Consider the following 72089-nt stretch of genomic DNA (forward strand, 5'->3'; position numbering starts at 1 on the left):
ACAGCAAGGATCCTGGCTAAAACTAAAGGAGACTGATGTCTGTATAGAGCAAGTGAAGTGATGGGGTTAGGGGCTTGTGTGAACCATTTGCCAAGCATCTATTGAGAAGTGTGTTTCTTAGCTGAACCTACAAGGGCAAGATTTGAGGATGCCACAGCTTTGGGACACAAAATGACAACACCCTTGGCAGAAAAATGGGTGTAGTGGCAATCGTGGGTCAGGCAAAAAATCAATGGCAGAGGGACAGGCAGATTGGATAAGGAAAGGTGTGCCAAATGTCATGTGTTGATGAGCCAACGAGTGAGTTTGTGAGCAGATGTGAGACCTCTACATGAGATGTGGACTTCAAGACAGAAGCACGGCAGATTTTACAGTGGAACAGACTTCCTGTGAGTGCAGGTTTGGACAAGGTCCAGTAAAATTTGGAGTTATACTTTTTTTTCTTTGTCTTTTTGTCTTTGAGGGCTGCACCCGCGGCATATGGAAGTTCCTAGGCTAGGGGTCTAATCGGAGCTGTAGCCACCAGCCTATGCCACAGCCACAGCTACAACAATGCCAGATCTGAGCCGTGAATGCCACCTACACCACAGCTCACAGCAACGCCAGATCCTTAACCCACTGAGGGAAGCCAGGGATCGAACCCGCAACCTCATGGTTCTTAGATTCGCTTCCACTGAGCCATGAAGGGAACTTCTGGAATTGTACTTTTAACATGACTCCCACCTTCTTTCTGCAGACCAGGGAAATCCAAATTCAGGTTATGCTGTGATATTAGTATTTGAAGGTGCACCGTGCTTATGAAGAAGAGCCTTGGACCAAAAATGAGACAGCATGTGTTCTAGTTCTAGCACCATAATTAACTTGTTCATGTAACTTCAAGCAAATTACTGCTCCCCTCTCATCCCCAAAAAAGAGGTTAGACTAGAGTTCACAGGCCTTGGGGAATGACAATGTAAGTGGGAGGTGCCTTTGTGAACTCAAGGGAGTCAAGACTCAAATACAATATTTTTGCAACTCAGTGTTGGAAAAAATTCCATGGTCCAACTTTTTGGTTTATAGATGATCAATTTTCATCTTCTAGACTCAATGTTGGCTATTCTGAAATTTGGTTACTGTGAGGAAGAAAGTTAACTACCAAAATTTCCTAGAATGGAAGTCTAAAAATTGTTGAACATTTACCATCATTTGGGGAATATGCATCATCTTCCTATTAAACACTATGGGTTTTTGTTTCCCCTAACTTTTACTCCTATTCACTATAAAAGCAGCTGGGGTAAATGTTCCATATGGAGTGAACTCAAGGTAAAAGAGATTATTCAGAAATAATAATGCGTTGGTGTCTAGATTGGTGAGATTGTGTGTAGACTCTTGCTAGTGGCAAGAGAAGCAAAGAAAAAAATAATGAGACCAGTGGGCTTAGAGCACAGGCTTACCCTCTGACCCCATCGGTGATAAAGGAAAACTGGGAGGCAAATGATGGGAACTCAGATACCTGTGAGAGGCTAAAAGGGGGCCAAACATAGAAATCCCAGATAAATTTCCAGGACACTCCAGAGCGGATGGTCTCAGTAATTAGTCTCTTAGTGTGTGCCTGAGAGTCTGGATGTACAGGAACAGAAGATGAACTGAGGCTGAGGGTGGAGTTTAGTTAAATGCACTTGGTGGCAAAGTCCACAGTGTGTTGTGGCAAAAGCTGGTCTTAGCGCCCGACACCTCCAGAGAAGGGAGTGGGAAGAGCAGAGGGAGCTCAGGTACTAAGACAGCAGGCTGACTAGGGGCGACTGCTGTCAAAGAGCAGAGTGCAGTGTTGGAAGATCTGTCACAAGAAGCCATGACCAAGCTCAGGCAGAAGCAGGAGCTGCTGGGACATGTGGCCCTGGCATAGTGTGGGGTTTGCTCATGGTTGCTCCCTTAACAGACATCATAGGACCTTCTCTTGAGCTGAGAGAAGACCACACACTAAGTCTATAAACACCGATTGAGCCCTGACATGCCAGTCACTGCGCTGTTAACAGTAAGGGGTAAATGTCTCATGGTCCTATGTGTAGAGGCAAAATGAGTCAAGAAAAGTGGAAGAACAGATATGGGAGAAGAAAAAGTCACTGGTGAGTCAAAGAGGGGAAGGTGTTCTAGACAGAGGTCAGTGCCCAGAAATGAAATGCCACTGCTCATGGACAGGACAGGGTGTACAGGAGGGTGAGCTGGGGGTGGATCACTTGCATGTGAAAAGCAGAGGAATTGGAGAGAGTAAAGGAAACCACAGACAGAGGCCTCCGACTGAGGGAAGCCCTAAGGAAGCACAGGTGAAAATGGCAAAGGATGTAATGAATATGCAAGACCCCCAAGGAGGAGTGATCACCACATTAGAGAGAAGGAATGAAGGAAACAGGGCTCCTCTTTCCTTTTTGAGTTAAAAATTCCCAGGAGAGCCTCTGACTTCTCAGAAACCAAAGCCATGCCAGGAACGTGGTAAGTGCTCAGTGAATACTAAATGTGAATACTAATTTCCATACAAAAATTTAAAAAATATTTCCTAGTAGTAAAAATAAATAAATAAATAAAAAGCTCAAAATGGGCTCAGATACCAATGCAAGTATTGGGTACCCCAAACTTTAATCGCTTGAGGCTAGCTTGGGGTTGGGACACACAACCTCTATTTCCTTTGTGCTCTAAATGATTGGAGCCTGAGGTTGGAGGTGGTGGGAGGAAGTGGACCAAGGAGTTTGGGAAGCTGCAGAGACCACAGACTTCATTGCTTCTACCACTCTGCCTGGGGCCAGGCTTGCTAATTATCCCCGTGGATGGAGATGATGGAAGTAAGCAGGTCCTCAGCACCGGCTGCTCCTAAACAGCCTGTAGGTACAGCCCAAGTGACAGTAAACAGTCTGTCAAAACACTCCTCTCTTTGAACACCCATCCTCCTGCAGATGCTGACATATTGGCCTGCAACAAATTGAACACACCTGGCTCCAAAAATGCTTCCAGAGTGGAGCTAAAAGCCCAGCAGAATTTCCCCGAGGATCGGCACATATGTGTTGCTTTTCCTTCCAGCAACTAAAAGTATGTGTTAGCCAAAAAAAAAAAAAAAAAAAAAAAGGAAAGAAATCGGAAAAAGCATACCCCCCATGAATGTCCTTAAGGAATGTCTCATTAATTCCCAGGTCCCCTGAGCACATATCTTCCCAAGGAGAAGTAGGGAATCAAGAAAAAGGCAGGACTGGGTTCACAGACAAGAAATAGCAAATCTAAGAAAGACAGCTGATTAAGTGAAGAATTAAAAGTTTATTATAATTGGTGTTTCTAAGTAGGCTGCCCAGTAATTGCTTTTTAAAAAAGAAAAGAAACATGCACAGATGAAGCTGCAAATCCTTTTCTTTCTTTTTTTTTTTTGGCAGAACAATGAGATATTATTCATTTGTGTGGTGATTGTAATAGAGTTTAATGAATTTTCCAGTTGAATAATCTTTGAGAAACTATATTGCCAATTAAATAAATAACAGCTAAATAAGCACAAACACGTGAAAAATAAGGAGGCTGGAGAGAAAATATTCTATAAGACCTTCATCATCTGGTCCTGCTTACTTTTCTCTGACACACATCTGGGATACGGACCCTGCCATGGCTCTGCTGCCTTGGATGCCTTTGCCCAAGGCAGCCTGTCACTGCAGCCCTGATCTATAGCTGTCCACACCTGCCTGTCTGCCAGCCTTTTGTAGGTCTTGCATTCCCACCAGAGCTATCATTTTCCTCTATTTGTTTGCCTACCACTGTTTGGCATTTATCATATTATCTAATTATTAGTTGTTTATCTGCCTCTCTCCCCTTCTTGCCTGTAGATTTTTCACAGGTAATGATTATTTTTCTTTTTCTTTTAGTTGTGGGGCTTCAGTGTCTAGCACAACACTTGGCACATAGTAGGTTCTTAATAAAGATTTAAGGAACCCCCATTCTTATAGCCAAATTCTCTTTTTCATTCTCTTTTTTATTTCAACTACTAAGCACTCAACACAAAGTATTCACTAAGTGATTTCATTCATCAAGCTAGATCCAGCTCAAGTGTAACCCCCAGAATTTCTTCACTGATCCTGACCCTTTTTTTTTTCTTTTTTCAGCTGCACCTGCAGCACATGGAATTTCCCAGGGTTGAATTAAAGCTGCAGCTGCTGGCCTATGCCACAGCCACTCCACAGTCTTTCAACTTACGCTGCAGCTTGTGGCAACACCGGATCCTTAAGCCACTGAACGAGCTCAGGGGTCAAACCTGCATCCTCATGGACACTATGTCAGGTTCTCAACCTGCTGATCCACAAGGGGGATCTCCCCATTCTCCTTATTCTTTGTCAGTGAGTCTCCATAGTCCTTGCTTTATACTCTATGCCAACCAAGCTATACTTAGAATCTCTTGGCTTTTATTTGGAGGCACCTTAAAGGGACTAGAGAAAAATTACACATCTGTGGGTTTTAAAATTAGATTTACTTAGATTATTGAAAATTATTTCTGGCCTGGTTTGCTCGATGCCATTGGTATCAGTTTGCCAGGGCTGCCATTACAAATACTACAGCCTGGGTGGCTTAAACAGCAAAAATGTATTTTTTCAAATTTCTGGAAGCTACACATCTAAGATCAACTTGTCAGCAGTTTTGGTTTCTCCTGAGGCCTGTCCACTTGCTTGCAGATGGGTGCCTTCTCGCTATGTGCTATACACACATGGTCCTTCCTCTGTGTGTGCATATTCTTGCTGTCTCTATGCATGCCCTGATATTCCTTCATATAAGGACACCAGTCAGATTGATTAGGATCCACTCTAATGGCCTCATTTTAACTTAATTACCTCTTCAAAGGCCCTATCTCCAAAAACAGTCATATTTTGAGGTACTTGTGTGTAGAGCTCAAGTACATGAATTTTGGAAGGCCATAGTTCAATTCATAACACTATTAATTTCCAGCTCAATGCTTAGGCCTAGAATTGCCAATCAGATGGAAAGCCAAAAGCTGCCTGAGACTAGGGACCTTTCATATACTGCAGCCAAGGCCACCATAGCAAAATATAGACTGCCCGCAAGAGGCTTTACACCCATCAGAGCTTTGTTATATCTCAGGGCTCAAAAGAACCTGGGGAGACACTGACTTTTGCAAAAGGGAAGAAGTTAAGAAAGGGCTCCTAGCCAACTCTGTGGCAGAACCCTGGACAGGATAAGAATTCACCATTCACTGCTCAAATAGTGGGGGTGTCTTAAGTGGGAATGGGGTCATTGCTTATCCCCAAACAGGTGTGGGAATGGTTGCTGGGGTACTATTTGTGGTCAGACTTACACTCAGATGGAGAATAGCATTGTGTCCAGAGCAATTTCTGTCTTGGGAGGAGGGATCAGCAAATTCCATGAACATTTATTTACTTGCTATTTCTCAAGCACAAGCAAACTCAAGAAAAGACTTGCCTCAGACTTTGGAATATATACCATTAACAACTTCCTTTGGTCATTTAAGACTGGGGACAGTGAGGGCCAACATGGGGAGGTACAAAGTTGAGACAGAGTTCACAGCAGACAACGAGTAGATAAAACCTGTTCATAAATTAGAGTCACTGACATAATCCTGGAAGATCCTTTGTGTAGAGCATTACATACAGGTAAGTTCTTCTCATCAATCAGCATATCCCAGTACCCCACAATGCCAGTGAAGCAAACACAGTGTAATGAGAGATCGGAAGATGACTTCATCCCTATTAGCATCTTGCAGTATTGGGCCAGAGTAGACGCAATAAATACACTTTAATAGGTGCCATTAGGCCCAGGAAAGTCTTTTTCTTCCCTTCTCCTGGATTCCAATGAGAATCTCCTGGATTCCAATGAGAAGCCATGGTCCTGGTTTTCATTTCCTGAGTTGTGAATGGACTTAATATTTTCGATTAAGCCCATGTGCTCATTAAACACAATAATTGAATGTAAATGTAATCACTAGGTATATAACACAAAGCAATTCTCCATACAAAGTAAATCATCCCTTCTGGTTTCCTCTCTGTTTTCTGAGCAATTCGTGGACAGGAGGTGTGATACAGGACACAGTGAATTGTACAGTGGTCTTATGCCCTCTTCATGCCCTTACAATGATTTAACTCTGTGAGATCAGTAAAAGACAGTGGGAAGGGGTAACAAAGTCAAAGTCAAAGGCAGTCTTATTGTCTTGCCTGGAGGTTTTGGAATTTTGTGTGCATTTGAAGGCCAGGTGTGCCTGAGCATTGCCCACCTCCTGACGGACATGTGTGCCCCTACAAGTCATGTTTATTTCAGAGAGTGACAATACTTAGGACCTATGACTACCTGATTGCTTTTCCTGCCATAGAGTTGGAGTGTTGGTCCAAAAGAGAGAGGATTTTTATACAATTCAACCTCAGTCACTTGCTATAATCTTGGACAATTAAACTTTTTTGAGTCTGTTTTCTCATCTATAATGTGCATGTACTAGTTGAACTAACCACATAATCTGGCCGTGTGGATTGAATTAAATAATGCTATTTATTATCCTTGCCATTATTAGTCATCTAATGGTTTGGACAGAGAGAGCATAGAAAAGAAAATTAGGGTTCTGAGTGTACTGGCTCCATAAGCAAACACAGCAAAAACAAACAAACAATAATTTTATCCAGAAATGTCTTCTTTTGTTCCCACTTCAAAAGAATTCCTTTTAGTTATTCGGAGAGGTATACCTGCTTGTAGTGCCAGTTTAATATTTTAGTTACTTGACGCAAAGTTTAAGAAAGATATTAGGATGTATCAAAGGAAAAATTTTAGATTTTTGTTAACTTAGTTTATGCTACGTCAGTGAAATGGAAACTAAGGTTAAGGGCAGGGACTTGTATTTAATGAGTCTTGAACTAGCCTTTCTTCTCTCAATTGTTCATTCATTTGTTCAAAAATAGAGAGAGAGAAAAAGCTACAAATAAGACTGAATTATTTCAAAGGTAGCTTTTCTATTTATTCATTCATGCAATTAATTAATAATTTTCTTCTTGATATGGACAATACATTCTCCAAGGTACTAGTGAAACAGGTAAATAAAGCAGTTACAGTCCTTGCTTTTATGTAGCTCATGTTCTATTGCATTCTAGGGGGGATGATGAATATCACATAAGTGCAAATAATTAATTTCAGCATACTAAAATAAGAACAAAAGAAGGTGTATGATAGATAATAATGATGTATGTGTTTGGAGCTGGGGGGGTCTACTTAAGTATCAGAGAAGTAAAGAAGTCATATTTAAGCCAAATTCTGAATAATATTTACTATTAGAATGTCACGCTCTTCAATTTCCAGGTGAAATTGGGGGATTTTTGCCATGCATAAATATCCAGCTACATTCTTTAATTTTTACAAACTCTTTATACTATAAATACTAATTTGAATCAAAATATATTTATCACTTCAGCTAATAAAAGAAACTTAAGCTTCCAGTAAGATGACAGGTAAGATTTTCAGAAATCTCTAAAAACACTGAACTCTGGATTAATAACAGCAAATGTTTATTAATTCATAGTCAAGCTCACTGGCACCTGCTTGTATTCTCCCTCACACACAAGATAGATACACAAGAAAATCTCCAGGGACCTCAAATGAAGTAATAAGCCACAGTGATAAATACATGGTGAATGGTTGGCGTGGGAACATTTGCCAAGACCAACTATCTAGAGTCTTGAGTTTTAATGGTTTTAGACTCACAAAGGACAAAGAATTATAACTAAGAACTCCTACATACAACTGAGAACCTCAAAGACTATATCTGTCTATATTAAAAGGTATTTTAGGGGGACAAAAATCCTGCCAGCAAAGTCATAACGAGAATTATTTGTTTATTGGCATTAGCTCTGGAGGTGGAGTAAAAATGTCTTAGAATTTCTAACTACCAGCCGTACCTCAAGCAGGTATGGGAGTTTGAAACTCTACTGTAGGTTTGTGAAATCTCAAGTATAAAATGCATTAGAAGTAATCTTGGGAAAGAAAGTAATCTTGGGTTTAGGGGGCTTTAGGACTCCCACTAATAGTGTAAATGCAAATTCCCCTTAGAGAAACCAAGATGCCAAAATTGAGAAAAATACAAGTAGTAGAATTAGATGCCAGAGAATTCATGTTTGGGGGATTATTATACAGAATATAAGAATATTTAAAGAATTTGAAGAAATAGGATATGGAACCAAAAACATTAGACTGGAACATAACCGTCAAAAATGACTCAAAGTATTTTAAAAGACTGATATAGAATTCCCAGAAGTTAAAGAATAAATACTTAACCCTGCTCCTTTTCCCTTCTAAATGGAATAATGCTCTCTATATTTGGGTTAAAGATCAGAATAAAAATGGGTTAAGAGAGAATTGGGGAATTTTAAGAGATATCTGAAGAAATTATACATAATGAAACACAAATAAAAACAGAGATGAAAAAGATTGAGAGATTGATGATATAATGAGAAGGACTAACATTTAGTGGGAGACCCAGAAGAATTTCAAATAGGCAGTGTAATATTATTTTGCAGGAGAGATTGTTCTAGAACTTTTTAAAAATATACCCTCAAGTCAGAAAACAAAAATATCCCAAGTTAATTATTAAAAATTACTGGAGTTCCCGTCGTGGCGCAGTGGTTAACAAATCCGACTAGGAACCAGGAGGTTGCGGGTTCGGTTCCTGCCCTTGCTCAGTGGGTTAACGATCCGGCGTTGCCGTGAGCTGTGGTGTAGGTTGCAGACGCGGCTCGGATCCCGCGTTGCTGTGGCTCTGGCGTAGGCCGGTGGCTACAGCTCCGATTCAACCCCTAGCCTGGGAACCTCCATATGCCGCGGGAGCGGCCCAAGAAATAGCAACAACAACAACAACGACGACAAAAGACAAAAAAAAAATTACACCCAAGGTTGCAGATGCGGCTCGGATCCCGCGTTGCTGTGGCTCTGGCGTAGGCCGGTGGCTATAACTCTGATTCGACCCCTAGCCTGAGAACCTCCATATGCCGCGGGAGCAGCCCAAGAAATAGCAAAAAGACAAAATAAATAAATAAATAAATAAATAAATAAATAAATATTACACCCAGATGTAACCTTGAGAAAATGCAGGAGTTTCCACTGTGGCATAGTGGGCTAAGAATCTAACTGTCAAAGCTTGAGTTGATGCAGAAGTGCAGGACTTCTGGCACGGCCTGGCACAGTGGGTTAAAGGATCTGGCACTGCCATAGCTGCAGTGTATGCTAAAGCTGCAGTTTGGATTCTATCCCTGGGCTGGGAATGTCCATATATCGTGGGTGCAAGAAAAAAAAGAAAGAAAGAAAGAAAAAAAGAAATAAAAGAGTGTACAACATTAAAGACTAGGAGATCTAAAAGTAATCAGAGAGGTAGAAAGTAAAAGAACATAGGAATAACAATTAGATAACAACAGACTTAACTGAAACAGTGGAAACCAGAAGGCAGAAGGATATCTCAGAATTGAGAGAAAATATCAATCATCCTAGAAGTGTAATCAAAGCTAACATTTTTTTAGAGTTAAATAATGTTGTATAAAATAGCAGTAAGAGAGAGGGACCACCAATATACCCTTACTAGAGGAACTTAAAATGTATTCTGTGGAGATCAACTCTAGATGAAATATTTGAAATGCAAGACAATGGTCAGCAAGTCAATTATTATACCTGTGTTCAAAATAAGTATTAGTTGTGTGAGTAATAAAATGTATAATTTAATTGGCTAAAAAAGGTGAAGCTAGAATATAAACCAATAACATGGAGACAGGAAGTCTTTCTAGCACATCCAAAAGTGAATGTTCAGGTTAAAAGCAACCTCAAGTCTGCTTCGGAGGAAGGTAAGGAAATTGACTATAAGAAATTGTAAGGAAAATAATTTAAAGGATAGAAATAGAGTGTAAAACTGCCAGAACAGTATAAGGAAAAAGTAAAATAAAACATTAAGGGAGAAAACAACAAAGCATTAAATGAAAATAACAAAATAAGTAATACAAAGAAATGAAAATATATCGGTAATCACAATAAATGGTAATGTTTAAACTCATTAGTTAGCTTTAATTGTCAGCATGAATTCACAAAAATGAAACACAGCCACATGACACCATGCATCAGAGACACATCTAAAATATCAAGAAAGAGGAGTGATGTCACTGCTGTGATAGCATTAGACAGCCCTCCTTTTTGTTCCCCTTTTAGACAACTAATTAGGCATCAATCCATGAATAAAAGTATCTCTGTGGGAGTTGTAGGAATGAGCGCCATATGCCAAAGGACCCAGGTGGAAGCTCTCCCACCCATGCATTGGGTAACAGGCAGAGACACCAACCTTCATACAAGCTGCAGCACCAGCAGGAGCTTATAAAACAGCCATGGCCTCTCTCAGTCCTGGGCTGGGAAAACCAAGAAGTGTGCTGACTTGGGCAGACACCAACAGACAAGAGAGATTTTGTACAAATCCAGGCTTACCAAGAAGGGATTCCAGTACTCTAAGTAAAAATTCCATGTTTGGAAATCTTGAAGAGAATATAGAAACTTTGCTGACACCACTTCTCCCCTAAAGCAGTACATTATAGGGCTGAACTAGCCAGCAGCACACTCTGCTAAGTGGGAAAAGGAACAGAGTGAGTGAGAGCTTGTCTACCATGATGGTGTATAAGCCTATTTCTCTACTGTGGCACCCAGAGTATTGAAGTGAGACTTCCATGAGGAGATTGAGGAAGAGGCAGATAAGAATATCAAAGGGCAATGTAGGGGTGGAGTTCATGCTGATTGTTTCACAACTCCAGCAGGAAGCCCACAGGAAGCACTTCACTCGAGGATCCCCCAGCAAGTTCACAGACACCCCCAGTGCTCTGAGTCCTAAACTCACACTCCACTCCCACCCCCCGCCCTTGCCTGGCTCTGTGTGTACTACAGTGCAGCAGTGAGAGTGGCTCTGGCAAGTAGGCAGTCATTCCCCTCAGATAACAAGCCAGTGTCAGTGGGCAAGGGAGAAAAAATAAACATGACCTGTTGCCATCTCTAGAAAACAAAATAGAGGTTTCAAATAGCCAGCTTGGCAAGTCATTTGGACCAGAGAGAAATAAAAGCTTAAGAATTGTGCCATAGGAGGGATCAAGAAGAGTAGAGAATTTGTACCCATACAAAGACAGACTAAATCCAGAAAGTAACAGCCCCAACAAACAGAATAACCTCATACAGAGGCAAACAGCAAAGATTTAAGGAGGTGGGTACTAGTTCAAACAAGAAAGGAGGAATGCAAAACTGGTTGAAACACGAAACATCAAGAAAACATATAATCACCAAAACATAATAATAACTCTCTAATAACTAAACCCAGAGGCATCAAATTTTGTGATTTTGCTGACAGTGAAATTCATAATTTCTCTTTTGAGGAAACCAGCTACAAGGGAACAGAGAAACACAATTCAACAAAATCAGGGAAACCATGAACAAAATTTTAAAAAATTAAGAAAGATATATAAAACAAAAAAGAAAAAAATCTGGATCCAAAGAATTCAATGAATCAAAGTTAAAGAGCAATAGAGAGCATTCACAGAAGAGTAGTTCAAATATAAGATAGAATCAGTGAACTAGGGAGAAGAACTAAGGGGAAAAAAAACTTTTAAAAGAGCGAAGAATGCTAAATGATATATGGGACATATATATTATCACTTACACATGGAATATAAAAAAAAGATGAACTTGTAGAAACAGAGAGTTCAGTGTTAGTTCCCAGGAACTGGGGGTCGAGAGAACTGAGAAGATAAGGTCTAAGTGTACAAACATGCAGCCAGTAGATAAATACGTTCTGGAGTCTAATGCACAACATAGTGATTATAGTCAACAACATTTTTTTTGTCTTTTTGCCATTTTCTTGGGCCACTTCCGCAGCATATGGATGTTCCCAGGCTAGGGGTCGAATCAGAGCTGTAGCCACCAGCCTACACCAGAGCCACAGCAATGCCGGATCCCAGCTGCATCTGCAACCTACACCACAGCTCACGACAATGCCAGATCCTTAACCCACTGAGCAAGGCCAGGGATCGAACCCACAACCTCATGGTTCCTAGTCAGATTCGTTAACCACTGCACCATGACAGGAACTCCTATAGTCAACAACATTTTATTATCAATTTCAAAGTTACGAAAAGACACGATCTTAATTGTTCCTACTACAAAAATAAAGAGATAATTATTTGACATGATAGAGATGTTAGCTAATGCTATAGGTATAATGATATTTCAGTATATAAAAGTATCAAATTGACATACTGTACACATTTAAATTATGCAATTATCTTGAAATATGCCAATTATAACTCAAAAATAAATACATAAATGACATTGTTCTCATTGGAAGAATAAAATACCAGAATTAAACCTTTCTCTGAGTAAAAGGTGGGAAAAGATTTATCAGGTAAATAATAACCAAAAGAAAGATGGTGTCATGTTATTAACTACAAACAAGACAAAATAGACATGAGCCAAAACTCATTAATAATAAGTATGAAGATCATGAACATTTAAATCAATAGAAAGATGGTGGTTTTAAATGGACAATGCTGTGGCCTCATATGATATGAAGGATGCATAAGGCTAATATTAACTGAAACACCAATAAATTGATAGATCTACAATCATGGTGGCAAAACATCTCTCATTAGCTGCTATATAATTTATATAAAAATGAATAAGATTATAAAAGATTTGAAGAATAAAAATTAAAAACTTGATCTAATGATTATGTTACCAAGAATTACAAAACATAGTTTTTTTCAATCATACATGAATTTTTTTTAAAAAATTGACCACTTATTCGGCCATAATGCAGTCTTCATTTTTTTTAAGAAAACGGTTATCATATCATCCATATATATTTAAAGCAATAAAATTAAATCAAATCAGAAATCATCAATAAAAATGTAAGAAAAACATTTATATTTTAGAAAGTTGAACCAAAAAGAAAAAAAATAAAATTCTTGGAATTAATAACAAAAATCTCATGTATCAAAACTTCTGGGAGTTGCCTTTGTGGCTCGGTGGTTAATGAACCCAACCAGGATCCAAGAGGATGCTGGCCTTGCTCAGTGGGTTAAGGATCTGGCATTGCCATGAGCTGTGGTGAAGTTACTCCTCTGATTCAACCCCTAGCCCTGGAACTTCCATATGCTGCAGGTACAGCCCTAAAAAGAAAAACAAAACAAAACAAAAAATCTTCTAAGATGATGTTAAAGAAGTATCATTAAAAAAATACATAACCTTGGGTTCTTAAATCATAAGTTAAGCACAACATTGTAAATCAATTATACTTTAATTCAAAACTGAAAAAAAGAAGTTGAAAGGCAATGAGCTAAATATTACATTTAATTTTTTTAACTTTTAAGTAGAATAAAAATACTGATAAAGACCAAAATTAATGAAAGAGAAAGGAAATAAAGAATCAACAAAGCCAAAATGTTGCTAGAACATTAAAGTAGACAAATTTTTAAAAGATTCATTATAGAAAAATAAATACATATATAATACACAGAATTTTTAAATGGGGCATAACTAGATGGACCAGAGACAAATAAGACAGAGGATATTATTAAAAATTCAAGATGAAGGAGATGGAAAATTTTTTCAAGATATGTTAAGGAAACCTAAACAAGCCTACTATCATTAAACATACAATCAATCGTTTAGTACTCACCAACAGAACACCAGGCCTAGATAATTTTTACAGGTGGGTTTATGAAACATTCACAAATACATCCAATATTATAAAAATATTTCAGAGAACAGTAAGTGGGAACATCCTCCAATTCATTTTATATGGCTATTATCTCCATAAAGAATTCAATGAGGAAAATAAAATTAGAGATCATCATCCTTTAACAAATGCAAACAAAAACAAAATTCATAAATATCAACAAAAGGAGTACAACAATGCTGATAAACAGATAAGACTTCATGAGCCAGATGTATTCATCTCAGTAAAGTGAGGCATTTTTTTCATATGAGAAAATATATTGTTAATCATTTCATTGAAATGTTAAGAGAAAAACCTCAATACATCAACTATTAATTACTTAATTTAGGAAATAGGAATAATATGAAACTTTCTTAACTTGATAAAATGTATCTGCTGAAAATCTACAAAGATTTTTCCTTAACGGTCCGACATTGGAATTATTCTCTTTAAAATCATAGATAAGAATGACAACAATCATACTTTCTGTTTAACCAAGTGCCTGACATCCTAGCTATATAAGGGATATTTTTTGAAAATTAGAAATAATTTGTAAAACTATAATTAATTATAAAATAGGAAACAAAACTACCCTTAGTTGCAGATAATATAGTTTTTAGGGAAAATGAAAGAACATCTATAAACAAATTACTAGAAAGAGAGGGTAAAGATTCTAAACATATGCTTAATATATTAAAAAAAACTGCATTCCTGGAGGCAGGATAAAGAAGGGAGTGTAGGAAGACCCCAAGCTCATGTCCTTCCATGAACACAACAAATCTACAACTACATCTAGAATAACTCTCTCTGTAAATAACCTGAAGACCTGGAGAAGAGTTCTATAACTAAGGATATAAAGATAAAACAGCAAGATTGGTAGAAGGTGAAGAGAAGTGATCCTAGTTATGACCCATACCCTCAACCAATGACCCCAAAGAGGAAGAGGATAACACAAACTTTGAAGTCCTCCTAAGAAGCATGGATTAAAGCCCCCTATTGGCCAGCCCAGCCCATGGAACCACCACTGGGAGGATGAGCCCCATTAATTGTTTTTGAAAATCACCAGAGCTTACAACTGGGAGACCTGGAAGGCAGTATGGAACCAACACTCTGCCCTTAAAGTGAGAATACACACATTTTCTTGCTCTGAGTCCCAGGACAGAGACAACAGGTTGAAAAGCACTTCTTGGGGAGTTCCCATTGTGCAGGGGAAATGAATCAAAGTAGTATCCTTGAGGATGTGGGATTGATCCCTGGCCTTGCCCAGTGGGTCAGTGATCCAACATTGCCATAAGCTGTGGTGTAGCTCACGGACATGACTCAGATCCTGTGTTGCTGTGGCTGTGCTGTAGGCCAGCAGCTGTAGCTGTGAATTGACCCCCCAGTCTGGGAACTTCCATAGGATGTGGGTGTAGTCCCAAAAAGAAAAAGAAAAGCCCTTGGTACTTCATCTAGCCTGCCAACAAAGCCTCAGAATGCTCCCCAGCCTGAATTCAGCTCTGGTTTCAAATACTCTTCCAAGGTGGTGTTCCCTGTCATGCCATAATAGAATCCCTGGCCTGCAGTAGCCTCTGGCTCTAATGTCTACAGGTCCAGCCCCTCTGCCAAGTGGGACAGCCATGAGTATATTCTGGGAGAAACCCCAGCCTGTGCTGGGCTCTGGCTCCAGCCCATCTCAACAAGGTTAGAGCCCTAAGTCTGCCCCAGAAAAAGTCCCAGCTTATGCACTGTCCGGCTTCAGCACTCCCACCAAAGCCTCTAGGCAAACACAGTTTTCATAGGGATGGTCCACTACAAGGACATGCTTTCAAGACTGGGAGAGGTAACTATTTCAAGTGGACAAAGAGAAACTCAGAAAGTCAAGCAAAAGAAGACAAGAGAGGGATATGTTCCCAATGCAAGAGTAAGATTAAACCTCAGGGGGAAAAATAATGAAGCAGAGATAAGTAATTAACCTGGTAAAGAGTTCAAAGCAGAGGTCTTAAAAATGCTCAATGAACTCAAGAGAAGAATAAAGGAACACAGTGAGAAATCCAAAAATTAGAGAATATAAAAAGAACCAATTATGGTTGAAACATATAATAACTGAAATGAAAAAAATGCCCTAGAGGTAATCAATACATTAGGTGATATAGAAGAACTCATCAGTTCCAGTGACCCAGAAGGCAATATAGTGGAATTCCTCCAATCAGAACAAAAAATAAGTAAATAAATAAATAAATAAATAGCAGTAATAATAAAAATGTTAAAATGAGGACAGTTTAAGTGACTTCTGAGAAAGAAAAATCAAGTGTACTATCATTTGCATTATAATGATCCCCCAAAAAAAAGAAAAGAGAGAGAAAGGGAAAGAAAATATTCTTGAGGAAATAATAGCTGAAAGGTTTCTATCCTGGCCAGACAAACAGGTATCCAAGTCTAAGAAGTATATAGAGTCCCAAAGAAGATGAATCTAAAGAGACCCACACCAAAACACATTACAATTAAAATATCTTAAGTTAAAGAGAAGTCTTAAAGTAGCAAGAAAAAAACAACTAGTCATGTAAAAAGAAACCCACATAAGAGTATCAGCTGATTTTTTTTAGCAGAAATTTCACAGGCCCTAAAGGAATGCCATGATACAGTAAAAGTACTGAAGAAACGAACAAACAAACACACACACACACACACACACACACACACACACACACACACACACGAAAACAAAGCATTCCAAGAATTCCCTTGTTGGCAAGATTATCATTCAGAAGGAGAGATAAATTTTCTAACAAACAAAAGCTATCCCTATTAAACTACCCATGAAATTTTTTAAAAAACTAGAAGTAATCCTAAAATCTATATGGAATCTCAAAAGACCCAGAATAGCCAAAGTAATACTGAATGACAAGAACAAAACTGGAGGCATAACCCATTCATATTTCAAAAAATATTACAAAGCAATATCAATCACAATGTCATGTTATCGACACAAGAACAGATATGTGAATCAATGGAACAAAATACAGAGACCACAAATAAATCCACACATCTACAGTGAATTAATCTTTGACAAAGGAGGCAAGAAAGAAATAGAGAAATGAGAGTATCTTTATTGGGAAAGCTCAATAGCCACATGTGAATCAATCAAGTTAGAACACTCCCTCATAACATATACAAAAATAAACTCAAAGTGGTTTAATGACTTAAACATAATGAAGGACACCATAAATGTTCTAAGAGAGAATACAGGCAAAGCATTCTCTGACACAAATTGTAGTCATGTTTTCTTAGGTCAGTCTCCCAGAGCAATAGAAATAAAAGTAAAAACCAGCAAATGGGGCCTAACCAAATTTATAAACTTTTACACAGCAAAAGAAACCATAAACAAAATTAAAAGACAACCTACAGACTGGGAGAAAAATCACTGCAAATGATTTGACTGATAAGGGCTTAATTTCCAAAATACACAAAGGGCTCATACAACTCAATAATAAACAAATAACCCAATCAAAAAATGGCCATATATCTAAAATATGATACAAATAAACATTTCTCCAAAGAAGACATACAGATGGCCAAAAGGCACATGAAAAAAATGCTCAACATCACTAATTATCAGAGAAATGCAAATCAAAACTACAGTGAAGTATCACTTCATGCCAGTCATCATTATAAAGTCCCCAAGCAATAAATGCTAGAAAGGGTATGGAGAAAAGGAACCCCTCCTATACTGTTGATGGGAATGTAATTTGGTACAGCCACTATGAAAATAGCACAGAAATTCCTTAACAAATTAAAACTAGGGTTACCCTATGATACAGCAATCTCACTGCTGGGCATGCATCCAACAAGACTATAACTTAAAAAAGATAAGGCACCCCAATATTCATAGCAATTACAATAGCTGACATGAAAGCAACCTAAATATCCAGACAGATAAATATATAAATAAAATATGATGTATATGTGTGTATACATATATATATATATATATATATATATATATATATATATATACACATACATATATACACATTGTGACACTACTCAGCCATAAGAAATGAAATAAAGTCGGAGTTCCCGTCGTGGCGCAGTGGTTAACGAATCCGACTAGGAACCATGAGGTTGCGGGTTCGGTTCCTGCCCTTGCTCAATGGGTTAACGATCCGGCGTTGCCGTGAGCTGTGGTGTAGGTTGCAGACGCGGCTCGGATCCCGCGTTGCTGTGGCTCTGGCGTAGGCCGGTGGCTACAGCTCCGATTCAACCCCTAGCCTGGGAACCTCCATATGCCGTGGGAGTGGCCCAAGAAATAGCAACAACAACAACAACAACAACAAAAAGACAAAAAAAAAAGAAATGAAATAAAGCCATTTGCAGCAACATGGATTGAACTAGAGATTATCATATCAAGCGAAGCAAGTCAGAGAAAGACAAATATTGTATGATAACACTTGTATGTGGAATCTAAAATATGATATGAATTCTACCAAAAATTTAAAGAGATAATACCTATCCTTCTCAAACTACTCAAAGAATTGAAAAGAATGCTTCCAAACTCATTTTACAAGGCCAGCATTACCTTGATCCCAAAATCAGACAAGGATACCAGAGAGAGAGAGAGAGGCAAGTCTAAGGCAATATACCTGATGGATATAGTTGCAAAAATTATCATTAAAATAATAGCATACAGAATTCAATAATACATTCAAAGAATCATACACCATGATCAAGTGGCATTTATTCCAGGTATGCAAATTTGGTTCAAAACTTCTTATATCAATATAATATACCATATGAACAAAACAAAGAATAAAAATTATATGATCATCTTAAGAGATGTAGAAAAAAAAGGCATTTGATAAAATTATACATCCATTTATGATAAAAACTTTCAACAAAGTAGGTTTACAAGGAACATGATTAAACACACTAAAAACCACAAATAACAAAAAAAGATAGCTAAACATGGAAAGGTGTACCATGCTCATGGATTGGGACAATTAAAATGTTAAAATAGCCACACTAGCCAAAGCTGTCTACATATTCAATGCAATTCCTATTAAAAAACAGAAAGAAGACCTGAATAGATATTTTTCCAAGGAATATATATAGATGGCCACAGGCTTATGAAAAGATGCTCAACATCACTAATCATAAGGAAAATGCAAATCAAAGCCACAGTCCAATATCACCTTACACCTGTAAAAATGGCTATAATAACAAATTTGTTATTTGAGGAAGTGGAGAAATAAGTATACTATTTGGGGGATTTAGAATTGCTGCAGCCACTATGGGAAACAGTATAGAAATTAGTCAAAAAAATGAATGTAGAACTACCACATGATCCAGCAATTCCACTGAGGAGTATATGTTCAAGGAAAACAAAACACTCATTTTAAAAGGTACAAGCAAGTGTTCTTAGCAGCATTATTTACAATAGCAAATATACGAAAACAATCTTCCACAAGGACAGCTGGATTAGGAAGTCATCTCACATACACACACACAGAGTGGAATTACTCAGCTGTAAAAAAAAAAAATCAAACCTTGTAATGACCTAGAAGTATTATATTAAGTGAAATAAGACAGAGAAAGTCGAATGTCAGATGTTTTTACTTATATGTGGAATATAAAAAGCAAAAAAAAAAAAGCATATATACAGAAACAGATTCACAGATATAAAGATCAAACAACTAATTCTCAGAGGGAAAAGAAGAATGGAAAAAATAGGTGAAGGGGATTAAAATGTAAAAACTGCCAGTTATAAAACATATATGTTACAGGGGTGTAATGCAAGACAAAGCAAATATATTCAATAATATTATAATAACTTTGTATGGTGTGCAAACTATAAAAATATTGAATCACTTCTGTACATCTGAAACTAATATGTTAACTATGTTAATAAAAAAAGCAACTGCATTTCAATATACCTGCAACAAATAGTTATAACACAATAAGATACCATTTCCTGCTTGCTATAACAAAAATATATATAAAGTACCTATATTTAAATCTAACAAAAAGTGTACATAAACTTTATGAAGTTATTATAAAATTTTATTAAACTATTAAAAGATGGCCCCAACAAATGAAGAAATATACTGTATATATGGATAGAAGGAATGCTTGTAGTATTGATTTCAATTCTCCCCCAGGTTTATCTATAAATTCAATATGAGGCCTATAAAAATCTAAGAAGTGTTTTCTTTGGAAACTTGCTAAGAAAATCCAAATATTAATATGACTGGTAAGGTCAAGAATAGTCATAGCAATTCTTAAAAATTAAAATAACGTAAGTTGACTTGCCCCACTAAATCTAGACTTATAATAAACCCACAATAACTAATAAAGAATGGAATTGGTACAGAGAAAACAAATAGACCAAAGGGATAAAATAATCCCCAATGTTACATAATTTTAGAAACTTTATATATGTCAGAGGTGGGATACTGTTATATATGAATAATGGCTGACAAGTCAGTGAACACTGCTAGGTGAATTGGCCATGCATTTGGAAAGCAACAAAACCAGATCCATAATTCATCTGCAGTATAACAAATCAGCAAAAGATAGAATAAAAATCTAAGGGCAAAAAAGTAAACTTTATATCTTTGAGAAAAAATGTAGGATATTATCTTTTTTACTTCAAAGTTTGAGGGATTTATTAAACCAAGCACACAATGCATAAACCAGAAAAAAAGATTTGGTAAAATTTTGTTACAGTTAGTAAAAAATGAACATTTATTGAAAGAGAACACTGAAAGCCATTAAGACTATTATCTCGTCAGGAAAAAAAATGAGTAAAAAAATCAAATAGTCAACTCAATAAAATGTCAAAAAATGAGCAATTTCTCAGGAGAAATATGAAAAAAGAGAAGATCTTAAACCTCAGTGATAAACTGAAAGAAGACAATTAAAAATACTTTGAGGAGTTCCCGTCGTGGTGCAGTGGTTAACGAATCCGACTAGGAACCATGAGGTTGCGGGTTTGGTCCCTGCCCTTGCTCAGTGGGTTAATGATCCGGCGTTGCCTTGAGCTGTGGTGTAGGTTGCAGACGCAACTCAGATCCTGAGTTGCTGTGGCTCTGGCGTAGGCCGGTGGCTACAGCTCCGATTCAACCCCTAGCCTGGGAACCTCCATATGCCGTGGAAGCGGCCCAAAGAAATACCTAAAAAGACAAAAAAAAATACTCTGAGATATAATATTACATCTTACAAATGGGTCAAAATTTAAAGTCTGACAATCCCAAATGTTGGTGAAAATGTGGTGTCACAAGAAATTGTACATGGCAATTGTACATCTAGGTCTGTATCCTAGATGGAGAAACATTTCACTGGCTCACAGTAAATCATATAAATGAAGAAAGAAAAAACAGAACTAAAACAAAAGCTTAAAAAAAAAGCCATAAACAACACAACTATTGAAATAATTGAGATCAATTACAGTATATTCATTCAATGACACACTGCACAGGTATAAAATAACATAAAAATGGTCTATAGTTGAAATTATTAAGGCCAATGATTCTTCTGACTGTTGATAGAAAAACAAGCTGCAATAGAATATTATGTAATGAAACTATGTATAAACATATACATAATTTTTAGGGAAAACATAAGTGTATCTACAAATTATTAGAATAAATGTTAATAAGGTTTCTGGATATAAAATCAATGCATAAAAAACAAATTTATTCCTATACTCTAACAAGAAAGAATTATAACACAATAAGACACCATTTCCAATAATGGCAAATACATAGAAAACTGACATATACATACTATGAAGTAGTCATACTCAAATATGAATGGGTATTATCAACACCAAATGCAGGATAGTGTTTTCCTTTGAAGAGAAGCATAGGAAATACCACCAGGGAAGTAAAGAGAAGGCTTCAACAACACTAGTAATATTTTATTTCTTACAGGGATTGGTCTTTGTTTTATTACTCGCTATTTTTTTTTAAACTTTTTACATCTATAATATTGCATTATACTTTTTTAAAATTCCGAAAAGATCTGACCTCAGGTATGTATCTAGGGCAGAGGGGCAACCCCAGTCTTTCAATTTCCAATTCAGTTTCCTGTTCTGAGCCTTGGGTCCCCAGGAAGCCAGGGGAAGAGGCAAAATAATGAAATTAATGTATGATCTGGAAGAGAAAGCAAAAATCAGAGGCTCCGAGTGGTAACATTTTGAGTTGCTGAGGTTTCTTCTCACCAGTCACAGTTTTGTTCACGCCACCCTTAACTTCCCTTGATTTTCCTTTGGGAAATCATCCCAGCTTGGAAACAAACTTTGCTTTCCTTGAATGATCTATGGTTTCTTGCTATTCTTTTTTGCTACCACGTCCTGTCTTGGATTGCATTATGCATGCACATGCCTTTCCTCCCCAGCCTCTCTCCCTCAGCATGCATTGTATATTCCCTAAAGCACAGTGTAGCGGAATGGCCAACAAGCATCAGCTGCAGGAAGGGAACCATGTGGTGTAGAAAGAACACAGGCTTACAGGAGTCAGGTCCATCTGCAGCCATGGACCTCACCAGCTCTTCTGTCCAGGAGCATGACCTCACCTCTGTGAGCCTTATTTGTTCCACTGAATAGTAGAGACAGCATAGCTAAGATCTCAAGAGTCTGTGCTGGAGAATGAAAAATACCAATTTCCAGTGACTGACTCAGAGCAGGCACAAAATGAACATCAGTTCCTTCAGCCCCACATTCTTTTAGTTTGAAAGATCTCTAAGTAGCCATGGTAATGAGTTATATCAATGTCAACCTCATGGAAAATGCAGGTTTCATGGAAATCTCTATATGTAGTGAGCCTAATTGCTGTTGAATCAGCAGCCATATTACTTGGAGAGTAATGAGGAATTATAGATGATGATTTAATGCACTGAGCATTCACCCTTAGCAGTCAGGTAGAACCCTGCCAAGGGCTGATGTCCTGGAACTGGTAAAATTGCATGTGAAAGTTCCCAAGAATCCCAGCGTTTTTTTTTATTTATTTATTTATTTATTTTTTTAATGTTTGTTCCTCCAATGTAGAAATCAAAACACACTTCTAGATCATAGGGCCAATTTCCTGCCTCTGAAGTGTCATTCATTCTCAAAGCAAGCCTTAATTAATATGAAAAATAAACACCACTCTCTACCAGCCCCAATACATACAAAAGCATTTTTAAAGTCTAATGGGTTTCCTCTGTTTTTCTGAAAATGTGAAACTGTTCATCTTTTAAAAATCACATGCTCCTGAGTGAGGGAAACATGACTTTCTTTCTAGACGGCTCCTCCAGGAATGTCACCTGATGTCAACATTACCTATTAATCTAATAGCACACACTTGCCCCTTCCTCACAGGATAACTATCCAGTGATTTCCTGAGATGGTTAGGTCCCCCTTGGGTTTTTCTTCTGCAGGAAAAATATACCTTCTTCTTTAAAACTACTGTTCAAGGTAATATTTTGTCTTTTACGAAAAATGACACTAAGTACACATTGAAAGGTGGAATGGGAAAACACATAATATTCTGGATGTATGCAGAACAAAAATTCATGGAACCAAGACAATCACCTCAATTATCATTTATGCTAAACTTCTAATAATGAAGCCTAAGATTGTCTTGGACACTGTTCCACTTCTGACTACATACTAAACTCAGCAGGAACTAAAATCCACTAAAGAACTAAATTCTTCCCTTCATCGACTGCTGAGCTGTGCCTGCTTTTTTTGGTCCTCACAGGATTCATTGCAGTGCCAGGTACTGGGTGAGCTGAGAGATACACAATCAAGATACAGCTCCAACTTTCAAGGTGTTCTCAGTCTGGCAAGGGCAACTGGCAACTAAACCCGGGCCAATAGATTCCACAATAATTATGTCAAACGATTCTCAGAAGAGAAGACTCAATTCAAACTTGGAAAATCTGGTAATCCTTCCCAAATGAAGTGACACAGAACCATGAATGGGTGTGAGCTGGACCGGGAGGATGGAGGAGCCAAAGCAGAGAAAGCCCTGGTTTCCTCACAGAGACTGGCCGGGTTCCAAGAATGAGCAGCCCAAGAGAAACAAACGCAGCATTTCATCAGCCATAAGCCATGGATGGGGAAGTCACAAAGGCTCACCCAGGGGAAAGGGGAAAGACCGTAGACTCAATTTTTCATGGAATATTGGCAAGGTTGTAGAAGAGTAGATACTTGGAAAAAATAATCTGCCACTTAAGTAATGCACTTCCGTTGAAGCACAGCTCAAGGTGAGTATGAGACGTAGGACTTCAGCTTGTTAGGTTTTGGGTTTTCCAATCCTCATTTCCCATCAATTCATACCTGTCCCCATTCCCTTTCCCTGGCGATATGCTGTCTAATATTAGAGGCAACCTGGAGAAACACGTCTTTACCATACTGACAGATGTGCCAAAGTGTACAAGTACCATAATGCTTTAGTCTGTTAACACTTACCAGTATGGAGGCAGGGCTATTTGCTGATAAGGAGGATCCAGAGGCCTAGTGGATTGCATATGTGATGAAGAATCAAAGGAAAAAACTTGATCCTGATTCTCAGATTTTGAACCAGCTCTAAAACTCTTCAAGAATTCATGCCTCATCCATGAAATTTACATAGTAATAGGAATGGATCACTATAAAGAAAACTATGTGAAAAACATGAGCTATGGTCAGTGATTTGCCTCTCAGATCACCACATGATTGTAATCTTCATGAGGGCATGTGTTGCACTTTTTTTCTCCTAGAGTCCCCAGTGCCTAGAACTATGATGAGCTCCTAGAAGAGGCTCATGTATTTATCAAGCGAAAACTCCACAGAATGAGGGATCAATTGGGATGCTCTTCAGCTATGCGCAACCCAAACGGCCCAGGGTTTCTGGGCACTGGGGTGTAGGATTGAGGTCAGAAAGCATTTCTCAGAGTTCCCGTCGTGGCACAATGGTTAACGAATCCGACGAGGAACCATGAGGTTGCAGGTTCGGTCCCTGCCCTTGCTCAGTGGGTTAACGATCTGGCGTTGCCGTGAGCTATGGTGTAGGTCGCAGACGTGGCTCGGATCCTGTGTTACTGTGGCTCTGGCATAGGCCGGTGGCTGCAGCTCCAATTAGACCCCTAGCCTGGGAACCTCCATATGCCCCAGGAGTGGCCCAAGAAATAGCAAAAAGACAAAAAAAAAAAAGAAAGCATTTCTCCAGAGAATGATAAGATAGGTTACTAGAAGTGAATTAACATCACAGACTCATCAAATCTGGCTCTCAGGAAACGTGATTTAATTTCATATAATAACACTAAAAACAAAAAACATGTGAGGACTTTAAGTTCAAAGATATGAGCTGATGAGCTTGGGCTTACAGTACATGGGAAACAGCAGAAATGAAATCAGAACCCCGGGCTTCTCCTTCCCATAGTCTTGTGTGTGTGTGTGTCTGTCTATCTGTCTATTGGTAGGGGTGGGGTGGTTGTTGGGGTGGTGTATTTCTCTGTTCTGCACGCCCATCATAGTTATGATTCTAGATGGTGTTCCTCCATGTCTCATTCTGGAGAACCACTGATTTAGCTGGTCCATAATATAAAGACAAAAATATAGTTTATAAGGAAGTTTCTATAAAGTAGAGTCACATTTATTATATAAGACTTTTCTAATTTACATATGCAATGATATTTTTGAATATTCATTGCCTTCTGCTACCTGGAGGGGCTCCTCCAGTATCCATCTGTGTCCCCTTCTTCAACTTAAGTCAATGTCATTACCAAGGCTGCCTACATAAAACTCTGAGCAGAGCCTTAAGGAAGTCTTCACTTAAGAGAAAGGTCCTATAGCAGCTACAGTTGTGAAAGAATGCTATTACAGCCTAACAACACTTACTGGGAACTTTAGCCTCCATTACAATGAGAATTCAAATCCTAAGGAAAAGACAAAAGGGAAGTAGCTAATTTCTGATTTTTTTTCCAAAGGAAGGGAAGATAACAAGGGTTGAGGACCTATAACAACCTGACAAGGCAGGTATTCTAAATCCCGTTTGATAGGAAACTAAACTCAGTGTCTCTCCTGGACCAGTGCTCTAGGCTCTGGCAACATAAAGGGCTTTCTAAGCTCAGTGGTGCTCAACCTTGGTTGCACATTTGAGTAACTCAGGGGACTTAAAAAATACTGGAGTCCCACCTCCAGAGACACTGAATTAAAAAAAAAAATTAAATTATAGTTGAATTGATCCAGCGTTGCCGTGAGCTATGGTGTAGGTCAGACGCGGCTCGGATCCCGCGTTGCTGTGGCTCTGGTGTAGGCCGGTGGCTACAGCTCCAATTCGACCCCTAGCCTGGGAACCTCCATATGCCACGGAAGCGGCCCAAGAAACGGCAAAAAGACAAAAAAAAAATATAGTTGAATTATATCTGCCAATTTCTGCTGTACAGCAAAATGACACATTCATGTCACATTCATATATATATATATATATATATATATATATATATACACACACACACATACATAAATTCTTTCTTTTATTTTCCATCATGGTCTATCCCCGGAGATTGGACATACTTCCCTGTGCTATACAGTAAGACCTTGTTATTTACCTACTCTAAACCTAATAGTTTGCACAGAGATACTGGCCTAATTGATTTAGGGAAAAACCTGGGCATGGGGATTTTTAAAAGCTCTGCACATGATCCTAAAGCTCAGTGAATATTGAGAACTGTTGGTCTAAACCAGGAATTCACAAACTTTTTCTATAAAGGGTCATAGCAAGTTTTAAGCTTTTATGCCACATACTCATATGTAAGCAAGTGAAATAGCTTTGTTCCAATAAAACTTTATCCAAAAATAAATAAATAAAACAGCCTATAGTTTGCTAACCCATATCTAGATGCTAAAACTAGAAAATCATGAATGGGAAGGGGAAACATTTAAGGCCATGTGATGCTGTTTTGTGGAGGGAGGATTGGATTGTTTGGGGACAATGATTAAAACCGAAAAAATAATTCTCCTAAAAGTCGATTTCTAAAAACATACATAATGTGAAATTCTGTTTTGTTTTTTTTTTTTAATTGGGAAGATCATTTTAGAATTTTATAAAAGTTCACTGTGGCTAATCTGAGATTTTTCTACACTTCTGCTCCCTTCTGTTCAAATATTTTGTATAGATATGTAAACACACACCCACTTTTATAGCTGATATCTTGAGAGCATTTTACACAAAAGATTCATGGACCACATCATATTTCTGCTCATGGATTTGGAGTAAATACTTGGGCGTGCATGCTCATAATCTGTTACCATCATTTTTCAGACTCTTACCTCGGACAAAAAGTAGGAAGGGGAAATGCTTTGATTTAAAAATATGTTTGTGTTTTCCCATAGCTTAGCTGTCGGCATGCCTCCTGGCTTGCCAGAATGGGGCCATGGCCTGCGTTTTTCTGGGGCAAAGTTGTGACATTGCCCTGTCTTTCCCAGACCTGTTTAATTTTAGACCCCAGGGTCCATCCAGGGCTGATCAGGGCTGGGAGCACACTAGGAAGGCCGGAATCAGTAGAGGGAGGGCTGGACTTGGTGGAGTTGCCATGTGGTCCTATGAAGGCAGATTGCCAGGGGAGAGCCAGGCACAGATGCATTCTCGGCCTCTCAGATTTCCATCACCACACACCTTGAGGTGGTCATGGAGTTTCTGCTTTAACATCCTGTTTGCTGCTTGTGCTGCTTCGACTTCTGAGCCCTTCACCACTGTATTACACTGTACTCCCAGATCCTTGACAAAATTGGAGTTGGGGTCTGGCTTTAATATCCAACCCAACTGTGCGAGTCTGATGATGACATTAACACCAATAACACTATCAGCCAATACTTTGAGAGCTTTCTATGTGAGGAGCTTGATCAAAGTATTTCACTTGCATTATTTTGGGTAGTAACAGGACATAGCCCCTTGGGGTGGGGAAAGATGCTGCAAGCTCATCTTAAAGCACCTATATCCTGTTAGTATAAGTGTTTCCTATCACTGCCTGAAAACTTAGTTTCACATGATTCCTATGGAATTCATATATTTTATTTTGGACAACATGCATCAGATTAAACACCCTCGACCTTTGGCAAAGATGGACATTCAATCCAGTTTCAAAACTCCCCTCTGGATCCCATAGAATACAAAATGCCCCTCCTTCAGGGCATCCAGAGGTAGAATCTGACCTGCTCATTATCTGTTCCAGTCTAAGGCTCTTTCCTTCTAGACTGATTAATTGGCATGAGGTATGATCAGTGCCTATTTATCATGACCACAGAGGACCCCAAGACTCATTTACCACCCAGAATGAGTTCAGAGTCTAACCTCTAAGACAGACATAAGCATATCATCCTTACCACCCACATCACCACCACAACCAAGACAATCACTGTCACCACTCCCAGCTGCCCCCCAACACCACCCCCCATCACCAAAGCGGCCACACCACTGCCACTGCCCTTCTCGTCTTTTTCAGGCACTAGGTAGCTTCTTTACCCTACACACGTGTCTTACAGTTGCCCTCCAGGTAAGTAAAATAAGTTCCAGTTAACAAATGAGGAAATTAGTTTTTAGAACAGGAAGGCGATTTGGCCAGGGTCACACGGCTAAGAAATGTAGAGATGGGATTTCAATCCAGTTATGTTGGACTCCAATCCCTGTGCTCTTTCCAATAAAAAATAACATCTCAGTGCTTAACTCTGTACCAAAGGCTATTCTAAGTACCTGAATTAACTCATTTAATCCTAACAACAACCATGAAAAGTAGGTGCTCTTATTCTTTTCCCAGACGCAAGGCAAATAAAGGAAAACGAAGCAGATTGATGAAGTCACTTGGCAAAGATCATGGGTTTCGTACTTGGCTGGTTTCCAGGCCATCAGACTCCGCTGTCAGTGCACCGCACCTGTCCCTAAATAGTCTTTACAGACATGTGACCTGTGCTAGATGTGAAAGGGCATATGAAAGCTCAGGTCAGGTGACTCCAAGAGATGGGGAGTCTCCACAGAGCAGACCTTGTGAATTAAGTATTCCAGGGTACATAGATATTTATCAGGCAAAAAAGCCTGACTGCCTTGCGGTTTTCTGAGTGGAAGAGCGACTACATCTCCTAATAAAATGTGTGTACTTGCCCTGGCGGCTATCAGTTTACCCAGGCTTGCATTCCAAGCAAGAGTGCTCTAAAAAGGCAATAGCTTTGTGATGCTTTGAAAATAGATAAAATATAGTTTTTATTTTACTATATTATGAAATGTATTTTTTATATAACTACTGCAAATAACATTGGAGCAGACTATTGTTTTAGAATAATACGAATTTTGGGAATTAGTACTAGGATTAAATCTCTAAGAGTCCAACATGATTTTTATAAGGTTTAAAAAAAATGACTGTGCATTTATTATTGAAATTAGTAAAGTGGATATTATTTTCACTAAAGCCATTCATAAGACTCTAACTGGAAGATGTTGATTTAGCCTTGATTAGTGACTTGGTGGCTCACAGAATCATGGAAAATGAGCCTCCAAGGGGAACTCAGAACTCCCTCACTAAGCAGCCTGATGGAGATTCTGGATCCTTGTTATGTGATCTTGGCTAAACAATGTGACTCTGACATTTGCCAACTAGGAATAGAAATGCCATGGCATTGAAATAAGGGAATGAGCAGTGTTTTGATTTTTTTTAAGACATGGATCCTGAAGCTCAGAAAAGCCAACCCAGTGAGCTGATGGCAAAAAAATCTAATGACTCAGATACTTTGACTTCTAGCCTAATGCTCCTGTACTGAGCAATTTCTTCTGTTTATTTAGGAATAGTAAGGATTCCAATGCACCAGACTTGAGCCTAAATTCTACCCAGTCCAAAGTGACTAGGGTAGAGGGCTGGCATCAAAGTGTTCCTCTTCAGTCTACTTAATCTTTCCCAATGTCCAGCATTCTCCCAAGAGCACTTTATTACCTCGGGTCCCATGACAGTTGCACACGGTAAAAGGTGTTGCCCAGGCTACAGTTATTATAGTTATTAACATTTTATGAGCTTGTTATTCACCCCTTAAGCTCCTTAATATGAAGTGGTGCATTTTAAAAGCACAGCACATGCCTAATTGATTCTGCTATTAAAAAGGTTGCTGGACTCCTTGGGCTTCTGTCTTTGCTTTTGAGTCTATGAGGCATTAATGGTGGCAATATAGATTTATGGGCTTAGAAGTGGTATAAGACAGCTCAAATTTTTCTTTCACAATTGTGTTAATTCCAGTGGACTTTCTCCTGATGTCATGAATGATGACCCCTGTTTAACTTTTGGATTTTTTCCCTCCAGATGCATCATATGATGTCAAATTCTAAGGGAGCCAACAGTTCTTTTTTTTTCCCTTTTATTTTTAATTTTTTATTATAGTTGATGTACAATGTTCTGTCAATTTCTGCTGTACAGAAAAGTGACCCAGTTATATGTATAATTATATTATTTTTCTCACATTATCCTCCCTCATGTTCCATCACAAGTGACTAGATATAGTTCCCTGTGCTATACAGCAGGATCTCATTGCTTACTGCAATGGGGTAACACACATTTGGCCACTGGCTCTCCAGACTTCTGACTTTCACCTACGGAAATTTTGCCCATGAGTTTTCTCAGCTTTTGTTAAGTATGTTTCCTTGTTTTGAAAGCAGCTCAAGCCTGAAGGTAGGAAAGTTATGTCCTGGTTATGTGTGACATTCATAGCCTCTATCCTCTGATCTACAAAATGGAAACAATAGCATTTATCCTCTAGGGACCATAGCCTATTGTTAGTGCCCATATGGAGATGACAACTCAAATTCCCTTATCTCATTTCCATGATCTTTACTGAAATGTTACTTAGAAATAGGTACATGAAGATGCTTTCAGAACAGCAAAAAGGAACTCAAAACAAGATGGCAGTGGAGGGGGACATGGAACTCACCTCACCCATCAAAATACATCAAACATACATCAACATGTGGAACAATTCTCACTGAAAATGAACTGGAGACTAGCAGAAAGATTCTGGTACAACCAAGGTTGTAAGAAAGATACAGATACAATAGAAGGGAAGAGAAGTAATTGGTTTGGGAGCTGTATCCCGTGGAGGGGGCCCAGAGGAAGAGGGAGGTTACACAGGCAGAGAATCTCCCTGATGAATGAGTAGTTTGAGCCATGTATTGAGCTTCCAATCCTGGAATACAATAAAGGGAAGATGAACCCCCTTGTTGGGTCGAAGGGCCAGTGGGACTTTCAGCAGGGCTGTGAGAAGCCTGCAGACTGCTCATGAGAAGTGCATGGACACTTGCTTGCTCTGGAAGCAGGGTTAGAGGGCAGATTGAAACTGAAATGCTGGGTGAATGGTTTTCTGCAACTGACCTGACGCATGTTCCAACCTTAGCTGAGAGAATGCTCCAGCACTGGAACAAAGGCTGCCATGACAGAGGGTAAAGCTCAGCTGTGAGATACTTTGGCAGCTCAAACCCTAAGCAGCATCTGAGCACAGAGGAGGCATCTATTACTGGAAACTGCACGGGTGGCACATTAGAGGCAGACCAGATTTCTGATGGCCACACCCTACTCTCCAACGTTTGCTGAAAATCCACATCAGCCCATCTTGCTCCAGTAATGTTTCCTTCTAGGGCTGAGGATGTTGGTGCTGGAAAGAAGAACACACTTAAAGAGAACAGAGCCAGTTCAGACCCAGATCTCAGGGCTTCTGCTCCAGCAACTTGAGACCGGAGCCTGCCCCTGAGAAGGTGGCAATGGCCACTGAGTAGAAGAGAAGCCCCATTCACAGCTGGCTCTGGCCCTAACTCCTCCTTCTCCACCCCCACCTTCTACCAAGGTGAGAACTGCCAGCATACCCTGAAGAAGGAAGTGTCTGTGTTCATAACAAATCCAACTTTCACACCAAACCAATATGCACATGCAGAGTGTATGGAGATGATTTCAGATAAGAACACAACTTCAAGACTTTCACAGGTAAATGTTTCATCTACATTCATAGGGAGACAGAGAAAAAAATGAGAAATGTATTTCAATTGAAAGAGCAAGAGAAAACCTCCTGAAAAAACAATGAATGAAAATAGAATTAAACTTATTGAAGAATTCAAAGCATGAGTAATATGAGTAATAACCGGATTAGGGAAGAGAATAGATGAACCCAGTGATATTTTTAACAAGGAATGAGAAAATATGAAAAAGAACCAGTAAAAACTGAAGATAACAGTAACTGAAATGAAAACCCTTTAGAAGAATCAAACTGTAGACTAGGTGATGGAGAAGAACACATAAGTAATCTGGAATCTAGACTAAGAAAATGCATCCAATCAGAACAGTGAAAAGAAAATTTAAAAATAAAAATTTGGGGGATAAGATCAAGCATTCCAACATTCATATCATAGGGGTCCCAGACAGAGGAGCGAGAAAGAGAGGAGTCTAAAATGTATTTAATGAAATTATAGCTGAAAACTTCCTAAGCCTGAAAAGGAAACCAATATCCAGGTACAGGAATCCCAGGGGGTCCCAAGCAAGATGAATTCAAACAGACTCACATCAAAACATATCATAATTAAAATGACAACATTAAAGGTAGAGAATTCTTAATGTAGCAAGAGAAAAACAAAAAAAGTCATATGCAAAAGAATGCCCCACTCCCCAAGGCTATCAGCTCATTTTTCTGCAGAAACATTGCAGGCAGAGAGAGCAGTGGAGTTCCCATTATGACTCAGCCATTAGCAAACCCAACAAGTATCCATGAGGACTCGGGTTCAATCCCTGGCCTCACTCAGTGGGTTAAGGATCCGGCAGTGCCATGAGCTGTGGTGTAGATCACAGACACAGCTTGGATCCTGCATTGCTGTGACTCTGGGATAGGCCAGTGGCTACAGCTCCAACACAGCTTCCCTAGCTTGGGAACCTCCATATGCTATGTGTGCAGCCCTAAAAAGATAAAAAGACCAAAAAAAAAAAAGAAAAAAAAAAGAAAAAGAAGAGAGTGGCATGTTATATTTAATGTGCTAAAAAGAAAACAAAACAAAACTACAATTTAGGATACTCTACCCAACAAGATTAACATTTAGAATTGAGGGAGAGATAAAGAACTTCTCAGAAAAGCAAAAACTAAAAGAGTTCATCACTACTAAATTGAGCCTCAAAGAAATATTAAAGTCTTTTCTAAGTGGAAAGGAAATGGCTGTAACAAGAAGTATCTATTTGTAGGAAAATAAAAATCCCACTAGTAAAGGCTGAGGCTCAGTCACAAAAATAAGGTAATATGAAGATTAAAAACAAAGAATTGTAAAATAAAGTATAACCACAATAATCAGCAAGGGGATAAACCTGTAAAAATGATGTAAAATATGACATTAAAAAGGGAGAAGGGAGGAAATAATATAGGTCTTCTGTCATGTGTTTGAATGTAAAGGACTATCTATTTTTTTAAAAAAGAGATATATTTACAGGCAAATATACATAATCCTCATTGTCATCACAAATCAAAAACCTACCATAGATACACAGGAACAAAAGAGAAAGGAACACATGCATACCATCAAAGGAAATCATCAAATGATAAAGGAAGAAACTACAAGAAGAAAAAAAAACAGGGAAGGACAACAAAACCAAAGGGAGAACATGTGATAAAATGGCGATAAGTATATACCTATTATCAATAATTATTATAAAGATCAATGGACTACATGCTCCACTAAGGTCACAAGGGCTGACTTTTCTCCTTCCTCTCTCCTCTTCCTGTTCAGATTCCTTTGCTGTCTCTGAATGGTGGGCTACCCCAGGCCTGTGTCCTTGCCCTTTTCTATACATCAGTCCAGTGGCTCTGTTGCCACGGACCAGTGCATCCATGTCGCCAGCCCCAATCCTTTCTCATGGCTCACTAAGCACTTAGAATAATTCAAACCTCTTATCATGGCTTATGAAAAAGTAAAGTTTCTGTTTCAGAGTCCCTCCAATATTCGTTAACTTTATTCACACTCTCCCCTTTGCTCCTTATACCCACATCATCATGTTGTCTTTTTTGTTTGACTGTTTTTTAATGCCTTAAACACAAAAACTTGCTCCCTCCTACCACAAGGACTTTGTGTTAAACATTTCCTCTGACTGGGAGGCTCTTCCTCCAATATTCATATGGCTGCCTCTTTACAGCCATTCTCATTTCCACCCTTTCATGAGTACCTTACCTTAAGTAGTCCCAACAAACTCATTTTCATAGGACTCTACACGCATTCTTCACCTAGCTGTTATCACTACCTGATAATTTTCCCTATTTAATCTTGACTGACTGTCTTTCCTTCCCTAGAACACCAGCCCCATTAGAGTGGAAAACTTGTTTACCTTGGTAATTGCTTCATCCCTGGTCCTAGCACACTGCCTGGCAATGCTAAATGCTCAACAAATATTTGTGAAAGGAATGAAGGAACAAACAAATGTTAATTCTCTTCCCACAAATCCTGTAAGCAAATGCTGTCAGAGTCAATAAATATAGAAGAATCACTACTCTTAATCTTTTCAGTAGCCAGTGTTTGCAAAATATCCATCACATGCATTGTATTTGAATTGCTCCATATGGTCTTTCTTGGGTCACTGGGTTTACTTTGTCCTGAGTTTGTCCCACTGGCAAATCACTTTAATGTCTTTGAAATCTTTGACCTTGTTCCTTTCATTCAGAAGGAAATATAAGCAGTAATTAGCAGCTGTCAGTAACCATGGCAGCCCTGAGAAGGTCAGATGTCCCTTCCTAAACTTTGAGTGTCTGGAGTGTTCTTCCTGGGGTGGGGATTAACAGACTTTCTAAAGAGGTTATCCTGGAATATCCTGGCACAGAGGGCAAGTTTTTTAATGTGGTTACACATGAGGCATGGTGTAAGCATGCAGTTACTGTGACATGGAGGACGGAAGAAAGTTCAAGAAGAAGGGTTACAGAAAATAAAGAGCAAAAGAGACTTATCTGGTTTTACATCCCAGCTTGGCTCTTTCTAACTGGATGACCTTAAACTAGTTACCTTTGAGTTTCAATTTCTTCATCTATAAAGTAGGTCTAATGACATTTACTCCATAGGGCTTCTATTTGGGTTAAGTTGAAATCAATACTTCATTTTTTTTTTACATCTAGTATATTTTCCAGCACAGCGTAGGTGTGCACTGTTATTAATAACAACAGGGGCATTCCAAGGGCTGCCTCATTCAAATAATGATTTTGTTTTCTCCCAAACTCACATTTTGTTTAAAGCATGTTTGAAGATAAAGGGTAGAACACTAAATCATGATTAAGGGTCTATATTTTAAACGTCTTGCTTAAACTGTCCTGGATAATTTTGACCTCTTGTTCCAACTACATGTAGCATTGTAGCATTATAACACTGAATGGGCCACAGCCCAAAGTGCCAGCCTCTCCCTTGCAGGGCACCTTTAAGCCATGGCCATTAAGCAAGGGCACTGCATGGATGAGTCTGTGTGCCGGAGTATCACCTTTCTATTCAATCCAGCTAATGTTTTTTTGAGCTGATACATTATACCAGCATTCCACGGACCACTTTTACATGGATTTACAAGACACTCTATGAGGCCAGCAGGAAGACCACAGTTTGACAGATAAGGGAACTGATCTTCAGGGCGGTCAATGACCAGCCAAGGATATAGAGCCGGTACGCACATGAATTCCTAACATCAAGGTTGGTCACCATAGTCCATGCTTCTTGCGTTTTTCTCTCTACTACAGTCACTTTATTCTTAATCCAGAAACTAAGCCCTGCCTCTGTTACTTGGCCTGCCAAGACCACCTCTCCAGTAGTCACTGGTCACTTGGAGGTGGGTTGGCCCATAAATACAATTAGTTACTGACCTCTAGAAGCTTCATCATAGGTGTCATGTTCTCATGAGAAATTGTCCCCTACACAAAATCGTCCTACTCCTCCATCTATATTTTGTACATATGAAAGAAGTCCTTCTCACCCAAGGATAAAAGTTAGGTAAAACACCAATAGGTTCCAAAAACTTTTCCTTAAGTTTTCTTCATTAGTTGCCCCCACCTCCTTTGCTCAGACCCCTTTATTTCAAGGACCTCAGTTTCTGAGTATATGCTTCCTGATGTTGTCATTTTTCCCATATTTAAGGATACAAAGTCTTCCACTAGAGCTGGGCAAGAACAATGCAGACTTAGAGGGTTCAGCGAAGGGTTCCATGACCCATCCCAGGCAGACAACAGGATTGCTGTGCTCACTGTTGCAGAACATGATGAAAGCTGGGAGGCGATGAGTTAGCCCTTTTCCGAATGGTTGAAATAAAAGAATCTCCAAGAATAACGAAGAATAGAAATGTCTTCTATAATTTCAGGTCAGGTTTTTAAGGCAGTGGTGGGGAAACTGTCAATGTCACAGAACCCCATTTTTAGATACTATACTATTAAGTTTCTCTGTAATCACATTTAGTACTTAACTGGCAGGTAGAAGGACAGGGCTATTGGGGATCAAAAGAAGACAAGGCATAGACAGGAAGCAAGGTGGCAACAGGACAGAAAGAATGAAAGAGGAATGTGGGACAAGAAAAAGTAAAAGAAAAGAGGAGGAGAGGTCATATTTTTCGAGTAGCTTCAATGTATCAAAAACTGCTTTGGAGATTCTTCTCAACTCAAAACAATTCAGTGAATTGATATCATTGTTCATATTTTAAACATAAGAAACGCAGATGCAGACCTCAGGCTTGATGTACCAGAGTCACACTGCTAATTAGGGCCAGAGTCTGGCTGCAAATTTTCTTTCTTATCACTCAGTTCGTCCTCCTAACACTCCATGAGGTAAGTCATATTCTGCCCTATTCAAGGAGAAAGGAACAGAGACTTTTACTAATAAACGAGTTTGTAAAATACTCATTTAACTAGTAAAATAGGTTTCTTTACAATTACCAACAATCAGAAAAAACTCAGTATTGTAAGAATTCCATCTGATTAAGAACACAGACCTTGTAGTCTGAATCCAGCACAACCACTTACGAGTTTTTATTGTCTTAGGCAAGTTGTTTATCTTCTTTGTGCCACAATTTTATTTCCTCATTGGGTTAAAGTGAAAAGGAAATGATTTACTACCTGTGAAGTGCCATCCCCATAGCATTTTGTTCTCGGTTTTTCTTTTTCCAAAGATTAAATGAATCCACAATTTCAACTAAAGATGGCCACCCTCACCACAGAGTTAGGAATTCTCTAGAGTAAGGAATTCTCTACTGTAACATGTTCTTGAAAACGGTAGCTTCTTGGTAGAGAGTTGGCTGAAACGTCACTTTTAAGAAGTAGCTATTCAGGGGAGAAAAGAAAGAAATCATCTTTTGTCATTCCATGAAATTTTCCCTCTATCCTTATGCCCTCTCTAGATCTCCCTGCCTGTTTCACTTGACTCATAACTCCAGTTACATCTCCCAAGGCTCAACCTTATCTTCTCCCAGAAAATCTCCTCCAGGCCAAGTGAGGTGACACCCAGGCTTCCACCACTTAACTTGTACTGCATTTATGTTGATTGTATAGCTTCCCAGACCTTTTCTGCTTCCCTGGAAAGTCCCATGAGAGAAAAGATAAGGTCCGTCTTGCTTACCTCTCTACCCCCGCATGTAGAATAGGCCCAGCAAATGCTATAAACCAAAAATGAACCACAGGTGGACAAACAAGTGAATGTAAGAAACTTGTCCAAGTTAATTAGTGGCAACTAAACTGACTTTGAAGTCTATTTGCTTTCCACTAAGCCTCATTAGCACCTTAACAAAATTGTTAGATTATATAGGTATACCTGCATTTCAACAACCAACAAAACAATCTATTGACAAAGCCACATTTATTTACTGAATTCTATGACTACTCTTAGAAAGATTTAAGCTCTATTTTTTAGAGGCAGTGTTAAGAAAAGCATATTCCTTAATGAAAAGGATTAAACAAACTACCAAACTTTAAATAGACCAATATTGACATGAAAAAGCTAAAGTATAAAATAGCTTGATAGTTAAGAAAAAATATCCACTGCCTTTCTTCTTGTGACCATTTACCTGAAATTAGTATATAGTCATACTGAAGTTAAGCAATCCTATGTATTTCAGCAGTGAAATAAATATTAAAAATGTGAGTGTAGCAAATATTTTAAGTGGACACAATTTTCAGTCTTTATATCATCAGTTTCCTGCAAAACCATCCTTGAATAGAATATCAAGTGCTTGCTTATGGCACCTGGTTTTAAGGCTTCAGCACTGTATGATATGAATACATCCTTCTGTGGTTTATTCAACTAGCATTTACTATGAAAGAATCCTTTAGCAGCGGAAGGATCTAAGTTAGAGTGTGGGAGGCAGCAGTTAGGTAAAGCTTTCTGATTTTGTTTTTTTTTTAATTTTCTATAGTCCCCAAGGACTCAGCTTCACTTAAACTTTTAAATTTTTCTTCTACCATCTTAATGAGATGGTACAGACTATTGGAAAGACTGTAGGCTTTAGAATCAAACAGATCTGGGTTTAAACATCATTTCTGACAGTGGCTTATCTCAGTGTACATGTTTCTTTGATAATTTGTTTCCCTCCTCTCAGTGTGAGGAGCTACATAAATAAGACATAATGTGTAAGTTTCATGATCATAATAATTGCTAAAAATATTAACTACCTTCTGGTTAAGTGTTCACAATCAGAAAAGTGTGTGCTGATGTTAATGAATAAAAATGGAAAGAGTAAAGATGGATCCAGAAGTGGGAGCTCTGGAAAAGTGGAGAACTCATGAACATTCTAGAAGAAACAGCTGTTGCTCATCTGCAGCTGGAAGTTATTTTTAAATGAAATTTAAAAGAAAATAGTGTGGATTTCTTCTTCTCCTAACATTAAGTGAAAAGTACCAAACTTACCCACCAACTTGAAACATCTTAAAACAAAACAAAACAAAAAACCCATAGTCTATGAAACTATAATTTTTAAGAAACTCAAAATTTACCCATCACAAGGACTCTGCCAGAAAGGTGGTAAGAGCGAGCACTATAACTGCAATAGCCTACTGTCTAGGGAGGGCTTCCAGGCCACATGTAGGCTGATAGTCTCTGACCTGAGAGTCTGGGGGAGACCAAGGTGGCTAGAGTGTAATAGGTAAAGCAGCACTGAAGAGAGCTCCAGAGAGAGACGGTGAGACTGGGAGATCTGCAGAAGGTCCCCCTCAGGTCTTCAAACCAATGCTGTTAAGTGTGAGAAAACTACCTGAGGATGGAGAGGGACAAAGGCAGAAGGTTTACAGGAAAAAAATCTCCAAAGATCATGGAGGGCCAGGAATAGTTAATATTTCTACTAATTCAAGTGACCAAATGGATATTAGGTATAGTACACTGAAGTCTTTGACTCAGAAGCACAACAAAAATGGCCCTAAATTAAATGCTCCTATGTCCCTCTTAACAATGTCCAAGGTACCTAAACTGATTCCAAGTGGCGTATCTGAATCTCAGAACAAAGATCAAAAAAATTATAGAACTACAATGGTATCCAGTATCCAACAAGTTAAAATTAATAACATCTGGGAGTTCCCGTTGTGGCGCAGTGGTTAATGAATCCGACTAGGAACCATGAGGTTGCGGGTTCGGTCCCTGCCCTTGCTCAGTGGGTTAATGATCCGGCGTTGCCGTGAGCTGTGGTGTAGGTTGCAGACGTGGCTCGGATCCCGCATTGCTGTGGCTCTGGCGTAGGCCGATGGCTACAGCTCCGATTCAACCCCTAGCCTGGGAACCTCCATATGCCGCGGGAGCGGCCCAAGAAATAGCAACAACAACAACAACAACAACAACAAAGAAAAAAAAAATTAATAACATCTGGCATCTGATAAAAAAAAATATCAATCTTGCAAAGACACAGGAAAATAAGAGCCACTATGAGGAGACTAAACAAATTAAAAATGATCCAGCAATGAAAATACGTTAGAATTAGTAAATTAGGACATTAAATTTATTATTACAACTATATTCCATAAAATAAAGAAATGTCAGCAAAGACAGAAGGAAATAGAGAAATGAAAGATATAGTATTAAGTAAAATATGGAATTAAGTAGAGATGTGAAATTCCATATTTCTATTTGCACCTGTGTCTTTTATGTGTCTCTCTATATTCCTCCCTCAGTCAAATTTCTAGGGATTAAAAACTACAATATCTGAACTGTAGGATAGGATAAAGAGCAGATTAGATATTACAGAAGAAAAGATTAGTGGACATGAAAACTTAGCAATAGAAAATATCCCAAATGAAAAATAGCAAAAAGACTAAGAAAGAAAGCAAATAATTGGTCATCTTCAGGTAGTGTGATATTGCGTAATTCAGTTCCTAAAGGAACAAAATATTATTGCCAGTAAGACAATAGAAGGTATAAAAAAAGGAAGAAGAAAACAAAGAATAAATGAAACAATGGCAAATAAGAACATGTTAGTGTAATACGCAATATCACACTAATGTAAATTATCCAAATGCCTCAATTAAAAGCAGAGATTACTAAACTGAATAAAGATGCAAGCCCCAAATATATATTGCCTAAAAGAAACCCATTTAAATTAAAAGAGACTAATAAGTTAAAAGTAAAATGATAGAAAAACATATTCCATTCTAACATTAATCAAAAGAAAACTGAAATTACTTTATCATTAACAAACAAATTAGATTTCAGAATAAGAATATTATCAGGGCAATAATATCATATAAAGCAAGGCCATCTGAAAATGATAAAGGAGTCATTGAGAGACTATATGATCCTCAATGTTTATGCATATAACATTAGAGCTCCAGAATGTATGAAACAAAAAGTGAGAGAACTGCAAGGTGAAACAAATACACAATTATAGTCAAATAAACAATTGTAGTCAAATAAGTAGACACAAAAATCAGCAAAACCATAGGAGGCTTAACTCTATCAACCAAACTGGATATAATTGACATTTGTAGACCACTCCATCCAACTGCATCAGAAGACATTATTTTCGAGTATATCTGGAATATAAATACCAAGATAAACCATTCTGGTGCTATAAAATAAGCATGAAGAAATTTAAAAGGCATTGTTGTACAAAGTATGGTCTCTGATCATTGTAGAAGTAAATAGTAATCATAACAGAAGGATATCTGGAAATGCACCTAGTATTTGGAAACTAATAAGCTTTAAAATTAGTTATGAGTCAAAGAAGGTATCAGATGGGAAATTAAAAAGTATTTGTAAACTAAATGAAAATGAAAACACAGCATGTTGAAATCTATGGGATGCTGCTAACGCAGTACTTAAAGAGAAGTTCACAGCATTAAATTATCTTAGAAAATAAAGAGAAGACCCCAGTATCAATGACTTCACTTTCCACTTTAAGATGTTAGGAGTAAAACAAATTAAACTCAAAGTAAATAAAAAATGGAAATAATAGAGGTTTAAAATACTTTGGTTAGGAAAAGTACGTTAACACTGGAAATAAAGCAAAATGAAGACCTCATGTTCTTTCAAAATCATGCAGGATCATTGCTTATAGACCCAAAACACAAGGATCATCTAATTTTCTAGGGGAATGTACCTTTGCTTGTTTTTTGTTTGTTTTGTTTTTAATTTTTCTAAATTATAGTTGATTTACAATTGTGTGCTAATTTCTGCTGTAAAGCAAAGTGATTCAGTCATACATACATATATACTTTATTTTATATAAACCTCCACGGTCTGTCCCAGGAGACTGGATATAGTTCCCTAAGCTCTACAGTAGGATCTTGTTGCTTATCCATTCTAAACGTAATAGTTTGCAGCTACTGCCCTCAAACTCCCACTCCATTTCACTGCCTTCTCCCTTCCCCCTTGGCAACCACAAAATTCACCTTGCTTGTTTTGACATTTACTATTGATAAGGGCCTAAATTCTGTGAACTTGTTAATTCATAGACTTTATCCGCAGTGGGGGAAAATAAGTCACCAGCTTTGTATTTGAACCTACCAATCTTATCCCAATTTTCTTTCTGTGATGCTTATGAAGAGTTCTGCAAATGCTCTATAAGCAAATTTTATATACAACCCTTGTTTCCTTATTGCAGAAGTTAAATTTATCTTTTGGCATACATTCTCACTCCGTATTTGAAAGAATTTTTTTTTTTAACTTTACTGTATATTACACTTTGACACGCTAGCATGTTCTCATAGTCACCGTAAACTGGTCTGTGGCTTCTGAATTCATTACTTTACTTGCTTCTCTCACATTCTACCTCCTCTGTCCAGACGGACCTACTTGCATTCTGTATTATTTTAAGAAATTCTGTTGTAAATGTATAAACCCTAAACCTAAATTATCCATCCTAAAGAAAAATGAATGAGAAATAGTGGCTACTGAACTACGGATCAAATTTATTTTAAAAAAATGAGGTGTACTTGACCTGTAATGAGTTTCATGTGCACGACTTGTATAACTGGTATTTTTATATACTGTGCCATGATCATCAAAATTAAGTTTTCTTCCAAGGTTTCAATTCTTTTTTCTTGTGATAAGAAATGTTAGACAAATTCCAAATATGTACTCCTATATTAGTTGACAATAGTCCACTATGCTATACATTCTATCTCTTGGACTTATTTATTCTGCAAATAGAAATTAGTCCCTCTTAACACTCTTCACTCATTATGCCGACCTCCAACTACCCTTGCACTAGCAATCACCATTATGTTCCTCTGTATTTATGAGTTTTGCTTTGTTTTGTTTTTGGATTCCAAATATAGTGAGGTCATATTGTCTGAACTTACTTCACTTAGCATACTTAGCATCCTTAAGATTCCATCCACGTTTTTGCAAAGGGCAGATCTCGTTTTATTTATAGCTGAGTATTCTACTGCATGTGTATGTATATATCACATCTTCTTTATTCCATTCATTCTTCAGTGGATACTTAGGTTGTTTCCATAACTCAGATCGAGCTTAAGTAAGTAGTTCACATCACTGGACATCTCCAGAGAGACACCAGTTACTACAGGCTTGTGCATTACACAGAAATAATTGGCTCAGGTCTCTCACCAATTTCCTCACAAAAATTTCATAAGGTAAGAGAAATGCCATTTCCCTTGAAACCATTGTTGGGGCCAGCAACGAATATTATCCTTTAAAAAACTGACTATCTAGGAATTCAGTTCAAATTGTAATGCTTAAAATCTTTAACTACTTATTCTTTTAGTGAGGGACATGGATTTTATAATCATAAAAATCAAATTCAACCAGGTTTAAGTCAGTGATACTAGCACGAGGTAGACAAAACTGATGATATGAGTATTACGGTCCTAACGTCATTGTGAAGATGAACTGAGAAGATGTTTAAAAGATCACACAGCAGGTGACCTACATTTAGAAGACACTTCTTCACTTATCATTCTGCTTTGTCTGCCCTTCTCCTCAATTCTTTTTGGATAGAATATATAATTAATTCCTATAATAATAGCTAAGATCGTGAGCATTCATTTTGTGTCAGGCATTCGAGTAGTTATATGAAATAAGTTAATTTAAAATGCAATTATGGTATAATATATAGGACAATGAAAGAAAAACAGTTTCAATTGTAGCGAACATAGATGGTCTATATACAATGCCTGAGTCAACTAAACATTTATGACTTGTTTGTCTGAGTTTGTACAGAAAAGGGATTCATTCACCTTGGTTTTCCCTACCATATCCAGGCATCAGCATTTCATTTTCAGCCTAAATATTCCACATGCATATGAATTACCCCTGGACCCTCGTTTCCCTCTCAGGCTTTCAGATTTTTAAATAGTCTAAAAGGAATAACTCATAATTCTGTAGTATAATCCAAAGACTTTTCAAACTCAGCCTCTCTGGTGTGGCCAGGGTTATGATGAATTTGAGTGACATATAGAGTGGACTTGAGTAATGACTCCATTGTCAATTTGCCTAGGGTTTTTGACACCTTACATAAGGTCAAGGATGGGAAATAAATGCCACAGGCTGTTACGAAGAGTAGATGAGAATTCAGGAAAGCATCAGCGCATGTAAACTATTCAAAATACTAGATTTTTTTAAAAACAGGCATATTATTACTCTCATAACACTGCCTCTCTCATGGCCATTTTGTGAATTGTGGTTCACTGACTTCATGCTGGCTGCTCCAATGAAAGCATTAGAGGCTGTGGTTGTATTGGACTCTTCTTGTATGTCTTTCTGAGTTCAAGGTGGAAGTTTTCATGCACATAGTACCTCTAGAAATAACACATTTCCAAGAGCTTTTGATGGCAAAATGAATCAATTAAGAGTTCAATTTAAATAAAATTTAAGCAAGCACTATTGTTTAATTTGATATTTCACTACAGCAAATGCTGTGGGTTGGGTATAAATTCAAGGGTATAATTAGGTATCCTTAACTACTTCTTTACTTGTATATTAAATTAAATTAAATTGATTTTTTTAACTCTGAACTAAATTTCCTGCAGAGAAACTTACCTCTTAATTACCTATATTTTTAATGTCAAAAAAAAGCCTACTGATTCCTTAGTTTCACCTATCTGTATCTACTTAGAAAGTTATTTTGGGCAGTATTTTTTATCAGACCATGTCCAGGATAATTCTTCGATATCAGCCCAAAACACAAGAACTTCTAATCTGTGGAAAATGCAGGATCCAAACAGATGAAAAGTCCTTTTCTGTCATAAAATGTTAACCTCAGAGTATATCTGGTGCCAGAGTATTGTCTTTATTTCTCAAACACATTTCTCTGATGATACAAATTTGCCCTGATTTAGAGAAATGGCATAAGAAAACTTCAAATTTTATTGGCCTAGAGATTTCTGCATCTAGCAGAGCTGAGAAAGCTCCTACCAGATTAAAATGTTCACTACAAGATTATTTTTATTGGCAAATTGTAGAACCAATACAAATACAGATAAGACAGGTTTTGGTATACCCAAACAATGGCATACTATTCAGCAATAACAGCGAAAAACTGCAGACATGTGTTTCAACATGTAAAAACCTCAAATGCTTTTTGCTAAAGGAAAAAAATAGGCAAAACATACAACATACTCCATTCATACGAAATAACCAGAAAAGGCAAGAGAGGTAAAATATGGGTAGTAGCTGCCTGGGGAGATTGGCTTAAATGGGTATTAGAGATCTCTTTTGGGATGAGAAACATGTTCTAAAACTGTATTTCACAATCTCCAAATTTACTACAGGCCATTGAATTATACTGTTAAAAAGGTCAACTTTGTTGTATGTAAGTATCTTATAAATGTATTCAAAACAAGCACGTAGAAACTGTGTAACTGTAAAAGACAATATCCAAAATAAAAATTCATTGGACAAGCATAATATAAAAATAAATATGACAGAGGAAAGGCTCCTTAAACAAAGTTAATCAATGGAAACTACCTAATTTAAAGAGAAAAGCTGTATAATGGAAAAAATAATAACAAAGTCTTAGGGACCTACATTTAATGTAATGTAACTTGAATCCAGATCAAGGATGTGAGGTAGAAAAGATTTTGAATATATGCTAATTGAAAATTTTCCAAATTCGGTGAGAGAAAAAATTTTAAATTCAAAAAGCTCAGCAGAACCCTAGCAGGATAAGTATAGCACAACTATGCCTGCCATGTCATAGTCCCACTTCCCACAAATCAAAGAAAGAATCTTAAAGTCAGAAAAAATAAGTTACATATAGGAAAATAACAATGTGAAGGGTCCTTTTACTTCAGAAATCAAGCAGACAACATCTTCCATGAGTGGAAAGGAGAAAAGACTATCATCGTTAACAAGAATAATAAACCCTTTACCCAGAATTCTATATCTGAACAAAAAAATTCTTCAAGAATGAAGGTAAAGGAGTTCCCGTCATGGCTCAGTGGTTAACGAATCCGACTAGGAACGATGGGTTGCGGGTTCGATCCCTGCCCTTGCTCAGTAGGTTAAGGATCCGGCGTTGCCATGAGCTGTGGTGTAGGTTGCAGAACGCGGCTCGGATCCTGCGTTGCTGTGGCTCTGGCGTAGGCCGGTGGCTACAGCTCCGATTCGACCCTAGCCTGGGAACCTCCATATGCCGCGGGAGCGGCCCTAGAAAAGGGAAAAAAGACAAAAAAAAAAAAAAAAGAATGAAGGTAAAATGAAGACATATACTGGCCAACCTCGCACTACAACAAAGTCTAAAGGAAATTTTTCAATTTGAAGGAAGTGATATCAGATGGAAACCTCAGATGATATCAGATGGAAAGGACTAAGAGCACTGTAAATGGTATTAAGTGAAAAAAAAATGTAAAATACTATTTTTTCTCTTACTTTCAAATATATTCAACTTAAAGGCAAAACTATAACATTGTCTTGTGAGATTTATAATATAAATAGATATAATACATATGACAACTAAAGCATGAGGAATGAGACGAGTACTAAATATATCTACATTAGTGCATTACATGGTTGCAAATTCTTTATATTTATGCAAAATGGGTACAAATTATAAGTAACTGACAAAGTTAAGAATATCTATTGTAATTACTAGAGCAATCACTACAAATAAGGCAAAGAAACAAATCTAAAAAGGCATAAGTTAAATGGAATTTTTAAAAGGTATTTATATAATCCAAAAGAAAGTAGGAAAAGAGAAACACAAGTAGCAACTGAATGAACAGAAAATGAATAATATGATAGCAGAACCAAATCTACCTACATCATTACTCATTTTAAATACTGTGAGGCTCAACATTTCAATTAGAAGTCAACCCTTGTCATGCTGTACGTGTTGTTTACAAGTGATGCACTTTAAATACACAATATAAATAAAATAAAAATAAGTGAATAGACAAATATCACATAAACATTGAGCATAAGAATGCTGGAATGCCTATATTAATATCTGATAAAGCAGATTCAGGAGAAAGATTATCAGACATAAATTTGGTCACTTGATAATAACAAAACAGTTACTTAACCAGGAATATATAACAACGATATTTTCTTGGCTATATAAAAAAAATCTCAAATGTAAAAAGATTGAAACCTTAAGTACTATGTGCTATGACCATGATGAAATTTAACTAGAAATTAATAACAGTAATACATAGAGTATTATATCTGAAAATAAAACAGTACATTTTAATATTTAGAAAAAATTCAAAGTTATATAGGTCGAAGAAGCAAAGAAGAACTAATAAGGCAAATTAGAAAAAAAAACTGAATCAAATAACAATAAACATTATTTCAAAATTCATGTATTGCAGCTAATGCAATGTTTGAGGGAAATTTATAGGCTTAGATGCTTATAGTAAAAAAGAAAAACAACAACCTAAAAGAAATAACCCACGTTTCTAACTTAAGGAGTTAGGGGGAATAAAAATAAAGAAGTACAGTAAATCCAAAGTAAGTGGAAGGAAGTAAATAATTTAAGAGATATAAATGTAATAGAAAACAGAAAATAGAAATCAAAAGGTAGCTCTTTGAAAGCAATACACAGAATGGAAAACCCTATAATTATTCTGATCAAGTAAATAAGAGACAAAACAAAATTACCAATATTAGTAATGACATTTAAAAAATAAGTTAATTTTATGAATAAAATTACTCCAGGAAATTAAATAGCTTAGATAAAATGAAAATATTTCTTGAAAAATAAAACATCAAAACTGACTCAAAATGAAATAAAAATTTGAATAGCTCTATAGTTATTAAACGAATTGAATTTGTATTAAAAATCCTTTCCAGGAGTTTCCGTCATGGCGCTGCAGAAATGAATCCGACTAGGAACCATGAGGTGGTGGGTTTGATTCCTGGCTTCACTCAGTGGGTTAAGGATCTGGCATTGCCTTGAGCTGTGGTGTGGGTCAGACGCGGCTCGGCTCCCGCGTTGCTGTGGCTCTAGTGTAAGCTGGCAGCTGTAGCTCTGAATTGACCCCTAGTCTGGGAAACATATGACGCAGGTGTGGCCCTCAAAAAAGACAAAAAGACAAAAAAGACAAAATAAAAAAACAAAAAACCTTTCCACAAGGTAAACACCAGTCTCTAATTGTGAATTATATCAAATATTTAAGGATGAACTTATATGAATCTTTCACAAAGTCTTTCAGAAAATACAGGAAGAAGAAAGATATCGCAACTTATTTTATGAGAACAGTATAACCCTAATGACATACCTGGACAGACATAAGAAAAAAATAGCTCAAGAAAATAGTTCAAAACTCCTTAGCAAATGATTAGCAAATCAAATCTAACACTTAAAGTTGACAACACATCATTATCAAAAAGGATTATCCCTGGAGTGCAAGATATATTTAACATTTACAAACCAATCAATGTAATTCATAATGAAAAAAGCCATATGATCATTATAGTAGATTCAGACAGACCATTTGACAAAATCCAACACCAATTTTGTTAGAAATGCTATAAGAATAGAATTTCTTCAGTCTGATATGAGGCATTTATAAAAAAAATGTATATCTAAATCACAATTATTAAATATTAAACAGTTTTCCATTGGATCTGTAACATGACAAAGCTGTCCCCTTCTGGCACTTCTAGTCATCATTTTACTGGCAGTTCTAAGCATTATAATATGATAAGGAAAATAAACAAAAGGCAAAAAGATTGGAAGAAGTAAAATACTGAAGTCACTTCGTTATTTATGTGGGCAATCCTAAGAATTTATAAAATAGCTACTAAAATTAAGTAAACTTAATTAGGAAGAATGCAGGACACAAGAATATAAAATTTTTTTTCTCATTTTTATATTCTAACATCAAGCAATAGGAAAGTCAAAACAAATCTATTTCTAACAGCATTAAAAATACTTAGGAATAAATATTCTTAAAAGTATGTGCAAGACTCTTGTGCTGAAAACTATGAAATGTAGAAAGAAATTGAAGATATAAATAATTGGAGAGATATATTTAAGTTTCTGCTCCCAATTCCAATGTATGTGTGGGTATTCCCATACCAAAAGGCAATTCCACATCAGTTGGGTATCCCACAATTTAATTCCAATATTATCCTTGTGAAGATAGTATCAGGTCCCACAAGGAAGGGTTCAGTCCCACAAAATGGTACCACACAAATTCAAATGCCAATCACAAGTCCAGGTTGTCACCTAGACCTTGACCAACTGACTATCAATCAGAGATGCCCATGACCACCTCCTTGGGTTTGGTAAATCTGCTGGAATGGCTCACAGAACTGAGAGAAACATTTTAATTACCAGATTACTGATTTATTACAAAAGGATGTAACTCAGAAATAGCCAGTTAGGAAAGATGCACAGGGCAAGGCATGGGGAAGGAGCGTGGAACTTCCTTGTTCTTTCGGAGCTACGGGGGCAAAACCTCCACGTGCCGAGCCTCCCAGCAGCTGCAAAGCTCCTAGAACCCTGTCCATTTGAATTTTTATAACGGCTTTACTCCATAGACATGATTGATGATAACTAACTGAATTCAATCTCTAGCCCCTCACCCCTTCAGTGGGGCACAGTAGAACGGAAAGTTTTGACTTTCTAATCACCTGGTCAGTTTCCCTGGCAATCAGCTCCCATCCCCAAGTGTTTTCCAAAAGTAGCTCTATTAACATAACAATAAACAGCTTTGTAGCTCTCTTCACTTTGTAAATTCCAGGAGTTCTAGGAACTCTGAAAAAAAAATGGGGGGGGTGTTTAAAAACCAAATACATATTTTTTCATTATAAATCACGCTATAACAACAAAGTATTTATGAATTAGAAAGCTCCATTTTGTTAGGCTCTTAATTCTCTCTAAAATTCCAGAAGGCTATTTTTTAAGGGAAAAAAAGTGATTTTTTTTCATTTCTATTGAAATGAAAAACACCTAGAATATCCAAATCAATCTTGGAAAAGACGAACAAATTTGGAACAATTATGCGTTAAGACTTACTGTAAAGCTGCAATAATTGAGACACTTTGATACTGGGATAGGGTCAGACAGCTCTAACCAACAGCACAGAGAATCCAGAAATAAAGTACCCTTTTATGGTAACTGATTTTGGGGAAAAAACATCAAAGCACTCTAATGTGAAAGGAAAAATTTTTAACAAATGATACTGGAATTGTAGTGTTTTGATGTGGGAGCTGAAATGAAACCCTATCTAACATCTTATACAGGAATTATTTCAAGAAGAGTTATAGACTAAGTGTAAGATATAAAACTATAAAGCTTCTGGTGGAAAACACAATATTTTTATGACTTGGGGGTAGGGAAGTGCTTCTTAGATCATTGAAACCAATCACTATAAGAAATGACAAATAAGACTTTACTAAAGTTTGAAACTTGTTCACCAAAAAAAAAAAAAAAATCTTAAAGAAAATGATTAGCAAGCCACAGACAAGGAAAATTATTTGCAAAACATGCATTTGTTGAAGAATAGTGACCGAGATACATACAACCTCTACACCTAAGTATTTATCCAGGACAAATAAAAACATACATTTACAAAGGAGTGTACAAGACTATTTGTACCAATTTTATTGCTTTTAGCTTAATATTGGCAACAACCCTGGTAACCTTCAATGGGAGAATGGATAAACATTCATTTAGTTGACTACTACTCACAAATAAAATTAATATATTCATCAAAATGAATGAATCTCAAAACCCATTTTTCTGAGTGTATGAACCCTTATACAAGAAAACATATTATATGATTCTATTTATATGAAATTGTAAAACAGAAAAAGCAAATATGTGGTATAAAGAGTATTGATTGCTGCTGGGAGCGTGGGGTGATGCTAACATTTCGTATTGTGATAGGAATTTGGGTTACTCAGGCGTATATACTTGTCAATACTCAGTGAAAGTACATTTATATATTTTATTGTTTTCAAATATTACATTAAAAACTAAACAAACATTGTATGCTAGTGATTTGCATCCTGCAGTCTCTAGGGAGAAAGGGACATGTCTTTGTGAAATGTGTTGAAATCAGATGGAATCATGGAGGCATAGGTAGGTATGTAGATGCATAATAAAGCAAGTACAGAAAATATTAATGGTGGGTCTAGGCAATGGGTGTATGAGTATTCACCGTCATATTTTTTCAGTAAAGGTGTGTGTTTCAAAGTTTGCATTAAGAAATTTTGAAGGAAAAAATGCAAAAAATCCCCTCAACCCTTAGGGGATCCTCCAACTTAAGAGTTCCAAACAAGATAATCAGTTCAACTTCAGAAATATTTAGGAAAGAAAAAAAATTGAATGTTAAAGTCAATTCCAACTAGTTTACTTACCTTTCACACTCTGGCCTAAGTCTCTTTTTATAGTGTTATATATCTTAACTTTCATTTATCTTCTATATTTCAGAAACATTAAGCTAGTTATTTTTCCCAGAAGTATCTGGCACATTGTGATTAGTTCCCAAAGGAAGAAGTTTGGTTTTATCCATTCAGAGATAATTTTTCAGCTTTTAATAATAAATAGATTGTGAAGGAAAATTATAATTACGTTCGACAGGAAAATTAACTTTGTTATTATAATTCTAAAGCTTTCTAATTTGTAACCCTCTTTTCAATATCAAAGTCATTGTTTTTAGATAATATAATTTTGAAATAATGGAGATTTTTGTAGGAACAAAACTATAGCAGAACCACTTAATTACAAGGTTCATGAGGTCAGGAGTCGTGTCTATTTTGATCACCACTGCACCCTCAGCGCTAGCATAGTCCTGACACCCCATATGCTCTCCAACAATATTATTCATAGCAAATATCCAATGTATAAAAGAGTACTATATTATTAACATCATGGGATTTTGTAAAAAAAAATGCTCAATTGTGACAGTTTTTGACATAGGTTGTTATACACAGGAAGTGCTGAATAAATATGAGTTCTTGTCTCTGTATAGCCATTGGCATAGCTTAGTCTTCCATCAGGGATACTAATTCAGGAGTGGGATTAAGTGGGGGGCCTATTCCAAATATTAGAAAGGGAGAGAACAGAGGCGAAAGGGCTCACCCATTGTCCCCAGACTTTCAGAGTTACTGTTTCCTTTTACGTCTTTACATCAGCAGTAATAACTACCAGATCAATATCTTGCCTGAAACATTTTTGTTGAATAGGACATACTCTCCTCTTCCCCCTCAAGCTAGACTTTTGTCTATAACCAAACAAAGAGTGTGTGTTAAGAACAGACCGATACACCCAATTTCTATTATTCTCAGAATCCATGGAGATCAGGGATCAAGTAGTAATGTGGCTAGGAAAATGATGATGGAATAAAGATTTGCATTGATTCTCCAGTTGCCAATAACAGCGAACACTCAGGCTCTCAATCAGGGTCTTTGTTTAAATGCCTGCAGTTTAAGAAATGCCTATTAATGCTCCTTGATAACTCCTGGCTGTAACAAGCACAGTTTCTGTAAACCAGCAGTAGTCAATTGTTGGCAGATTCAGAATTCTAAGATTAGAAATTTCAAGGGACTGGAAGAAAATGGAATTTACTTTACCCACCTAGTCTGTCTTGCTTCTTTCATCCTCAGGTCAATTCAAGTCCATGAACATTTACTAACCACCGCTATGTCCAAAGCAAGAAAAGCACCTGTCCTTGTGTGACTGGAAAAGCAGACAGGACAGGGCTTACTGGGCCACCAAGTAAACTGAGTGCAGAGGTGATGATGACGATGGTGGTGTTGATGAAGGTGGTGATAACTTTCTCCACTGGAATGCTTTCTCTGGGGTAGATATCGTTCTGGGTCCCTAACAAGGCATAAACTTATACCACGTAGTTGTCAAAACACCTTATAAAAATGTCATTAATTACCTCATTTCACAGATGGCAAAACTGAGGCATCCAGCTGGTTACTTGACTAAGGTAACACAGCATACGAGTGTAGAGCTAAGATTTCAACTCAGACATTCTGTCTCCAAAGCCTGAGATGTTGGGGGCACGCAAGGGAGGACATCATTCTAACGGGGGTACTTAATAAAAGTTATACAGTAAAAGTGATAACATTTGAGCAAGAATGTGGGGCATTCGGTGTTAGGCTGTAGACCTATAGAGAGAACCGTAGGTTCCATAGGTCTATAGGGGAAGGTATGAAAGGCAGCAGGGGTTGCCTGAGCAAAGACATGGATGCACAAAAGCATATGGCATGTGTACTGATGGTTTTCATCTGCTCCCCAGGGTCAGCCTCTATCCTTCTCTGCCCTGCTCTCTGCTCTGAGAAGACGGTTTCCACATACGTAGTCACTCATACTCCCTTGCCTTCTGGTGTCCATTTGTCTTTGGCCAAGAGGAGACACCAGCATGACAGCAAAGGGTGAGAAGATAGAGTCAGGATTTATTTTCTCTGTTTTCTCCTGCTGGGCATGGTGTGGCAATGGCTCTCTTCCTCTAGTGTTTCCAGAGCTGCTGCAGGTCTTTGCTCAAATCCACCAACTCTTACCTTTAAGAGGAGTTAATATCAATCTTTAAGTCAAAGTGTACAGAGATAAGAAGGGAGCTACAAGCAAAGAAAGAAACGAATCCCAGATGGAACCAGCTGGTACCAAGATGGCAACACATCAACCTCCAACAGATCCTGAGTCTCATTACATGTTGATTTTACTATATCAGCATATTAAATGACACAACTACCAGCAGCCTTGACTGGAATTAAGGACCAAAAAAGGATAAAAATGGGGTGGCCTCACTCTCAGAAAAAGCCCTGCCTCCTTTCAGGTAGACTAATGCCTCCTCATCATTAGCCTCATTCCTCCCTCCTTTGTCTTTACTTTTTAAAATGAAATCCCTCTCACAACTTGGCTGAGACGTTGGTCTGTGAACTTGATTCCCATTTCTCCATTCTTTGGCCACTAGAGAAACTTGTGCTGTGTTGGTCTCAGTTCCCATTTCATGATTCAGCTTCTCAAGCCCAAAGGGAAAAAAAACACCCTCACCGCCAAGGCAGACAGCAGGGTCCATACAACTTAATTCGGTAACACTAAAGTCCACAACTTCTGACAGGCAGCCTCTTTTCCACAGAGGCAAATTTTCTGTTTTCTAGCCATATTTCTGTACATCGTCCATTTAACCAAGTTCTAGTCAGTTACCTTTGAGAGTGTATCCTTTCCTAAAGTATGTGGTCTGATAGGACTAATTAAGTTACACTCTGATCACCACAGTGTGGAAAATGGACTGGAGGCTACCCAGCTCCAAGGAAGGGCTAGAAGTTCAAGCACCAAAATGATCAGGAGAGAGAAATGGAGAGTTGAACCAAGGCAGGAATAGCCAGTGTGGTTGGAGGGGAGGGAAGGAAGCTTCACTCATGGGATTTTTTGATGACCAGGATTTGGAAGTTGAGAAATGAGAAGAATTGAGAATGGCTTTGTGCAGTCACTGGTTAATGGCCTCGGGCTGCAGAAGTTATACTCTGGACCCATCGGCTGAAAGCTGGAAGAAAGGCTCTTGACGCTGACAGAGCTTGGCCCAGACTGACATCCTGATTTGTTCCACGTTCTTTATTTAGGGCATGGACCAGTATCATCTCTACTCTCTCCTAGGGTTTCTAGAGAGCTCTGTAGTTTTCAGTGCTCTAACTTGTTACAGTATCTTGAAAACAACCCTGTGAAATAGGAAGGGCAGATAGTAGCACACCCATTTCAGGAAAGGGAGAAAAATCAAGACTTAAAGTAGCATCCTGATTTACGTATGAATTAGCCCATCAATCACAGTGGCAGGATGAGAACTAGGAGGTCCAAGTTGTACTTTTGCTGCCTCCCGGCTGCTTGTTTCTCAAGGGTCTTAAGAATGGCCTGGTAGTTAAAGTTTTAGGGCTCCTCTACATAGGTATTGAAGTGCAAAGGGAGAAATAAGGGAAATAATTCATCTCTTTAAGAATTTGCCATGTTAAGCGAATTAGGTGCATAACACAGAAAAGCCACCTACTCTGAAATTCAAGAACTTGGTAAAAGAAGCAGTTATTCCAAAAAGCTATTTATTTTCTAAGGGCAAAAGCTGTGTACAATCTTGTCTCTAGTATTGTAACATAGTAAAATGGGAGGGGAGAGGTATGACCTGATTTTCCTCAAACAGCTCCATGGAATTAATTCAGTCATTAACGAAATAAGTTAATAAGTGGGGAAAAAAAAACAATACAGTGATGGGATAGAGAGATGCAAATAAATATTCAGTGACAAAAGAGTTCAGTGATCAAAACATGTGAAAACCTCATAGAAAACAAGTTAGAAGAGGCTTCTGTAATACAAGGATTCTGAGAACTGTTACATGTTGATAGCCACTGTGTGGGGCAGAGTATACAGTGATTCCTAAATATATTTTTCCCAGACCTGTTTTATAGAATATAATTTAGGAAATGCTAACTAGATCATCTTCTGGGGCTTGGTGGCCAATTTTTTGTTGCAGAATAGGAATAGAGGTGATATTTTATACTGGTGAGCTGTTCCTTTGCATCAAGTGGTCTGCTGGCACACTTGCGCACATAAGCATTATTAATTCTCGCCAAAGCTCTTTAAAGTAGTTATTATTGGCCCCGGTTTGCAGGTGAGAACACTTGAGCTCTGAGTAACTAATTGGCACGAAGTCACCATTTCTGAGAGACCAGAAATAGAGTGATATTTTCCTTTAAAGCCCTCTCTCTGTCCGAGACATCGGAATAATGTACCTTGTTATGTAATATGGCAGAGTTGGAACATTGAGTCCTTCTTGTATAATTTTCTTAAAAACGTAGATGCCAGAATGCCAGAACTTCTAGCCTTACCCTCCAGCCTCTAGTGTGCATTCAGCCCGAACAGAAGTAGAGAAACATCCCGGACAGTCTTTTGGCCTTCCCTCGCCACGTGACCAACCCTAAGCTGTGAACTCTTTCAAAGCTGCAACCAGGACATATTCTACTTAAATCCCTCATGTTAGTACAGTAGTTGGTGCTATTTGCAAAATGAGTGCCCTGATTTTCGAGGTCAAACCACAGGGTCAGACGTTCTTCCTCATATCCACGGAAACCACCCCTGCTGCCCTTTACAAATGAGTCTCATTTTGCTTTCAGAGGAGCCTTGCTAGGGTGGGTTACTTGCTTCCTGATGGTGACCATTTCCAAAGCAAACGAGTTTTCTTTTTTTTATCCCATCAGTTCTTCACGAGAAATACATATGACTTCAGTTCAGTTCAATTCACACCAAATCAAGTCCAAGTCCACCCAATATAATCTAGTACAATCCAATATCACCTTGTTTCTTTTTGGATCCATGCTAGTCTATAGACCCTTCAAAACCAAGCACTGTATCACTGTTGTCTCACTCGCTTCTAGTATAATACATGGTCCTTATCAGATCTTACTGTTGTTGAATGAATGAGTAAAAGCATAAATGAGTGAATATATAATGTGCTTAGGTAAGGAGTAAGTACTTAAGGAAAAAAAAATCTTGATTCCATTCCTGAATCTTCCATTTACTATCTGTATGATCTTGAATCAGACACTCAACTTCTCTGAACTTCAGTTATTTTATCTGTAAAATGGGAAACACAATACTACCTACCTCAAAGAGTATTTTCTTGGATTGAATGGGATACTGCAAGGAAAGTATCTTGCATGGTGCTGGAATATGGAGATTAGCTATTGTTGCTACTGACATTCTTAGAACAAATTATATTTGAATGGAAGAATAAGTAAATGAACAAATGAGTATGTGTTAAGTGCCTGGGTATAGTGAAATTGGCAGCCATGGGCCTCAGAATAAACTCTGCCCCTTAACTGCTATGTGACCGTAGGAAAATGATATGACTTTTCTGAATTGATTTCCCATCTATAAATTGGGACAACTATTACCTGTATTTTGGAGGTGTTATAAGGCTGAAGGAGACAATGTAGGAGAAAAGTACACAATCAATGATAAGAATCTAGAGAGATCTAAGGGGCTGTTGTTATGTTCAGATCCCGGACACCATCCATTAATATGGTTGAGAGAATTGTCTGAAACACAGAAATAAAATCAGGCTTATTCATGTGGCTTGATGACAGATGTGAACGATCCTTTAAGTCAGTTTTAAAAGAGATAAAAATAAACCTTTTTTCCCCTATAGAATATGTGTGAGGTGGCTGATATTTTACATAGTTCAAAATACCATGACTGATGTCCATAGAAAGACTGATAGGATGTATGGAATGAAAATTTTAGGGTTTTGTGTTGTTGTTTCCTGATTTTTGACTTGTGCAGGACAGCTGGCTACTTGTGACCCATTGCCATCTGTCTCCTGCCACTGATGCCCAGTGTAGGGTTCCAGGAAGAAATTAGCATTGACTTTCAGGATAACACTTCCAAATCTGGATTCTTAGGACTCAACAAAGGTCTAAAGATGAAGCCCAGTAATGAAAGTGTTTGCACCTTTTTCCAACATTACAATTAGGGAAGGCAAGTGTAATTAAATTTGTATAGTGCCTTGTATTCAATTAGGTATTAACATGTGATGACTTGCTATTAATCGAGAACTTTTTTTTTTTTAATAAATACATACATGCTACCTTGGGTTACTTACTTTTCCTTTAATAAAATCTCCCCTCTCCTCTCTTAGTTCCAATTTCTTTGCTGACAAAATGGGCATTGTGATATTTAATTCCATGGATTGTGGTGAAAATGATGATACTTACATTTACCAAGAACTTAATATAGCACCAGGATGCTTTACAAATAGTTGGCTTAATTTGCATAATAGTGGTTTTGTTTGCATAATAATCACATGATTTGCATAATGCCCCACATTATGGATGAGGAGACTGAGTTGCAGAGACTTCCTAACTTACCAGAGTTCACAAACCCTGTAGGGGTAAAGCAACTAGCGAAGAGCTTGATGGAGACTACTTCCATCATAAGGGACTGTGTTCTTGCCCACAGATGAAATCCTAATGTCCCTCATTTCATGTGGTTATATCCTCACCTTATAAACATGTAAGCGAAAACAATAAAACTCACAGATTTGATTCAATTGCCACACTGCTTGGATTAAGGAGACTCAGCAGCTCTCTTTGAAAGTTCACTGTGGGTTTGATCAGAGGAAGCGCACATGAACAGACTGTTTTTTTCTGATTGGTATAGGCTGTCTCAAAAGCCCAGTCTGCAGCAGGGACTCTGGAGACTAAGGTTCAGCGAGGTTAATAATGGTGACCAGGACTTGCACTCACATCTGTCTGGCTACAGCCCTCATATTCTTTCCATTAAAACCCCATAAATTATAAAAAAGGGCCACATGGGTCAGTTAGAGACTTTCAATTCCACAAAATGTGGCATTTCTACAATTCCCACTTGACAAATCGTGTGAACCTACTTATTCCAGATTTTGTTATTGATGCTAAGGCTGCAAAGATAAATAAAATACAATCTTCCAGAGAAGAACTGTCAAGTTACACTCTAGCTTGGGGGTCTGTGTTGGGGGGAAGGGGGTGTTGGTTAGAAATTGTCAGTCTCTGCCTTTCTCAGTTCTCTCTGCTCCTTAGTACTGAGGACCTAAGGACATTATACAGCTGACTCAGCCAAGGTCGGGATGGGTAGGAACAGAAGGACCCCCCCCCCCCGCCCCCGTGTCTCTAGTAGATGGGTTCTGGCATTAGTCTGGCTGCCCCACCCTGATTTCCTATGTCTAGAATGATTCCAAGCACTCCTCTACTGGACAAGGTAAACCATCCCACTCACCTTATTTCCTCAACTTTTGTTCAGCTTTCATTTCCTGAATGCACTCCAGGTATCTCCAGGGAGCTAGAGGCCTGGCCAGAGCCCCTATACCTCATGACTCAGGCCAGACCGGCATCCTCCTTTCAGCTTTCTAGCTCAGGGTTGCATGAATCTAAGTAAATCATGAAGACTGGCAAAACTCCCACCATATTGGATTATCCATGTCATTCTGGTTTGTTTCTATTGCATAACAATTTAACACAGCATAGGGACTACAAACAACACAAGTTTGTTATCTCCTGGTTTCCATGAGTTGAGGGTTTAGCACATTCTAGATGTATCTTCTGCTCAGGTCTCATAGCTGAAATCAAGGTGTCAGCCAGCTGCTTCCTCATCTGGAAGCTCTGCTAGGAAAGGGCTGCTTCCAAATTCATTCAGGTTATTGGAAGATTTTGCCTCCTGGCAGGTGTAGGAGTAAGGCCCCCACTGTCTTGCTAGCAGCCAGCAGAAGACCACCCTCAGCCCCTAAGGGCCACTTTCACATCTTTGCTCTACGAGCCCTTCAGCTCAGCAGTGGGAAACCTCCTCGCACCAAATCCTCTCATGGTTTGGTCCAATCTCTCTGACATCCTGTTCTGTGACCTACCAGAGAAATCTCTCTGCTTTCCAAGGGCTCATATGATTAGGTCAGGCCTGCTCAGGTAATCTCCTTATTTCATTTTATTTTAAAAATTTGCAGCAAAAATAGATGGCCCTAGAAAGTATCATACTAAGTGAAGTTAGACAGTGAAAGATAAACATTTTATGATATCAGTTATGCATGGAATCCAAAAAATAATGATACAAATGAACTTATTTGCAGTACAGAAATAGACTCATAGACTTTGAAAAACTTATAGTTACCACATGGGACAGGTACGGGGGGTGTGAACTTGTGGTTTGGGATTGGCACATGCACACAGAGTTGTACAGAGTGATTGGCCGACGGGGAACTACTCTACCCAATATTCTGTGATGATCTATGTGGGAAAACAATCTGAAAGAGAACAGATGTGTTTTTATGTATAACTGAATCACTTTGCTGTACAGGAGAAATTATAACAATCTTGTAAAGCAACTATACTTCATTAAAAATTTTAAAAATCTAAAAAAATTAGATGTTACATGTCCTTATTTATTAAAAACAACAAAAAAAACTAAGGAAGGATTTTGCTGAAAAAACTTAAGGGCTATAGCTCCAGCTACATTTGCTCTTGCATAACTAATTTATTAAAGATACACACACACACACACACACACACACACACACACACACTATATCAAGGACCAACTACCATTGTTCATGGGTTGGTAAAATTGTCTGATGAAAATTTTACTGGTGTGTCATACAGTCATTGGTAGATTATGTTGCTATAATAAATAACCCCAAAATCTCTGTGGCTAATGAAAAAGATTTCTCACTCATAATGATAAACTGTGGCTCTATTTCATGTGGGTAATCTTATTTTAAGGCCAATGGTGCCATGTAACATAACCTGACAATGAGAATAAAAGTTATCATATTCATAGTACAGGGGATTATGTATGCTGGGCATGTACACCAAAGGTCATGAAATTACGGGGGATGGCTTAGAATTCTGCCTACCACACATCTCTACCTCGAGTTGCATGCTGCCATGTTCCATTCTCCAGTTAAAAACCCCTCAGTGAATGATACCAGGTCTCATTAAGACCAAATTCATGATACTTGCCACCTGCCCTTGGAGCCTGAGATTTGGGCAGGTGGCTCCCATTAGGAAGTCAGCATTCTTGGGTGGCTCAGTGAATTTAACCTAGTGCAGACTGCTCCCTTCTCCCTTCCCTTTCCTGTACTTGCCACATGCCTTACAGCTGAGTCAGCTTTTGCACTGACAGTCAGGTACACAGCCAGCTAGATGCAGTACAGCGTGGCAAAAGCTCCATAACTTATATAAATAAGACCTTGATATATGTATATAGTGGAGGCAGTTATGGATTCTGCATGGCAAAGGGGGAGTTGGGTGGGGAAAGTTTACAGAAGAATGACAGTTGTCATGGACTTGACATAGGATGAACATTGTTTTAGGGGATAGAAAGAGCATGTCAGGGAAATGAAAGAGAACCAGGAAGCAGTGGTACAGAATTAGTCAAGAGTAAAGGTAAAGGATTGTTTGGATTTAAGACTATGGAATGGGAGAGGGAGTTAAAAAAGGAGCTGGTACATCATATTCAGATTGGAATTTAACTTGGAAGTAAATCTGGTTCCTAAGAAGAGGAAGCCATGATTTGATGTATTATGAGAATAATCATCCTGGAGACAGGGTGAGTTGGTTTAGATTGGGACTATTTAGGAAGCTGTTACAACAGACCAATGAAAAGGCAGTAGTTGGCAGAATCAGAAGAAAAGAATGGGTTAGAAACTACTTTTGGAGGTGAAATTGAGACTGAACATGAAGGCTGTGCATGCAGAGGCATACTGCATGTAGCTAACCATACTTCACAATTTTATATGCCATAGTGCATAAATCATTTGATAGTCTTCTGCAAACTTTGCATCTGTCTATCTGCCTTCTTCCATGATCTATACGAACCTCCATGCTTTCATCCTTCAAATGTCAGATACAATATTTCACCAAGGCTGGGCTCACTTCCACATGGATTCATAGCAGGGTGAATATTTTTTTCCCCTTCATGGACCCATAATTGCTACCCTCCTCCCATTGCTAACAGATCCAAGGATGCACGGCCTCTAATGTGTCACTGATTCCAGATATCTCTTTCCAAGCTCTCCAATGGGTCATTGTTTCAGAAGCATCTGCTCCTGATTTATTGGCATTTGTCTCACCCTGTGTCACAGAAATAACATTGACATCTATCAAAAAACCATGTGTTGGAAATCTAATCTCTGGTGATAGAAGTTTCAAGAATGGTTACCCTTGAGGAGTTACTGACTGGATGGGGACAGAAGCAAGCCTTCTGGGATGCCAGAATGTTCTCTAACTTTCTCTGGTGGTGGTTCCATGGCTGTGTTTACTGTGTGAAAGTCATTGTGTTGTGCCCTTAAGATCTCTTGTGAATTATGCCTCATGAAGACAAATGAAGTCAGGAAAAAAAAAAAATAACCACATGTCATTCTTGAAACTTTTCTATATTTCTTAGAAAGTAATTTTTATGATCTCCATTACTGAAAAACCGAGGTTCAACTTTAAGTGACTTCCAGAGGCAGAGTCAGGATGTAAGCTCATGTTCTCGTTCCAAAGGCTGTGCTCTTTCCACTATCTGCTTCTCAACATGTATTTCGGCTCTGGATTTTTTTTTTTTTCCCTAGAATACAATGACCCTTGATTATGAATGGGTCTAGTGTGCAGGTTAGACTTATCAAATTCTGATATGATTGGCTTTGGGGCCAAAATGAGGCCACACCGAAGCAGAGTATCTGCTTTACGTTAGTTTTCCCAGGGAGAAGTAAGTCCTCAGACAAGAACCAGCAATCAGGAGCTGAGCGCTTAGACTAGCAGTGTGGACCACCCTGCCTCTTCCTGGGGCTCTAGAGCCGAGTTTCCTGAGAGGGAGAGGAGGATGGCCTCTACCCCCACCAAGATGGGAAGACCCTGGAGTTGGGATCATAATCTTCCAATGATTGTACCTTGGTTCCTAAATGAGATTACCTAGCTTATTTTCCTTCAGTTGTCCCTGGACAATGTTTGCCTCTGTGTGTTAAAATCTCCTGTGTCCCCTCCCCCCCCCCTTTTTTTTTTTTCAGAAAAAGCACAGATTCTTAAACCTCACTTCAGTCCTTTATCATCAGAATATCTGGAACCTGAGCATTTTGCAGGTTCCCCCAGAGGTTTCTTCAAATACCCCTCAGAGTGTAAAAGTCACTGACATGGAGTTTGGAATAGTGGTTTGTGACATGCCAGCTTTAAATCAGCTCTACTCTTGTATTTGTTGGTTTGTTTTTGCTTTTTATGGCCCCCATCTGTGGTACATGGAAGTTCCCGGGCTAGAGCTCGAATTGCAGCTACAACTGGCATGTCTGTGACCTACACCACAGCTCCTGGCAATGCCAGATCCTTAACCCACTGAGTGAGGCCCGGGACCCAACCTGCAGCCTCATGAATACTAGTCAGGTTCCTAACATACTGAACCACAATGGAAACTTGCTACTCGGGGGTTCTCTACAGAGACTCTACCTTCAGAGGGAAATATATTTCCTCTGAGTTCAGAATGGGGATGACTACAATATGAAAGCCCTGAGGGAGACTGTAGAGGGTCTTTGAGGTCAGACTCCTAAAACCAACACAGAGAACTTTTGATCCATGCCAAACTTAAGAACCTGAATTTTTTTTTTTTTTTCCGAGATGCCTAATGTAAAATTTACCTTTTTAGGGGCTTAGTTTTGGGCAAACACAATGTCATGGAATCACATATAGTCAAGATATAGAACAGTTTCATCAGCTCCCAAATTTCCCTTACACCCTTTTATTTTTAAATTTATTATAGTTGATTTACAATGTTCTGTCAATTTCTGCTATACAGCAATGTGACCCAGCTATACATATTATATATATATATATATATATATGTATGTATGCACACACACACAATGTATATAGTGACCCAGCTATACATATTTTATATGTATATACATATACATACACACATTCTTTTCCTCACATTATCCTCCATCATGTTCCCTCACAAGTGTTGAGGTATGAGTACAAGTTCCCTATGCTATGCATTAGGATCTCATTGCTTATCCATTCCAAATGCAATAGTTTGCATCCGTTAACCCCAAACTCCCAGTCCATCATACTCCCTCCACCTCCCCCTTGGCAACCACAAGTCTGTTCTCCATATCCATGAGTTTGTTTCTTTTCTATAGATAGGTTCATTTGTGCCATATTTATATTCCAGATAGAAGTGATACTGTATGGTATTTTTTTCCTCTTTCTGACTTACTTCACTTAGTATGAGTCTCTACTTCCATCCACATTGCTATAAATAGTATTATTTTGTTGTTTGTTATGGCCGAGTAGTAATCCATTGTGCATATGTACCACATCTTCTTAATCCATCCATCTGTTGATGGACATTTAGGTTGTTTCCAAGTTGGCATGTGAATAGTGCTGCAATGAACATAGGGGTGCATCTATTTTTTTCAATGGAAGTTTTGTCTGGATATATGCCCAAGAATGGGATTTCTGGATCATATGGTAGTTTCTACATTTAGTTTTCTGAGGTGCCTCCATACTGTTTTCCACAGTGGTTATACCAATTTTCATTCCCACCAACAGTGTAGGAGGGTTCCCTTTTCTTCACACCATCTCCAGCATGTGTTATTTGTAGACTTACTAATGAGGGCCATTCTGACTGGTGTCAGGTGGTACCCTATTGTATTTTGATTTGCATTTCTCTAATAATAAGTGATGTTGAGCATTTTTTCATGTGCTTGTTGGCCATCTGTATGTCTTCTTTAGAGAAATGTCTATTCGGTCCTCTGCCTTTTTTTCTAATTGGGTTGCCTCAGGGACTCCAGTGTGAAATAAGAATAGCCATATGGTTTCTGTGTCGAATGAAATAACTTGAATCAGTTTAGGAAAGGGCCTGGTGCATTGATTGAGGGCTTTCTGTAGAGGGTATCTAGGAAGACTGCCCGAGGTAATAAGCTTTGATAAAATAAGATGCCTTCAAATAATTCAGAATCTAATGGGCAGGTGTGTTTGGTGGGTCAGGAGGGAAGACAGATAAGTGAAAGGGTAACTATGATTTAATGAGATAGTATTCTTCGTGATAGATGCAGACCCAATGATATGAGACTATAGAAGACTGGACACTGAAGCTTGGATGGTTGTGAGAATAATCCCTTTCCCCTAAGCCCTAATTTCCTCAGAAATAACCTTATATTGTAGCTAGTGAGGACTAAATGAGTTAATATTTGTGAATGGTTTGGTTCATACTACTTCAAACTTTTAAACAAATAAATGGGACAGGGCTCTAGAGAAGCAATCTCAATGGCAAAATGTAGAGAAGGAAGACAGAGTGTGTTTGGAGCTGTGCTCAAGTTCTTGTTGGCAGGAGATAAAGTAGGACTAGACATGCTACAAGACATGGAAATGGAGAATTAAATCATGGAGAACACTGCAGACCATTCTAAGGGGGTTGGTTGGGTTTTACCCTGAGGGTAATGAGAATCACTGAAAGGCTTACAAGTCAGGCAGTGACTTGGAAAGACTAGAATCAAGGAAGCCAGTGAGGATTCTTGTGATATTACCACTGATAAATACCAGTGGATAGAATGAGGGGTGAAGAAGGATTAAGGAGGTAGAGTCAAAAGATCTTCAGGACATATTGTTCAGGGTTGAGAAGGTTGGGAACTAAGTACGAATTTCAAGTGTCTGGCTTTTGTGTTTCAAGGACTAGAGGAGACATTCATTGGAGAATAGAACAGAAGAGGAGGAGTGGGCTGTGGCTATGATGGATGATGCTTATGGAACCTGGTCTGTCTGGAGAGTCTGGGACATACAGGTGATGATGCTCACTGTGGGGCCTGAATGTATGGCCCTCTTCTAGGTTCAGCAAGAGCAGAGGAGAGGTAATGGGACAGGTGCTACCTTTGATTAAGATGTATAAATCTGAGGGCCAGCTATGGAAGTTATGTCTTAGAGGTTCTAGTTCAGGGAATAAACCCAAAGCTGGCTGGAACCCAACACAGAGCAACAAAGTTACCAAGAAGAGTCAGGGTGGGAAGTATCTAGGGAGAGGGAAGAACTAAGTCCACCAGTCCATCCTGAGGATGGCAGCCCCATGAGGGTGGTTCTTTCTTTTTTTCTTTCTTTTTTTTTTGTCTTTTGTCCTTTTAGGGCTGCACCCATGGCATATGGAGGTTTCCAGGCTAGGGGTCCAATCAGAGCTGTTGCTGCTGGCCTACACCACAGCCAGAGTAACTCGGGATCCGAGCTGCATCTACAATCTACACCACAGCTCACGGCAATGCCAAATCCTTAACCCACTGAGCAAGGCCAGGGATCAAACCCACAACCTCATGGTTCCTAGTCGGATTCATTTCTGCTGCACCACGATGGGAACTCCGAGGGTGGTTCTTTCTGATAAGTGATTTGAGACATGGGTCTTAAGACAAAACGAGCCAGCTCCCTTTCCTAGATGGATTAGACCAGAGTATGAAGCCTGAGACAATGATGTACCACTGGGAAACAAGGTCATTACTGTTCCTCATCCCTGCCACCATCCCAACACATCTTGGGAAGAAAAGCAGGTCAGTAAGCACATCTGATATTAGATAACGGCATATGTATCTACTCGTGTCCTACCTTGGAAAGGATGCGCAGACAGCACCCATAGATAGGGTATTTTGAACCATGCTAAGCTGCTCTGTAAGAGTTGGGACCCAGAGTGATTTCCAAGTAGTGGTCATATCACCCTATCTTACCTCATATCCCCTTGCGTGCTTGTCATCAACCCATCATTATCCACTTTTGTCAGAAGAGCAAACTGAGGCTCTACATCTAACAGCATCTTAGTAAACCAAAAACCAAACCAAGCCAAAACAAATAAACTCATGCTTTGAGGGGCTAGAACTCACAGTCTGAGGCTAAATTGGATATTTCTCCTCATGCTACACCGTCTTGCCTATACGTTGATAAACATAATTCAATCAGAAGTCTATGACAAGTTTTATTAAAATGTCAAGAGGCTTTCCTGTCAGAATGAAAATGCAGGGTAAAAAAACATGTTTGTGGATTTCGCTGAACTCTACACTGTCAGAATATAATTCCTACTGTTCAACAAATCCAAGCTCACTCATCTGTTATTCTATTGTGCTAAGAACACAAAGTGATAGAAGGAATACTGTTTTTCTTTTTCTCCTCTCAAGCTTTGAGCTTAAAACTGGACACAGCAGGCCTCTTTCAGTTCCAAAGCCAGGGAATTTGACAGCTACCACGCAGATGCATTTTGCTGCACATCTACAATCTTATCCCCCAAGTTCAGACGTCGTCTACCTTCTACACAAAAACTTTATTTGCCTGTTTTTCCTTTTCTGCAAAACCTACGAATCATAGGAAGCACTTATTTTTTTATTTTATTGGAACCACAGTAACTACTAATCGCTAATTAGGGAAACAAAAATGAAAGGAAGGCCAAACAGAAGTTGGTTCCTGCATTATCCTGCTTTACCCCAGGCAGAGGTTTTTAGGAGGTAAAAGTTGCATTATCAGAAGCCTCAAAGGCACACCAGTTGCCAGGACGTACATCAAGGAACAAAGTGACATCCTTCCTGAATAAGCGATTATCAAATTACAGACCTGTCACCAGCACTTCCTGGGAAGGGTCAGCATCTTCCTTTGTTCCCGACGAAGACTGTGGGACCGGCAGATGGTTGCTTCATTTAACTGAGCAGCTGGTTCCTAACAGAACTGGAAGAGGACAAAGGTTGGTTAGAAGACAATGAAATAAAAGTGCTTTTAAAGACACTTTTTTTTTCTTCACCTATTCAACAGCTTGGTTGAGTACTGCTTTTTTTTTTTTTCCTTCTTTCTTTTTCTTTCACTAGATGAGGGTGATGGTAATTCTAAACTCAAATTTCAAAGAAAAGGAGATCTCACTCTAGGGAATGATGTCCTTAGTGGGTGTGATTCATTATGAATAAAGGAGTGGCCGGGGTGGGGGAGGGTGGGGGGAAACCAACGGATGTACCAGCCTCCTGTGGATATGAAGGGGCCCCAAATCAATTGTCATTAACTAATTACTCTTCTCCTTTTGTCAGGATAAATTGGTTCATCCAACATGTTTTCCAAGTGTGTCAGGTAAATTGCGTTAAAAAGGATAAACAGCACTCTTTTCTGTATACTCTGTCGAAAATCTTAACAGCTTCATTGTTGTCCTGCTGATTAGAGAGGCAGTGCTGAGTAGTAATTAAGGGCTAGGTCTGGGACTGCTCAGATTTGAAGCTTCCTCCATCACGTCCTAGTGCTGGGGCCTTAAGTAAATTTCTTACACATTGTGTGTCTCAGTTCCCTTACCACCAAAATGAGGACAACCTTAGGGTTGGCCTGAGAATAAAATATATGCAATATATATCTACAGACACACACACACACACACACACACATTTTTGCTTTTTAGGGTTGCACCCACAGCATGCAGAAGTTTCCAGGCTAGGGGTTGAATCGGAGCTACAGCTGCTGGCATACACCACAGCCACAGCAATGCCAGATCTTTAACCCACTGAGAGAGGCCAGGGATCAAACCCAAATCTTCATGGATCCTAGTTGGGTTCGTTAACTGCAGAGCTGCAGAGGTAATTCCTGACACACACACACAAACGCATATATATTTTTAAAGTAAAATTAAACTCATGTAAAATGCTTGGTACGGTGATAACTTATAGTAAGAGAATAAACATGCAACAATATACTTTTCAATATATATATTTTTTCTTATCCAGGGGCATAGGGGCACCATAGAAACATATGGGGGCTATATCTTTTCAATGTAAAGTATCTTGATCCTCTAACACACTCATTTAACCAGTGATATCAATAATTCTAGCACACTACAAGGGCCTTTAGGGTCATAAAACACTTTCCTATCCAATACCATTTTTTTCAATTTTTGATGTTTTATTGAAGTATAGTTGATTTATAATGTTGTGAGAATTTCTGCTGTACAACAAAGTTATTTACATACACATAAGTTATCACAGTTTTTTTTGTTTCCATTTCTTTCTTTTTTTTTAATGGCCACACCTATGGTATATGGAAGCTTCTGGGCCAGGGTCTAATTGGAGCTGCACCACAGTCCACAGCAATGCCAGATCTCCTTGGACCCATGCCACAGCTTGCAGCAATGCCAGATTCTTAACCCACTGAGCAGGCCCAGGGGTCGAACCCGCATCCTCACAGAGAAAATGTCAGGTCCTTAACCTGCTGAGCCATAATGGGAAATCCCAAGGTTATCATAGCTTTAACCATCACAAAATTCTACAAAGAGACTGAATGGAACTTCTTTCTACTCAAGGAGGGGAATCCAAAGCTGAGAGAGGGTATGTAACTTGTCCATGTGCTCAGTCCATTAAATCAGCTGGAACATTCAGAGTTTCTAAACTGATCTCAGTTTAAATCTTTGCCTTGTCACTTCTTAGCTGTGTGATAATGAGCAGCTTACCTAACTTCTCTGAGCTTGGAACACCTCATCTGCAAAACAATCTATACCCATCTCATAGAGTTGTGATAAGGAGGAATAAAGAAATGAAAGGAAGCACTTCACAGAGAACTTGGAGCATTAGGGAATGTTAGTTGCTACCTGTTCATTATTATTATTATTATCATCATCATTCTAACATTATTAATTAGGCAAGGTACTTATTGGGGTAGTATTTTTAAAAACTACTGTTATCAAGAAACCTGGCATCTTCCCAATCTACAAGCTTTCCTCCTCCTTCTCCTCCTTCTCTTCCTCTTCTTCCTTTTCAGGCACATATCACATGCCATTAGAGTATAGAATATATAAGCAGTAGTCCTCTTTTTACAGATGGCTCAGTTCCCTTGAACATGACTCCACATGGCTTATGGTGACAAAGGGGAGTTTCTTCATCTGCAAAGTAAAAACTTAGATACCTGATCAATGGCCACTACCTCCTGAAGTGTCATCTCTCTGTGTTAGGGAGGACTCTAACACTTAATAAATATCATTCATCTGATACGTATTTAATGAATGTCCACTATGGTTTAAATATTATATGAGGAGTGAGGATTAACATGGTACACAACACAAATGGGAAGGGACCACCCAGACTCCTATGAGTCCCCAAGGAGGGGTCCCTGAGGGGGTCTCATTTGAGTGGATTCCAACAGACAAGTTAAATAGGAGGACTGCAAAGGCTCAGTGGTTCAAGGCACGTGGAGCATTTAAAGAATGGATAAGGGTTTGGCAAGAGTTCAGCATCTGAGTTCCCTCCTCTGTTGGTCATCATAGAACTTCTGTATTTACCCTAAGAGCAATAGGACTCTGATGGAAGTTGGAAGCTTATGGAAATAGAGGGTGTCTGAAACTAAGAAGATCTGCATTTGAAAAGCTCACCCTGGGGATGGAGCATATACGGGAAGGGACAGATAGAGGACAGAGAGACAATGAGAACATCATTGCTGTGTGTAGTCATTTCATAGCTCCTCAAAACTATGATGTGAATTATTCCACTTTTCCAAACGAGGAGCCCACATTTCACAGGCATTAATTCACCTCCCCCAGGTTCTAGAACTGGCCATGGGCAGCTGGAAGAGTGGGATGCTGGAGACAGAGAGGCCTGGGTTCAAATCCTGCTGTAAAGGCACAGCGCATCTTGTCCCATAAATTCGCATGAGGAAAGTGGGCTCATCCTACCGGAAAGTGATGAAGGTAGACTAGACTGACGACCCCTGTTCTTGCATGTGACACCTGCCTGCCTGTATGCATGCATGAATTCACAAGAATAAATGGGTACATTTTTTAAAAAAGAAAAATAAAGTGAAAATGGCTTAGAGGTGAGGCTGCTCCCCTCTGGGATTGGGATCAGGAGGTGTAGTCCTGCCTCTCTCCACAGGCAGGGATGAATGAATGTGAATGCATGAAATCACACGTCTCCAATCCCCCACATCTGTTCTTTCCTGGAGGCCCAGCCTCTGTGGCCTTCTGCAGGCTGAAGCCTCCGCCTGGAAAGTAACTATCATCAATCCATGAACCTGGCAAAAGCCTCCCCATCTCTTATCACCATCTCAGTATGCTAATTGGTCCTAGAAATATTTCTGGAAGCATTCTCCTCCAGCTCAAGCCATTAAATTAACCCTCCCCTCCTCTGCCAGCCCAGACCTTCAGTGGGCCCTCCATCCTGTGTCAACCCTTTCCCACATGGACCCTGAGCTTCTTGAAAACAGGGGCTTTATAGTCTGGATCTCTACCCTGGCCAAGGTCTGAGAAAAAAATGAATGGAAGGGAGGCAGGACAAGAGAAAGACAAGGAAGGAGGGAGGAAAGGAGGGGAAACAGATTAACAGTGCAGTTTATGAGATAAGGCAGACACGATGCCACATCCAGTAACAAATTTTGAGTTATGTGTGAGTCACTCCTGACTGTAGTGAAGAGTGAACGAAGGAAAAGTTACTGTTGTTTGGTGACCAAGTCGCTATGTCTGGGGAGAAAGGAAGAAATATTCATGTGACAGAGATGGATTTGTTTGGCTCTTGGAGGTAAAGAAATAGAAGACATTCTGGGTGGTAGCCTGACAAGTGCTGTCCTTTCCTGCAGAAATGACATTTTCCCTGAGGAGTACCCATCCATGGCCAAGAAGGCTGGGGAGGAGGCTATGCGCCCTGTGCTGGGCAGAATTTGATCCTGGGTTTGGGGCAGCAGAGATTAGCTAAGGCTAGGGTTATACAAATTACAAATGTGGAATGCTCTTAGGGATCATTTAGTTACAAAACTCATTTTGCAGAAGAGATCACTGAAAGCCAGAGAGGTGAACTGCTTGCTGAAGGTCCTGGTGTCAATAAGAGGAGAGTATCTATCCTCTGTGCTCCCACATGCCTTCCCCTGATGCAAGACAGGCACCTGACACATGCCACTTCCTCATTCATGTCTTGCACATTTTACTCTGAGAAATATAACACTACTTAATCAACATTACTCTATATCTCTTGGAGGGCACAGGATTGCAAAGGCAGCTCGGTCTATAAGCAAGAATACAGGCTTTGGAGCCAGATGGACTATGCTTTATAGTCCTGGCTTTTCTGCTGTCTCTAGGTGACTTCAAGCAACTTATTTGAGCCTTGAATTTCTTTAAGAGTTCTGTCTCTTCTTCTCAAGGGAGATTTGCAGTTGATCAAATGGATGCAACATATAAGGGACAGAGTAAGACTTGGGGCCTCCAGGGTTGGGTCTAGAGCTGGGAATGCTCCCAGGAGAGAACAGAGTTGGCTGGTGAGAAATGCATGGAAGAGTGAACAGCAATCCCAGGGAGGCCCTACCATCAAGCTGGAGCCTGAAACAACAGTCAGGCAATTCCATGCCGGCAGGCTGGATCCACTTGAGTTGGAGGGGACAGTAGGGTGGGGTGTCTGGGGTGTTCCCTGAATGCTTATTCACAGCAGCTGGAGTGTCAAGATTTGAGGTACATCTAGAAGATCAACAGACAGGCATATGCAAATAATTTGTTAGGAATAAATTTTAGTGTATATGAATGTCCACCCACAAACTCAAGTCTACGGAAAAATGGTGCATCACTTAATTTTAAAATTAAATTAAATACAACTTTGAACATCACTTTAAACAGAACTTTGATCTTGCACAGCTGTGAGAAAAATCCAATCTCAGTAAATACTGGAGTTTGTGTCCTCAGGGCTTGCAAAGTTCTTAGCCCTCTTATGCAGAGTACAGCCTTTGAGGAGTGCCCTGGGGTTTCAGGCCACACCAGCCCTGCTTAAAAAGGTAGTTACCTAGGGACTCTAACATTTCAGAATTTAGCAAATCTGCCTGTTTTGTTTGTGTTGGGCTCCTGGGCCTTTGCTAAGTCTTGGAGCCTAGTAGCCAGGGTTCAGAGGACTGGGTCTCCCAGTCAGGGCAAAGGTTATGTTGTCTTTGGTGGGGGCAGAGGGGGGGATCCCATCAAAAGGCAGAGGGTGCCCCAAGATACCTGGGACTTGGAGGCCTAGATTTCTGTGTCCTTCCTTCATGGCTTTCCAGAAACTTCTCTCGTCTGCCTCTCGAATTTTGTCTCT

The sequence above is a fragment of the Phacochoerus africanus genome, chromosome 11 (assembly GCF_016906955.1).
Source record: "Phacochoerus africanus isolate WHEZ1 chromosome 11, ROS_Pafr_v1, whole genome shotgun sequence".
Lineage (NCBI taxonomy): Eukaryota > Metazoa > Chordata > Mammalia > Artiodactyla > Suidae > Phacochoerus > Phacochoerus africanus.